A 72,089-nucleotide genomic window follows, 5' to 3' on the forward strand; every position below is an offset into this window, starting at 1 on the left:
AAGGTCTATGTTAATAGAGAGTAAATAAGTGAAGATGATGTCTGATAATTAAATATTTTACAAAAGAAATAATTTCTTAACCTCTCTAGTGGTTCCTTTTCTTCGATTCATAAAAATATTGACAATTGCATCATTCCACTTGTGATGATAAAAACAGATGCATGTAGGTTGTGAAATCAAAGCAAAAGCTCTTCTTAATTCCTTTTATTTGTGTTAATGAGGAGCTGTATGATTTAGTGTTGACATAAAATCATGTATTCTTAATATAATACACCAGTTGACATGGAAAAAACACTCATGGTTTGAGGAAACAGTATCAATTTCCTTTCACTAGTAAAGTGATCTTATGGGCAGGAGCCTAGAAAAGCTTTGTCCTAACAGTTTTTATTTAACAGATATGAAAAGAAGTATCTGAAGCAAAACTTGCAAATAAGAGATGCAGGTAATAATTGTCAGTACAACATCAGAAACCCAGATATGAGGCATTAAAATGCAATGAGGCATTAAAATGCAATTGTATTCCACAAACAGCTACTGAAAGAATTGTGGTAGCAAACACACTGTCAACCCCTATGCCAGTGAACATATTAATGTTATTTTATGCAATTTTTGTAATTTGTTAGTTAAGCAGAAACACGTCTGGTCAGTATTGGCATGAAAGGCCTCCAAGTAAACCTAAGCAATACTAGAAATAGTGTGGGTGACAGATCTAAACAGAATTCCACACAGAAGGTCTTTCTCAGACTTCTTTCATGCACTTTAATATTTTTCCAAAATCTTTGAACTTACAAATTCTCCTAACAAGGCAGATGGACTATATGTTTTAGGAGCTAAAGCCCCCAAAGTTCTGTAGCAGCTTCATGCCATAACATGAAACACAGAATTTTGGATAGAGATGATTGTTAGCATGGATAAATAAGCAGTTATGCTTTTTTAGAGGGGTTAGAGGATTTATCACTGTTCATATAAATCTACAGTAACTGTTTAGCGTGTCCGCTCCTACTCTTTGGTATAGTCTGTGGTATATTTTGTGGTCCACAATTCCAAAAAAGGGAGGAAGGAGGACCCAGGAAACTATAGGTCCATTAGTCTTACCTCAGTCCTGGGAAAGCTCTTTGAGAAAATTATCCAGGAGCACATCTGCAAAGGACCAGCAGGGGAGATTATGCTTAGGGGCAATCAACATGGGTTCATTAGAGGCAGGTCCTGTCAGACCAACCTGATTGCCTTCTATGACCAGGCCACAAAATCCTTGGATGCAGGTGTCGCAGTGGATGTAGTCTTTCTGGATTTTAGGAAGGCCTTCGACACTGTCTCTCACCCCATCCTCATTAAAAAATGAGGCGACTGTGGTGTCAATGCCTACATAGTCAGATGGGTTGCAAATTGGCTGAAGGTCCATACCTAGAGAGTGGTGGTGGACAGGTCTTATTCAACCTGGAGGGACATGGGCAGTGGGGTTCCCAGGGCTCGGTCTTCGGGCCCGCGCAGTTCAACATCTTCATCAGTGACTTGGACGAGGGGGTGAAAAGCACCTTTTTCAAATTCATGGATAATACTAAGATGCGGGGAGAAGTGAGCACGCTAGAAGAGAGGGACAGGCTACGACTGGATCTGGACAGGTTACAGAGGTGGGCAGATGACAATTGGATTGGTTTCAATATTGACAAGTGCAAGGTACTGTGCCTGGGGAGGAAGAACCAGCAGTGTACCTACAGGCTGGGGAGCTCCCTTCTTGTCAGCAGAGAGGCAGAAAAGGATCTTGGAGTCACTATTGACTCCAAGGTGAACATAGGCCGCCAATGTGGGGACGTGGTCAGGAAGGCTAACTGCACCTTGTCATGCATCCACAGATGCATCACGAGCAGGTCCAAGGAGGTGATCCTCCTCCTCTATGTGACATTGGTCAGGCCACAGTTGGAGTACTGCATTCAGTTCTGGGTGCCGCACTTCAGGAGGGATGTGGATAGCATCAAGAGTGTTCAGAGGAGGGCCACCCGCATGATCAGGGGTCAGCAGGGCAGGCCCTATGAGGAGAGGCTACGGGACCTGAACCTGTTCAGTCTCCACAAAAGAAGGCTGAGAGGGGATCTGGTGGATGTCTATAAACTTGCCAAGGGGGACCAGCAGGCAATGGGGGAATAAACCCTGTTCCCCTGAGCACTACCAGGGGTAACAAGGAACAATGGCCATAAGTTGACTGAGAGTAGATTTAGGCTGGACATTAGGAGGCACTACTTCACAGTCAGGGTGGCTAGGACCTGGAACCAACTTCCAAGGGAAGTGGTGCTCGCCTCTACCCTGGGGGTCTTCAAAAGGAGGCTAGATAATCACCTAGCCGGGATCGTTTGACCCCAGCATTCTTTTCCGCCATGGCAGGGGGTCGGACTTGATGATCTGCTTAGGTCCCTTCCGACCCTACCAACTATGAAACTATGAAACTATATGGAAGTTAAATAATGTTATCTCATCCCTAAATAAAACAGGATTATGTTACAACAGTTTACCTTCATTTATTGTAGGTGACACAGTAGATAGACAAAACAAGCCCAACAGATCAGTCAATGCATTCTTATGCATGGTAAGAGCTCTCTACCCCATTATCATTCATTCAATTATAATTAATTTGTCCACTTTTTCAACTGTAGACATCTCAGTAGAGTTTTACCTAAAACTTTTAATCAGCAATGAAATCTTCATGACATTTACATTTTTCCTAGAAAATGCTCTTGTCATCTTTTGTTGGCTTGTGATGAATTTTTTTCATTTGAATAAAATAAATCTTTTCCCAAATTTTATTTAGATTTTCACTTTGAAACCATAGACAAAACAACATTTTTTCAGACTTTCTCTCCCCAATATCCCCAAAATAATCCCAACCCCTCCCTTGCCACCAAGACACACACATACTTTCTTTCACTTGTTACCCTGCCCCCTGATTTAAAAAAAATGAACAGGAGTCTAAAATTAAGAAAAGTTGGGAAAGGTGTTCCTAAAACAAAAAGAAATATGAACATTTTCCCTTTGTAAATTGCTTTGTGGCTTTAAAAACTGACTTTTCATAAGAAAATATGGTTGTTGGTTTGTCTTTTTCTTTTTCCTCACATCTGTCTGCAGGGCAAAACACATATCCCTCGCTACACACCTGGCCCGCCTTCCCCCAGTTCCAAGACTGCTTGTTGTGACAGTGCCTGATCTGAGAATTCTTCAGGAGGGTGGGAGGTTTGACTGACTCGGTTGCATATCAGAGCCCTGCCAACTCGGCTAGCTCAAAAAGATATTTCATCACAGCAGTGTTGTTCGACCTCCGGGGGGGAAATGCATGGTTTGGATGCGCATGTTTGGAAGATTAATTCAGTCTAATTCCTTGAAATGGCCTAGAGGCCTTAATTCTGTTCTGTTACTATTTACAATAAGTCATAACAACAGCTTTAATTTGGGCTGGAGTGTACCTTTCTGCCACTGACTTCCCAGACGCTGGGGTAAAGTGGACCTAAATATTTACAGTAAGTATTGAGCATAGGGCAGAATCAGTATTTCTTGGAGTAATGTGAAGGGGGAAAGGAACATAGGAGCAGTTTCTACCACTTTAGCACATCCTTCCCTCACGTCTGCATTGCTAGCCAAAAGGTAGGACTGCATCTTTGCTCTATCACTGATAGTCTCTTGGGGTACCTGCTTGTTGGGAGTACAGTGACCAAGATACATCTGGCTTCCAAGTGCTCATCTAGCTTGTGGCTTTACACAAGAATGAGCCTCTTCTAGCTGTTTACGTTATACAATATTTCTCATCTGGAAAGGACCCAAAGTATTTTACTAACCACACAGCTTGTACCGAAAGTCCTACTTGTTGGATATAAATATTTGTTGGATATACCTATAGACCCAGATTATCCATTACAGCTGAGCTGATTCTCAGGGCAGGGAAACAGAAGGGACACCAGGAAGAAAACTATGATTCTTTCATTCTCTGCCACCAAGCCCCAGTATCTACTTGCTTAAGCAAGTACTAGATGACTGTGCAGCCCTGCTGCATGGTTATTTTTAGCTGCTACTGCACAGTAGATGTACCCAATTAGAGCCATGGAGCCAGAGCCGAGTCTGAGGTCAGCTGAGCTGAAGAACAGGTCAGCTTGGGCCAGGTCAGGAACCAGAAGTCAAGAGACAAACAATTTTCAGGAGCACACACAACCATCAGGAAGAACCCTAACGCTTCTCACCTGTTCACCAGAGAGCCCCAAGGGAAGACAAGGTCCAACAGTCACAAACTCCTCTAAGATCGTTTTAGGCTGGAAATAAGGAAAAACTTCTTTACTGTCTGAGCCCCCAAGGCCTGGAATAGACTCCCTCCAGAGGTAGTGCAAGCACCTACTCTTGACTCTTTTATGAAACGTTTGGATGCTTATCTTACTGCGATCCTTTGACCCTAGCTGACTTCAGGCCCCTGGGGCAGGGGGCTGGAATTAATGATCCTCGGAGGTCCCTTCCAGCCCTAATGTCTATGAAATCTATGAAATCTAGTTTCTATGATTCCACCTTGCCCTGCCTTCTGCCTGGCTTCAGACTAAATGAAGTCATTTAGTACTGGGCAGCAAGTACTAAATGACTTAGTCCTGGCTTAAGCAAGTACTAAAGGACTGCACAGTAACAACTGTTCAGTCTGCTGCATGTGTAGACATGCCGACTCACTCATTTTGAGAGGCATAAGATTTTGTAGGCAACAACCTACTTCATTCATAGCATGTGACAAAGTGAGCTCTTGCCTATGAAAGCTTATGCCTCTCCAAACCAGTTAGCATCTAAGGCAGTGGTGCTCCATGGACCCCTGGGGGTCCTCAGACTGTGTCTAAGAGCTCCATAAAAGATGTCAGTGAGCAATCAAAAGTATGGGAAAAACCCATGCTTACAATTCAAAATGGTCCACACCTCCATTTGAAATTTCCAAAGGGGTTAGCACCTCCATTCAAAAATGTTAGGGGTCTGCAAATGAAAAAAAAGTTGAAAACAATTGTTCTAGGGTACCACCCTCCCCTGCCTTCTGTCTATCTACACAGTGTATCTTCTCTGAGTTCCTGACTTTCTCAACATCTATATATCTGTGGTCACATCTGAAAGAAAGACTATACAAAGTACTACTGAACATTCTGGTCCATCATTGTGCAAAAAATAATTATTTTAAAGGAATATTTTTTATGAGAGAGACTTCAGGGAAAATGGTGCTATAGTAATGTAATAATTTCCCTGGCAGTACTAAGTAATAATAGAAAGGCAAAAACTGGGGGTAGAATAAACCTAAGTCACCTGACTTGTAATGAGTATTCCCTCTAATCTATTCTCTCTGATGTTGTTCAGTCTAGTGTAAAATGCCACAAGCATTGTAAAACTTTTACTATTAAACAGGCAGTAGCTTGGGCAGTCAGGAAGTTTCTCTTGATGAACAATGTATTTTTCTTGGAATTTTGTGCCATTACTCCAAGTTATATGCCTTCATACTCCGAGCTCAGATTCAGCTGCTATGCAGCTATCCAGTATGTAAGTATATCTCGCAAGTTACTGTTTTGTTCTCAAAAATATCAGTTTTGATTTTTTTCAAAAAGTAAATCTGTAGCTTTTCTAATTGTAAAGGAAGCCTCAAAACATGAATGAAATTTCAAAGATGCAATACTATCTGTGCAAATTTACAGAGAATCTCAAACAGTAGCTATAGAAAGGATGAGCCATTCATTTCAGTTGTGTGTTAATTATGACACCCAGCTTTGTTAGCCATTTCATGCTTTGTACAGGAAAAGAGAGATCATAAGCCTGTGCAGTTTACTGTAATTGACTTCTCTGTTTGATTTTTAATACAACAATATTACCACTTAATATTTTCCCTGGCAAGAAAAGCTTAACCCACAAGAACCTAATGGAACTCATGCACATTTGAATGCCCCAAAGGAGATTTAAACTTAGGGAACCCAACGTGAGGTCAGAGCATGTGCTGAAGAGCTACAAAATCTACTGAGAGCACCAGTTTATAACAGTGACTCTCCTAGGACAAAAGTGTGTGTAGGTGGAGCTTGGAAGGACTTCTTTCTCTTTCCAGTTTGTCCCTGTTTCCACTCCTGTAGATAACTCCAATTCCTTTTAACTGTTCATTAATTGAAGAGCAATGGCTGTATCAAAATTCAATGCAAAACAGAAACCAATTTGAGACAGAAACACATTTTGAGCTACAAACCAATTTTTCAATTTGCAGTTTCAAGACTGTCTCAGCAATCAGCTGGCAAAATAAAGACTATTTTCTATTTTCAACTGTGCCAGTATAAATCCATAACAGTCCCTTGATTTACTTTGACTTACCTGACTTTGATATAAATAAGATCAGTTTATTTTTTACAGAATACTTATCAAAGCATGTACAGGGCTTATGGAAATATTCCCAAAAGTAAAATGTATGTTTCACTCAGGGAAGTGAGTAATAATTAAATTATCAAGATAATTAAAAGTAATATCTTATATATATTCTTTATCAGTTACACAATATTTTCAGAGTAATATGCCCAGCATTCAAGAGTCATCACTCTAAACAAATTATTTCCTTAAAATATTAGCAAAGCTACAAAAGACCTTGACTTGTGTCCGCAGACACTGCCACAGAATTGAGCGCACAGTTGTTTTCCAGTCCAGTCTATGACATGCTGAGCACCAAGAAAGTCCCCCAAATAAGTTACAATATAATGCAGAATGTTCTAGGTTATACTTGCTGCCAGTGTCTGCCAAAGGCCTCTGCAGGAACCAGAGAGTTTCAGGATGTAGAGAAAGAAGTTCTGGTAACATCCCTCCAGCCAGGAGCCTTATGCTTACAGTCAGTTGGGTCCACAGCACTCAAAGATTCAGTTATGTTGTTTGAGCCTCCTGTGAATAGGTATACCCATCTACTTTGCCCTACAATTGTAGTACAAAGCAACTGTAGCACAGGGCCAAAAAATGAACGCCTATGTGATTTTAACGTAATTTCAGATTTTCTCTGTGAGTAAAGATGAAAGCTTTAGCACTGCTGGAAATCCAGAACGGAGCAATCTTTTAGGTCATTTCATCTACAAGATCTATTCTTCTCTTCCACAATTATCTCTCACTGAAAGCAAACAATAATAAGATTCGTAGAGAGAGAGAGACATGAACATATGTTTAAAAATGAGGTTTTTCTTCTGATTAGTTCTCATTTGCCAATGAACTATGCACTGCTTTGTTAAGCTTGAAGTGAGCAAAAGGAAACTTAATTAAAGGTTGTTTCCTTTCATCTTTCTCTTTGTCAGTATCTAAAATCCATCATATCTCTGTTTCCTGTTAGGTATTACAATAGGGAAAACTGATAGCTGTTTTTGTTTCAGAGCCACTGGCTGAGAATATGGCTTGCCAGGCCATATGCTAATTGAAGCTTGTCACAGATACGATAATTACACTTCAGTAATACACTAATTTACTGTTATTTTAATTATCTCGGCGGTGTGAAAACAGAGCCCAATCCTGCTGACGTGACTATAGTTTGCCACTGAACTATATCAGAGCAGGAGCTTGGGCAGATCTGGAATGAACAGTCTTCTTGACGAGAAAGAAAGATGTGTATGCTAAGGATCAAGTTGTGATTGGTCCACCATGAGTGTGCCTGTTCATCCATGCAGGAAGCTATTATAATACAGCTGAAAAACCCCAGGGAGTATAGGACGAGGAAGCCAGCCAAGAGTGTGCATCTGCACAGGCATGAGGTCATGACCACATATTCCTCCTGCTCTGGCATGTGGTAACAGGGAAACAGTGAAGGAAGTAAGAAGAGCTTTTACACAACTACCAATCGCACATCTCCAGTGCACTGAGACTAGCCAGTTCCAGATCCAATTTTGTAGCATCATTTCAAAATATAAAACCAGTTGTAGGATATATTCTTATACTTAAGGACTCTTCTGGTTATGTTTCAGTTGTCATGCTGAGTGCCATGCATAAAAACCCCATGCTGTAGCAAGTGTCCACGCAAGTCTCTCCACTACATTTTATTGAAATGACAAATGAAAATGCAGCACTGTCTTGAATGTGTAGAATTCATACTAAGTCCATTCATGTTTCAAAAATTAGTGTCCAGGGCTAACGAGGATGTCACATTAATTGTGGAGAAAATCAGGAGTACAAACCATTTGTAAATAAGTAGGTGTGTAGCAGTCAGCAAATGATCCAAAACTCCTCTATGTCACAACCCAAAGTTGTGATTTTTTGTTTGTGTGCGCTTCGGCACAGCTAAATTATTTTCCCACTAAATTGCAGCTTCCTTGCACGGTGGAGTTTTCTGCTGCAGAAGAGAACCCCGGTGCAATGGAGAATTTCCAGCCAATTTGAAGCTTTCTTTGCATGGTGCATTTCTTTTGCATCCAAGAAATGCACGGTGCAAAGGAGTTCCCACGATTTGTATGAAGATTCGTGCCACATTATTGGCCGATTCTAAATTATGCACACGTGGCGGCTAGCGATTGGCTTGCTAGCCGTATAAGAAGCTTGTGTGGTTTCCTCCCAAGTTGGAGGACTCCATGAACACCAGGAGGAGGAGACTTCATGCTGCGTGAAGATCTCTAAGCGCTGCGGATCCTTATGGACCCAACGCATTTCTTAAAAGGCAACAGAGGCCTGAACAGCCTCTAGCCTCTCCCCATCGCCGATAAATTCCTAGACGTATCCCTTCCTGCACATTGAAGATACAAACCCACGGAGCTTTAACAACTCCGGGGCCAGAGAACCGAACCGAACCCACGGAGCTTCGACAACTCCGTGGGAGAGAAATTACCGAACCCGTGGAGCTTTAACAACTCCGGGGCTAGAACGAATTTGTCGTAGTCCTCCAACGAGGATTTAAGCGGAGCTGCACCTGGAAACTGTCCAGCCTACACCGCGACCATCTTGGGTGTAAGTAAATAATCTTTAAATCAACCATTACGCCTCCATGACTAATTCTAGCTCGCCCCCGGTCTCCTCCAGCCCCGCGTGCCCGGGCTGCTGGCCACAGCCTGCACGCGCAAAGATGGGCCCGGCTCGCCCCCAGCCCACATACTCTACACAATCCTGTCAGAAGCCTGCTGTGAGCAGTTACCAAGTTACTGAAACAATGCCTTCCCAATGGAGAGAGGGGGAATAAAATGTGGTAGTTTAAGAAGTTACAGGAGGAAAATAAGTGAGGTCTGAATTCTAACATAATTATAATTTAACTAGCCAATTGCCTGTCAGGAATGATGGGGGGCGGGCAGGGACGGAGCACCACCACCCACCACTCCACGCCACTGCTGTCTCCCAGAAGTAGGGGCGGGGAAAAGGGGCGGAGAAGCTTGCCCCTCCATCCCACTTGGCCAGCACCCCGTGCCACTGCCGCCTGCAGGGAGCAGGGCCAGGGGGCAGAGGCGAGGCCAGCACCTCCCACCCCCTGCTCCGGCTGCTCCGGCCCTGCCATCATGGTGGTGCTCTGCCACACTGCCACCACCTCATGTCTGGAAAACTCATGAAACACTCTGATTGGTTGTTTCAGACACCCAATCAGAGTACAAATAAAGCATTACAAACAGACAAACAGACTAAGGCTTTCATAATATTAGATACCTTATAGTATTGTAAAGTTTAGGGCCTGCTTTTTCATTTATGCTAAGTGTCTCTTTCATTACAGTAGAAAGAATCATAGCCATAGGACCTTTTTCACTGATGAGGTTTCATTCACATGTCTTGTGCTAGAATAGCAAATAGCAGCCAGAATGTGTGCATAGACATAGATATGCACATTTTAAATTAAGGGGGGACATTGGCCCTGGTCACTCTTACTCCAGTATAAAAGAGTACCTTTTTCCATTTGCTTGTGTCTCATGGAAATAAATGTAGGCTATCATTATGCTTGAATAAGAGTGTCTGCACAAGGGGGATATAGTAGAAATCTATCTGGATACCTATATAAATATAACTGGTAATACGTTCTAGTGTAATGTGAAAATAGCAGCTAAGAAGCAATCAGTTAGACTTCAGGGATAGGAGGACAAGGGAAACAGTAACAGTTATTACATGTATGTCAGTAGCACCTAGCAATCAGGTTAAATGTTTTAATATATTCTGCACTTCTCTGTGAAAGATTCACAGAGATAATAAGATTAAAAAAAAAATGTTCCAGTGCTTGGGAGGTATTTGCTACATACAAAATTCTGTCAAATTCATAAAGTAAACAAGATGGAATAAAAAAGGGAAAAAAGCATTTTCTTTTCTTGGCTCACTCTGTTATAAGAATCTTTATTGTGTGCAAAAATGCTTAGAGATTTTTAAGTGATTTTTAAGCTTAAAGTAAAATACATTACACATAAGTCTTTTATATTTTATGGCGCACTTCCCTGGAATGCTTACATTCTTCTGCCCGCCAGCCAGACAACAGTGCAGTGTGCTGCCATGCATTCCATCTGAGCTTGGACAAGAACATAGGACAATGGCATTCAAGTCTGATACTGAGACAACATTCTCAGTCCCAGGGAGAAAGGGTGCCAGCTGGCTTGCTGTCAGAATTTCTCCTGTCAACTGATCTGTAATGCAGAGTTGGCACTAGCCGCATGGGAAAGTGAGTATACCTGTCCACTTGAATGGAGGTCAAGTGCCTCATTGACAGTCTGCACCCTCCAGAAAAGAAAAAGAGAGTAGGGGAAAAGCAAAATATTGGAGAGAATTCATAGAATTGGTCTGAAACAAAGGTGTTTGCTCGGTTCTAAACAGTATGTGCATCTCTCTAAAAAGCAGAGGTTGTTCCAGGTCAAATGTAAACCGTATGAGGCACACTAGATACTGAAATATTCATGTTCTGTTTCTATCTTTGTGTACTATTAATATGTCAAAAGCAAACTGGTTATGTCTTTCACAGAAATTTTGGTTGAATATATAGTGCCTGAATGAATTACTGGCTACAGTCTAACTGCATGCAGGTAGCAAACAGGGCTTCAGTATACATATGTCAGTGATTTTCAATCATTGCTATTTATACTACTAATATAAAATCAGGCTTTTGAGCCCAATACTTTATGCTATCCCTTTTACCTAAAATTTAACCATCCGTGTTCACCTTCAGTAGCACTAATTCATTAGAGAGTCTTCCTGAAATAAACTGCACTAAAAACACACCACATTGGTCTCAGTGGGCATGTCTACATGTGCTCCTGACTGCACAGTTGTTACTGCGCAGTCATTTAATACTAAATGACCGTGCAATAACCACCAGCACTACAAAGACCCAGTGCCGCATGGTTGTTTCCAACCCTACTGTGCAGTAGCAATGAGCATGATGGTTCATGCCTGGTGATGCTACATTGCTATGGCTCATCACTACAGGGACATTGCATCTCTTGTAGATACATCCAGTGACACTAAAGAAAGTCTTAGCAGAGTTTGACATGCATAAGTTCCAAAAAACTATCCGGTTTCAGTGCATCTCTAAGTCCACAAAACCAAAGACAAGACAGGACCAAGACATAGGAGCCAGGGACAGAAGTACCAGGAATATGATGCAAATGGGCCAGAAACTGCTTACAGATAGGAATTACAGTGAGTTATACAGCAAAAGTCAGGTGCTAGGGTAGTCCCTTAAACCTGGAACCAATTAGGTGGCTAAGTAAATGATGTTCTACAATCCAGTTGCAAAAGCTACTGTAGAGTCAAACCCAGCTGGGAGAGCTAGCTCATTAGTCTGGGAAGCATGGCCTTAGCCCTCACAATGCCTTCTTCATAGTCAATAAATGAGCAAAAGCATGTGTAATACACTGGTCAAATATGTTGTAGAGGAGTGAGGAGAAAAAGATTAGGTTATAGAGTCATGCTCTTTCTTGCTCCTTCTGCTTCTTCTCTTATGACTCTTGCATTTTTTATACTTATCTTTGACAAGAGGATGCTCTCACCCAGACTATTTTATAACCAGGCCATTATGGCACTGATAGGAAGTGGAACATGTAGGTTCAAATCGCCCCAGACTAAGGAATACCTGTAACCTAGATGTCCCACTTCCTTGTATGAGTACACTAGAGTATTCAGCAAAAGCCAAAGTCCCTAGGTCTAGGCATTCTGAATCATAAGGAGATAGACGCTCCTGAGTTGTGATCCTAAGCTCCTGAGAAGAGTGGGGAGATCAAGAGAATTCATGCATAGTTTTTCCTATTAGCTGCTTCTAGACACCTTTAGGTTTTCTGGATGACTATTTTCAAGCCTTCTGCCTCTCTCCCCACTGATTTTATGAAGTACTTAAACCCAGTCAAATCCATTTGCTCTTTGAAAGCAGGTACTTTTCCCCTTTTACTGTAAAGTTTTTCAAATTATCTATACTGATTCTGGGATCACTTTCCCAGCAAACATGCAGTGCTAAAATCTAGATATATCAGGCACATCCCTATAAGTGGGAATGTGTATTCCTCAGGGACAAATAGCAATGGCATATATTTGTCTGGCTAGCTAGACTCCAGTTTCGGGCATTGCACTCTACCACCATGTGCACTGCACAACTTTTTTCTAGTGAGGGCTTTTTTGACACTGGGTTCTCCCAATGTCAACCCCCCCCCCAAACCATGCTGCAAATAGCAGTGTGGCAAATGTCTACATGTGTGGTCTGTCTGGTTTACAGCACCACAGATGGGTCTGCAGCACAACAAATTGCACATGTGCATTCATCTGGATGTGCCCATAAGTTCCTTATAAGACCAAACTGGATCTAATCATTATATCAGGGGTGGCCAACTTGCAACATGTGAGCCACAATTGTCATGGGCAGCCTCTCTGTGTGGAATGCAGAAGACTGGGGAGGGAGCAGGGAGAAGAGTGGCAGATAGGGAAGGGAGCAAAATGCAGAGCAACAGCTCAGGCAAGGACTATAAGGTAGGAAGCAAAGAGTGGAGCAGCAGATCAAGCAGGAAGTAGAGCAGCAGATTGGGAAGGGGATTGAAATGGCACTTAGGGAGGGTGTGGAACTTAGCTTGTGGCACACCTGCCAAAAAAGTGGACGCCACTGTGCTATACAAAGGGCGCACCTACACAAAGGCCTTGACTGTGCAGTTCCCACTGGTCATTTTCAACTCTACTGTGCAGTAGCAATGAGCTTGTTGCTACTGTGCAGTAGCAGCGGTGTCACGGTTAGCGCCCGCCAATGCTACGTCACTGTAGCAACAAGCTACATTGCCATAGCTCATCGCTATGGCAATATAGTGTCTTGTGTAGATGCACCCAATGTGAATAAAAGCTACAGACATCAAACTCCTTAGGGCCAGATCAAATGAAAAAGTGAAGATTTTTTCAGCTTCCACTGAACTCAGAAGTAAGTAAAAGCATTAAATTTTCTTGGATTAGACCTCTTACTGATAAACCTTTGCATTTGGGCACATCTACACATGGAAATTTAAGGTGCATTAGCTATTTTTAAGGTTCATTAAGGGCACTCATCAACACATGTGCATCCTTAATGGGTCTTAAAAATGGTAATTTTAGCCTAATCGCACCTAAATTTAATAACTGCACAAAGCAAGCATCAAATTTAGGTGCAATTAGTTAAGGCACTTTAACACACATGTAGACACCATAAGGTGCCTTAATGCTATATGACTGAGCAGGCCAGAGCTGAGCCCATGGAGCCCTGTGCTACCACCAGGTGCCACCAAGAAGGAGACATGGTGGCGCAGACGCTGGAGCTGGAATGGTGGTTCCAGCAGCAGGAGTCCCTGTCGATGTGTGGTAAGTCAGCAGAGGAAGCATGAGGCACAAGTGCTCCTGTCAAAGCACAAGGGACAGGACCCCCATGACTCCCTGAAGGGGAAGGGGGCGGCACAGCATGGGCAGGGCCTTTGCTAGTGGCTTCCTCATGCCTCTCCCTCAGGGTGGGTTTGCTGGCTAGGCAATGCAGCCCTGCAGCAGCAGGATGTTTTGCTACCCACCTAGGATTCAGACACCCTTAGAAACCCACTCTGGGGCTCCCACTCAGACTAGCAGGTGGGTTGGGACTGCATTTGCCCCCAGCACCTGGCATGGCTTTCCCTGCTCCACTCACCTCCATCTGTCTGGCCTCCATGGTCCCTGAATCCTGGGTGGGCAGTGAGGCGACCCACCCCTGCAGGACTGCATGCCCAGCCAGCAAACCCACCCCAAAGGAGAGGCATGAGGGAGCCACTAGCAAAGGCTTTGCCTGTGTTGCACTGTCTCCTTCCTCTGCAGGGAGTCATGGGTCAGGACTGTCCCTTGTGCACTGACAGGAGCCATGTTTTCTTCTTGACAGCACCTGGCAGCAGTGCAGGGCCCCATAGGCTCAGCTCTGATCCACTGTTTTCCAACACTGGGGAGGCAGGAACACAGGGAGGGTGTTAGAGCTGGGGCCACACCAAACACATCTGGGGGGACTGGAGGCTCCCACCCCCTCAGCTGGTGCTGGGCTGCACCACCCGGCTATGCTGCCATGGGCTTCTAGGGGCTGTCCAGGGTGCTGACCATGGTAGACTGCCCAGCAAGCTGCGTTAAGGCGCTTTAAGGGGTCCATGTGTCGACATGTGCCTCAATTGCCTTAATGTGCCTTAGGCTAAGGCACTTTAAGTTTCCATGTGCATAAATGCTCATGTAGACACACCCAGTATGTCGTTGCTACTCTCCTTCATCTATTTATGTGTAGTCTGACCTGCCAGGTTGCTACTCCAAAGCCTTCCCTTGGTTGAAAGCTAGAGGGCAAACACTGGATGGATGCTGTAAGTAAGAAGCCTAGCAATTTAAAGAAATCAGATACATAAAACATGCACATTTTTTAAATATTTCAGAAACAACATTTTTTTCCAATAAAGATTGCTTCTGGCATAGATTGTGATGGATGTTCTGAAGTAGGGTAAGCAGCATTCAGTCTGTCCTGACCATCTGCTGGAACTCTGTTTTCTTTCTCTCCCTCAGCTCCATTGAAAAATATCAACAGAAAGTGGTTTTTTGCCGATCAAGTGCATGTGCTGAAACCCATAGGTACTTTGTGCTCTTTAAAAGTACAGCTGCAGCCTAATGAATGGCAACTATTTGAACTCTCCAAGATAAATTACTCAAAAATTTGATAAGGGCTCTTGAACTATGTTCATACCGTACATAGTACTAAACTGGCAATTTTATAAAGCTTGCTTTCTATCCAACTACAACGTAAAGACAATGCTAGAGATTTATGCATGGAAAAATGTGGTGGTTTGGAAACAGATTAAAATATTTTTAAAAGTAGTCTTTTTTCCTGTGTATATTTTTGTGTGATGCTCATAAAATTCTCAGCTATCTCCTGAGGAGACATAAATGTATCAGGTAACACTACTTTTAGCTGTGTTATGATAGCATAACTGAATTGTCAGTATCCCTGAAACTGAAGAAACATGTACCTCTGTACAGCTTCAATGTCTGGGAAGATTGAAGCATTATTATTGTTCCCATGTTTGGGTCATAAGCTAAGACGCAAGAATATTGAATGGCCCACTCACTCAAGCTCACATAGGAAGCTCATGCAGCCAAGATTTGAATACAGAGTTCCTATTACATAAGATGGTGACAACCCCAACTCTTCACTACATCTGTGAAGCTCAGGTAACCTAGAGGGACCACCTGAAAAGACTTGAATGCCTTTACCAGCACTACCTCCAGAAAATCCTTGGTATAAAGTGGGAAGATCATCACACAAATGCCAGTGTACTCCAACAGTAACAACACCAGCATGGAAGCTCTGATTATTCAACATGAGATGCAGTGGACAGGGCACTGTTTGTGCGTGCCTGATGTATGTTTACCAGAACAACTGCTATACTCCCAACTCAGCCAAAGACAAAGGACATGCTTCAAGGACACCCTCAATGTGAACATTCAGAAGTTTGGCATTGACATCAAATTGGGAAAAACTAACCCAGGACAGGGCTACATGGCAACACTTTGTGAGAGAAGGCACATCTTACTTTAGGGAAAACCATCTCTCCCTGGAGACATAAAAATGACAGAAATGGAAGGAAAAGAAACAAGACCAAAAGAAATCTGCAGTCCGACCCTCCCTTTCAACACCACCTGTGGCATCTGCCAGAGAGTCTGCAGCTCTAGGATCGGCCTTCTTAGCCATCAACAGACTCATCCACAACCCCTTACTTGAGCTGCAGGAGTGATCATCCTCAACCATGAGGGATCACCAACGACAGCAACAATGGTAAGCTGAGACACAATGATATTGAATGACCCACCCACTCATGGTCACATAGGAAGCTCACACAGCCAAGATTTGAATCCAGCTTTCCCAAGCACTTTACATGTACAACTACCCTTTTTCAGTATAGGGTTGCAGAACAAGAAGCCTAGAAACTCTTCAGCCTGGAAATGTTGCCTCTCTAACTTTCTTTTGTAATTTCATTTCTTCACTTCTTGTTTGAAACTCTTGTCTTCTGCTAATACAAGCAATGCATGCTCCAACTGCATTTTACCTTAAAACTGACTTCATTAGAATATCAGGGAGCATAGATCCTTCTTTATGAAAAGACAGTCTAAATGTACCAAAGTCACTGTTATTTTCCAAACAATTTATCATGAAAATATTATTTTCCTCTTAAAATAAATTTTGCATAATAATAACGTCACTGATACCTCTGACACTTTTTTGGCCCGAGCCTGCAGGGAGTCTGTCAGGAAGGCCAAGGCAGCTCTAGAACTCAGGCTAGCATCAGGAATTAAGGACAATAAAAGTCCTTCTTTAGGTACATTGGGAGCAAGAAGAGGATGCAGGGTAGCATAGGACCCCTGCAGGATGAGCAGGGGGACTTAGTGAAGGATAGAAGAGACAAGGAAGAGCTCTTAAATGAGTTTTTTGCCTCTGTCTTATTAAATAAGAATCTAGACGAACCCTCAATATACATCACGGACACCAACAAGGGGAACATCAGTTGACCAGTGGTCAGTGCTGATACGGTAAAAAGACACTTGGAGGGACTGGACATATTCAAATCACCGGGACTGGAGGGACTCCATCCACAGGTAATGAAGGAATTAGAGAGTGTCATAGCTGAACCTCTGGCAAGGATATATGAGCACTGACAGTGCTCAAGTCAGGTCCCGGAGGATTGGAAGAGGGCCAATGTTGCCCCAGTCTTTAAGAAGGGGAGGAAGGAGGATCTGGGGAACTACGTCAGCCTTACCTCTATGTCTGGGAAAATCCTAGGAAAATATTATCGAGGAACTCATCTGTGGGAACCCTCTGGCTAATGTGATGCAGGGGGGTAACCAACATGGGTTTATAGCAGGCAGATCCTGCCTGACTAACCAAGTTTCTTTTTATGACAAGGCCACCAAATGTTTAGATGCAGGAGTTGAGGTGGATGTTATCTATCTGAACTTCAAGAAGGCCTTTGACACAGTATCTCATACCATCCTTATAAATAAACTGAGGAGATTTGCCTTGGATGATTATATGGTAGACTGGGTAGCAAACTGGCTCAAGGGTTGCACTCAGAGTGTGGTGGTGGATGGGTTAGTGTCAAACTGGAAAGATGTGGGCAGTGGAGTTCCTCATGGCTCAGTTCTAGGGCCGATGCTGTTCAACATCTTCATCAGTGATCTGGATGAAGGGGTGGGAAGCACCCTGTACAAATCTGCAGATGACACAAAAATATGCGGTGAAGCTAACACTCTGGAGAGGAGGAACCAGATCCAGGCTGACCTAGACAGGTTGGGGAAGTGGGCAGAGAGCAACAGGATGCAATTCAATAAGCACAAGTGCAAGGTGCTGCATCTAGGGAGAAAGAACTGCCATCATACCTATAGGCTGGAGGACAAACTTCTTAGCTCCATTGACGCAGAAAGAGACCTTGAAGTCACTGTTGACTCCAGCATGAACATGAGTTGTCAATGTTATGAAGTAGTCGGCAGAGCCAATCACACTTTGTCGTGCATCTGTAGGTACTTCACAAACAGGTCCAGGGAGGTGATTCTCCCCCTCTATGAGGCACTGGTCAGGCTGCAGCTGGAGTACTGTGTCCAGTTCTGGACACCGCAGTTTAAGTGGGATGTGGACAATCTGGAGAGGGTCCAAAGAAGAGCCACTTGTCTGATTAGAGGCCTGCAGGGAAGGCGCTACAAGGAAGGGCTAAGGGGCTTTAACCTCTTCAGCAGCTCCAAGAGAAGGCTGAGAGGGGACCTTGTGGTGGTGTACAAATTCATAATGGGAGAGCAACATGAAGTAGGCGGCAATCTGTTTACCAGGGCACCCCCTGGAATGACAAGGAACAATGGCCATAAACTACTGGAGAGAAGGTTTAGACTGGACATTAGAAAAAAGTTCTTCACAGTTAGAGTTGCCAGGATCTGGAATGGGCTTGCAAGGGAGGTGGTGCTTGCCCCATCCTTGAGGGTCTTCAAGAGGAGACTGGACAGGCACCTGGCTGGGCTCACATGGCCCCAGGTTTGTTGACCCTTTTCTTGCCTACCAGGGGCAGGGGGTCAGACTAGATGGCCCACTGAGGTCCCTTCCAACCCTAGAATCTATGAATCTATGACACCTGTTTCTAGCCTCAAACCTAAAAATGTAGAAAATTAGTACATTCTATAAAAAAGTAAAATAATAATTTAAAAACCCTATTACAAGCAGAGCTGGACCTCAAACTACTGGATACTTCACTATTGTTGTGCATTGATGTCGAAAGTTCTTAGATACTGAGGTGAGGAACAGCAGTTTAGAATCAGATAGACAGACAGATAGATAGATTAGGCAGGGCAGCCTATGAAAGACCTACTTTCTGAACAAAAAATGGATTATTATTTATAGAAAGCAATGCTATTTGTTGTGGTGAAATTCAGGAAGATTATGTAAGCCTGACCTCTGTTGCTATAGTGGATATTGTCATGGTGATCAAAGAGAATGCAGGATTTCCTAATACCATTCAGTTTGAATTTATTTTTCCAGAACAGAACTTCTATTTCTACAGGTGTGATTTGCAACAGCAAAATGTAAACCCAATCCAAAGACTCCCATTGACTTCCATGGCCTTCCAACATCCCTAGCTATCTGTGTTTTTGTGCAATTAGAACCTAATCCAGTGCCCAGTGAAATGTTGAGAAGTTTTTCCATTGATTTAATTGGAAACTGGACTGGACAAGACCCTTTAACATGTGAGTAACTATTTTTTCCCCCTACAAATACATATAATACTTTACTATATAAGTGGCAGAATTTTAACACATAATGAACAGCATGCAGTATGTTTATAGGCATGCTATATTACCTAAAAGTGAGAATGCCAGGCTCTTTATTATAATACATTTTCTATTTATCAAATTTATAAAATGAAATATGAACAGTATGCATAGCTCAGGCTGCTAGTGTCATCAGTACTGACTTGAGTTGACTCTTATGCTACCATGAATTATCAGAGCCCTTCCTGAATGTTTTGATTCTGTATGTAGAATATAGTATGGATAAGATCAGCTTCTGATCAAATTGGGAGGACCATATGAGGGTTTCTTTTCAAAGGGTGGAGAGAGTGCTGTGTAATAGTCACTAGAAGGATTTAGAAAATGGGGGAAAGACATTGCAAAGACAGTCACAACATTTACATTTTAATTTTCTTTGAAATTTCTTGTTTCTCAAAATTTTCTGCCTAGCTTTTATGGTTATTCACACGCAGAGATTTCCTAAGATAACTTCAGTGGAACAATGCCAATCAACACTAACTGCTATGGATGTATTCCAGTGAGGACATGTATAAAATGAACCAATATAATTTGCGTTTACACTTTGCAATGGATTTTAATAATGCTAGCCATTGTTTTATGTAACCTCACTAGTAATTCTGCCGTAATTCAGAATTGCTAGTATTTGAATTTTGCACTGAAGTATAAATTATTTCATGAAAAGTCCTGGTTTGCATTTTGCTCCACTATGCCTTCAAAACTTTCATTTGAAAGATGCATAAAAATTCACAGTAAGCTACATGAAACTCAGACTTTATGCCTGCAAAGGTTGTGGAGATCTAGGGGTTCAGGGAACAGAGATATTTCTAAACTGATTTTAGGCACTGAATGAGGTCAAAACAGGTGGTAGATGGTGGTGAATATTATTCATAGAAGATCAATAGATTTGCAGATGTTTGAGTCAGAAGGGACCTTAGCAGATCATTGAGTTTGACCCCTTGCCCTGGGCAGGAAAGAGCGCTGGGGTCAGATGACCCCAGATGGGTGTATGTCTAGCCTCCTTCCTCTTAAAGACCCAAAAGGTAGGGGAGAGCACCACCTCCCTTGAAAGCCCATTCCAGATTTTGGGAAACCCTTACAGTAAAGAAGTTCCTCCTGATGTCTAACCTAAATCTACTCTACGTCAGTTTGTGGTCATTGCTCCTAGTTACTTCAAAAGGTAACTAGGTAAACAGATGCCCTGGTAAACAGAGCATCTCCTATTCCTTGGTGTTCCCACCCTGATGGATTTGTAGACAGCCACAAGATCACCTCTCAGCTTTCTCTTACAGAGGCTGAAGATATCCAGGGCCCTCACTCTCTCTTTGTAGGGCTTTGCCTTCAGGCCCCTAACCAAACAAATGGCCCTCCTCCAAACCATCTTGAGGTCGTCCACATCCCTCTTGAAGTGCGGCACCCCAAACTGGACACCGTACTCCAACTGTGGCCTGACCAATGCCACGTAGAGGGGAAGCATCACCTCCTTGGACCTGTTTGTCATGCACCTGCTAATGCATGATACAGTGCAGTTAGCCTTGTTGATCACTTGTCACATTGACAACTCATGTTCATCTTTGAGTCAACAGTGACTCCAAGATCCCTTTCTGCTACAGTGCTGCCGAGAAGGTCATCCCCCTAGCCTGTAAGCATGCTGGTGATTCTTTTTCCCTAGGTGCAGCACCTTGCATTTGGACTTATTGAACCGCAATTATTGGAACTCAGCAGACAGCAGCCTTACTTTACCTGAAATATGTCCTCATATGCTGTACAGCCTGTGCCTTTACTTTAAAATCTCTAGTTTATGTGGGGCTCATTTAAACTCCTGATGTTAAGAAAATGTAGCTTTCTGTGGTATGATCCAATGTCAGCCGAAAAGCTCTATTAACTAAATTGGCCATCAACCAGTTTGTCTGTGCCACATAATGGGGTTTTGTGCAAAATGAATTTTTCGGTGAGTTAGAAATGTCATGTTTTAATCAATGCCTGTTTGAATGTTAAATCTAATGAAAGCTGTAAGAGAATATAAATGCACACAGTAGGGTTGCCATGGAAACAATAGCAATCTCTGTTCAGAAATATGCTGCACTTACAAAACAGTACAGCACAGTTTCATTTCTCAAGATATAAGTTTTCAAAGGCAGATGCATCCGTTAGATTATAGGACATGAGAGCTTCAGTAAAGATAGCAAGGGCTCATACTGGTGTAGAGAGACAGGAAAAGTCCATAAGTGCCATCTCATAAGGCTTCCTGCATGTTGTCCCCCCTACGGAAGGATCTTGTGACCTCCAGGTTGTTGGGAGGGAGAAGCATCTATGGATACTGCTGGTGTGGGGAAAAGGTACCAGCAGTAACATGATAGCATCATGGATGGTTCCCCTAGGACTTGACCCCACAACAGGAGTTGTTTGGATCAGTAAGTTTAATTGTATTTATGAAAGGGCTATAAAATGAACTGCTACAACTCGAGATCAACTAACTGCCCACTTCTTGCTGTTCAGGGGACAGTGTTTTGTAGTGCAGCTACTTTCCTGCTCCTTCCTACACCTACATATACACCTAGCCCAAAACACCAATGAAGTACCTTTCCTGTGGACTATCCATGGAGGTGCAAGGAGGTGGTGGGCTGAGAAAGAGAAATAGTAGCTTAGAGACTGATGTCTTGAATAATAAAGTTTTTGCCTTCTTGTATAAAAGGAAAAAACAGTAAAAAGAGGTTTCCAGGGCTGCTAAGGGAAGGGAATTAAAATTAAAGGGATTGTTAAAATGACATTTTCTTATCACTAAATCTGCTTCTTAGTTATGTATTACAGATTCATGCAACTCCATAAAACTGGTGTCATAGGGTTGGAAGGAACTTCAAGGTTTCTCTGGCCCAAACCCTTGTATGAATGTAGAAATGCCCTTCTTATTTCTAGTTAGATGCTAACAGCCTGAGAGTGGGGACTGTATTATTGTTATATTTATTTAGTAGTGTGGGATTTCAATCCTTGAATGAGCCTCCCAGCACCACCATGATATAGTGATAATAATGATCACCTGGACAATGTACTTAGTGCCACTTACTGCTCATTTCCCCTTTCTGATACTTGTTTGCTTTCATTCAGCTCTTTTGCTCAATTCCCAGCAATTCAGGGGAACACTTAAATCCCAACCAACCCTTCCCCCCCTCCCCTTTTTATTGAAACTTCTAAAACTAGTGTGCAGCCCCCAAGGAAATGAGATCTTGCACTCTTGCTAACCTGGGATGTTCATGAATGTAAAGCAGCAGGGTAAAAGTCAGGCCCATTTCAGACAGACATGAATGCTCTCCCAAGCTCTTTCCCTCTTGGCTTTTGGCCACAATTTTAAAGCAATTTACCCTAATCTGCCATATGGTTTTCTTTCTTTGCATTTTATAAAACTGCAGGGCTAAGTTAATGTGCCTTTTCGATACCAGTGACACAAGCCTGATTTAATTTAGACTTCCGTATTAACATACCAACTAAATCAAGCCTGCCGTCTGCAATAGAAACTTCAGCGCTGCGTACAACCAGAGCTGTAATTAGTTTCTGAGTGGTACTAGCCTACAGCTCTTGACCTGGTTCTTCTTTATTATTATTATTTCTAGAGGTCAGCCCAAAAGAACATAAAGTCCACTTCAGCAACATCTGACCCCCCGAATCAAATCAGGCCTCCAGCAGAACATTCTTCAAGCCTGAAATCACTTCCAAACAGCAGACGCTCTTAGTAAATCCGATTCATCATGTGAAGGATCTATATGCCTGCTGTATAAAAAGCAGCTCTGACTGAGATTTCCAATAAGCCCTGGCAGTGAATCCCTTTATTCAAGGAGTCCATGCAGTGCATTTTTTGTATCACAGATGACTGCAGGACTCTGAGACAGTTTCCATAAATAAGCTCTTATATAGGGTTTGTCTACACATTTTGCTTTGGAATTTGTAGTTGGTAAGAGGAATGTGAAATGGGTCCTTCTAAACTTAATCCCCATGTGCTTCAGTTTAAATACACAAGTTGTCCCACAGACATCAATGGAATGACTCATTTGTCTGAAGTAAGCACTTGCTTATGAACTTTGCTGGATCAAGGCCATAATTTGCATTCACACACTACATAGTTAACAAGTGGTTCCTAAATGTGTTACACTCCACTTTAGTTTTGCTAGTGGTAAAGGCTGTCATCCATTCATCATGCTGAAATGTAACCTCTACCCCTAAATCATCCACCTATTCCAAGTCCCCATGAGCCATCCATGCTGCCCAGAGCTGTTCTGAGAATAAAGTTACGAAGGTAGCCTTTCCATGTGGCAATGCAGAAATATGTGCACAGAGAAGGGGAAAATCTCTCTTTTAGACTAAGTTGTTAATGGAGGGAACTTGGCTCTCAGCTCAAAGCACTAACTGGTGCAATTGCACTCTTTAGCCCATGTCAAGGTACAAGCTTCAGTGCTATTTTGTTTTGTTCTTATGAAACCTTTATATACAAACTTTTTAGCTCAAGTTTTACTCATTCCTTCCTTGACAAATCTTTCCCATTGTCAGCTGCTGTGCTTTTTATGTATTCCAGAAATGTTTACTAGATCTTAGAACAATTGTGGCAGATTTGACTGTATTTTCCTTTACATTCTGTTGCCGTAGTTTCCTCTTATTAAAAACAGGCTCCAGGGGGCTAATGCCCTCTTTTAAGTAAAAAATGTGGGCACAGGGAAACCAGTTAAAAAAAATTAAACTAATGCAGGAGAAGTGTATATCTCATCTTATTGTTCTAATGGGTACCTCCTAAATGATGTGAGGAGCTGTGATTGTGGTTTCCCGAAAGTGAGTAAGAATAGTGCATTGCATAATGGGAATTGGGGCTATGTTGGTGTGCAGCATTGAGGGGAACAAGCTGTTCAGTCAACGATGGATTGCCCCTTTTTCTCAGAAAACCCACAGGGGATTTGGGGAGGAAATCTTCATTAGGTCCCTTCCCTGAATATTTTCTCATGTTTTTCTCTTAAGCAGGCACAGTGGAAGGCCATAACACAGACCTCTCCAGTTTCTCTATCCCTGGCTTGAGCTATTCTCCCTCCAAGCTTCTTGGTGGTGGGCAGCATATGCTGTGAAAAATATCCAGGTTGCATTACTAGTTCTTAGGAGTTTCCACAGCGCCGCATAAGCAATTTATGGCTCCAGAATCAAACCACAGCATCTCTAGTCCTGAACTTGTTAGCTGAGGGATTCAGAAATATTGATGCAGATAGTAACAGGTACCTTTCAGACCTGGTTAGCTGCAGAATTAGCTGCCTTCATAAGCTAGTTGAGAATACCTGCTTCACGAAGGGAGGTAACTGAGGTAGAATGGACAGCAACGCCTTTGGACAGGACTCATTTCTCAGTAACTGTAGAAAAGGCTAGGTAGGACAGGAACAGAAAGGAACAGGTTAGAATCATAGAAGTAATGTAACAGGGATGGGGACTCAGACAGGGGAGTTAAATAAAAATATGCCCACAGCAACATATAAAAATGATAAATGTGTATATACAAGTAGTCAGTAGTGAACCAGAATGCCTGGTAATGTAGAGTGCATTAAAAATAGGTATCACTAAAAATTGAGGAATGGAGGTGGGTCGGGGGAGGGATGGAAGTTGATGGGATATTGTAATACTTTGCTCAAAGCTTTACAGCATAGGTGTCAAATATATGGATCATGAGCTAAATGTGGTTTGTGAAGCCCCATCATCCAGCCCCCAGTGCTGCTCTCAGATCTCAGACTTGATCTATATGCAGCATGTGGTGCATACCCCACTGACCTCAAACACAGGTCTGAGACCTGTGCTGCACACGGTTGCCCACTGTGACCAGTCTGGGACTGCACTGTGACACAGCGCTTGCTCTGGCCTGTCCAAGACTGCACCACACATGGTACCCCACTCAAGGACACATGCTGCATGTGGTACCCATCCTGGCTGATCCAAGGCAGGTGCCATGCATTCCTGACCAGCTCTGCAAGGGTACCATGTCCCAGAATGGCCAGAGCAGGCACTGCGTGCATGGTATCTGGCTTCCAGGATGGAGAGATGTAGGGTGCGGGATGTCCATGGGCCAGTCTGGTTCATGGACCAGCCCTGCGCCAGTCATTTGGCCCCAATCTCCAGGAAGTTCAACACTCTTACTTTACAGGAGGGATGGATTTGGATAGAGTGATGGGTGCATAGCATTGTACCTAAAAGTTTACATAAAATTTGATGCGTTAAAAAGTTCAAGTGGAGAGAAGCACCCGCCACCTCAAAAGAATGCAATTGTCTTAAGCAGTTTATAAAAACTTCTTCCTGATCCAAAAAAACCCAACAAGCCTATATTAAATTTTAGCAAGGTACATGACTAACTTTAATAGCTTCTGTGGTGCTATAAGCTTCAGTGGCAATAGTCACATGCCTGATTGTATATGAATCAGAAGTAATGTCTGATTGCATAATGCTGCATTAGATCAAAGCAAAACAATATCAGAGTCTAATAAAATTTGAGTGATTTCAGTCCCCACATTTAACCACAGGTTAAATGTCACATTAGACAACAGATTCCTTGAGGTCTTAAACTAATACTCTTGGAACAGCTAGCACTATTCTAATAGCACTAATAGCTAGCAGCTATTCTCATTGTAGCAGTAATCAACCTACACAAGTTGTTTCAGAAACCAAGACTAGGTAAGCCAATAAAAGTGAGCAAATATAATTAACTTCAACATCCTTGATGAAGCTGTTGCACAAAATGCCAGAAATGGGGCCATAACTGCAGAAATGAAGATTTCACATTGTTACTACTATTGTTTATTATCTTTTAATTCTATGACACTGAACAGCCCTATGCATGGAGCAGGACCCCATTGTGCAGTAAAAAAGACAGACCAGAGTGGGGACCCTGACCCAAAGAACTTATAAGGCAAAAATACAATAGCTGGATACAGCTTGGGATAACACAAGGATGTGATAAGACAATACTGGTCATCCTAATAGACAGTGGTCTCAGCTCAGGCTGTCAATTTTATTTTTCTATTGGGATGCAGAATTGATACTTTTTTTCAGGCTCTCTGCCCAAAGCAGGAAACCAAAATCTTTTGTTTTGTTTGGCGCACAATATTCTATTTGAACTGAATGAGATATTCGCTTTTGAGGGCACCAGTAAAGACAACACAGAGCTAAATTCACAGAACTGCTTGAGAAGTTTCTTATACCTGATAAGTCCAAAGTTTAGACATCATCTAGAATGTGAAACCCCCTTGTCTAACTCAGGGAATTTGAACCTTTTCCTTGCAATTGTTCTAATCACCAGGTGGTAGGAAATTCCTGTGTGGATCTCTCTCTGTGCCCTTGTGTAAGCTGTTCTGCTTTCATTGAAAATATTTAAATAGTCCTTGAGTTAGTGAGTGAAAAGATTCTCTAGCCTGGTACCTAGGATATTCACCTGGGAGCTAAGACCCCTAGATTCCAGTCCCTATTCCAGTCAATGTTTAATTATTTATGAAAAGTGGAAGAATATCAACAGGGATGATCAAAAGCTCCCTCCATAGTGTTTCCAGTCCTGACCTGGAAAGTTGATTAAAATTCCCTCAGGAATTAAACTTGATTATACCACATCTTGGGTAAGTATCCTAACAGTTTACTGGATAAGAGGAATGTCTTCTCCTTCAGCAGTTTTATTAATCCATTCCTCAAAAGCTTTCATTTTTTCCCTCCGAGTGAAAATATTTAGTGAGCTCAACTTGAATTTATTAATAGGTTGAGGGTGACCAAAATGACATATTTTGATAAACTAAACTATCCACCAAAAGAAAAGGAAAGACAACTGCCAATTCTTGTCTTAACTCATCATATGTCTAAGCATTCAGAAAAACTCTAAGATCAAAAGGCACAAAATGAGAGCCTTAGACTTTGTATCTCATAACAGTCAGAAAAAGGCATTCCAAAAAAGGAAAGCATAAAGGAAAAAGAAAGCAATGAATAAAGGAAGGCAAAGAAACATAAAACAGTATGGGCTAATTGTAAAATTCAGGAAGTTGTTCAGCCAAATAGGGATCTTTCAGAATATAAAAACCCACAAGAAAAGTATATAAACCCTGGCTTGTGCAATGTCTGATGGAAATTAGGGTTTCTATTTTCTCTGGAACTGGAAAGCATAATAGAAGTATGAGAATCCTGTTGCTCTCAAAAGTACCTTGCTCATCTGGAGCCTTAGAGTTATAGGGGAATCTGAAGATCAAATGGTGAAAAAAACCAAACAACCCCCCCCCCCCCCCCCCATCAAACATAAAAAAAAAAAATGTAAAAAAAAAGAAGGACAAGAAATCTTCAAGTATTTCAGCCGCAATCGTCTGAGCGTGCTACCTCCAGACAACCTGAATAACAGTGTTTAAGTACAACTTTCTTTTTGTAGAAACACCATTTAATCCTCAGTCCCTCCACATGCTTTCCCATCTGTTCCAACAAATGTGATAATTAGGAAACTATGTTGCCAGTTTGGAAAAATCAAGATTTTTTTTTTTTCTGTATCACTGAGAAATGCCAAAGGAGGTAAGATGTTGTGCCACAGTAACTGTACTCAAGGTAAAGATCATCTCAAGTGCTGCTTCCATTCTCAAGCCTGTCTCTTAGGGCAAATGACTCCACCTGTTCAAATTGCCCTGGAGGGGAGTATGACACAAATGCTTTGAGTCCAAAGGCACGCTTTTCACCATGTATTTAGCACTATAGATATGACCCAGATTTTTAAAAGAATTCAGTACCACGTGGTTCTCTCTCTCAGCTGAGGGCTTCTCATTTTTAAGAACTTCTGAAAATCTAGGCAATTAATTTAGATCAAAGATTCAGCATTTTTTCAGAGGGAGAGATATTTACCTGAAAGAGTGGCTACTGCACTATAGAGGACCTTCACAGACATCCAAGTCCCAGAAAGCATCATGTCTTTTCCGCACAGAAACTCTGTTAACAGAGTAGCTGAACTTTCAGGATCTACGTTGTCAGATTTGACTCTCCCTGTTGGCAGTGTCATTTTGAGTTACTTCCTTAAATTTACTGGCATTGAAAAGGTGGAAACCAGCATTGTGAAGTCAGAATAAGGCCAATAGGCACTAATTGCAATGTCTCTGGTGAATTTATATGATTTAGATGCGATCAAAAATATGTCCCCAGAGTGGTCAGGCCAGGAGTTTTAAGTAGTTTCATATAAAAGAAAATGGTATAGGAAGTAATAATATTATGATCAAAATAATGGAGTGAGCATAACTTTTCATACACAAGAGCCTTAAATATTAGTTGTATCTCTACAAAATGTTGATGCAGTACCTAAGGAGGTTACCAAAGACATCACTTTTCCTAGTCTTTGTGGATATGAGCTGGTAGTTCAGCACTCCAGGCTCTCCAGTAGAAGCAGTAGTCCCTTGTCAGCTCGGCTACAACGGGGTGAAGGTTACTGCTCTGCTGTTCTCTCTTCCCTGGCTCTACTAAGAAAAGTATCAGCCTAAGCAAAATGGGAAAGACATTTCCGTCATGGTCTAGAGTCATGCCTACAATAAACCTAATCATTGTAGTGCCCATTTTCCCACTTCTGCCACAGTTCTGAAAAGTTCTATCAGGAAAGAGATGGCAGGATGGAAGGATGGCAGAGGTAAAAACAGCCCCGTTGTCTGACGAAGTGTATCTGCTCCTCGGTACATGGGTTCACATTTTAAGAGGTATTAAACCATAGGCTTCTTTTTGAAGATCAAGTTGCAGAAATAAGCCAATCAGCTTTTTACCACCAGTCAGGTACAGGAATTTTCCCTTGACAAGCAGACCCTGCCACTGTTGTCCATGCTACTTAATTTTTACACTCTCCACAAGGCTATACCTGAAAATCTTGACGAGGCTGAAGCTGATGAAGCAATCAGTGACTCATCAACTAAGCAGGGGTTCCTATTGGGAGCACAGAGCACTGGGCCAAGTTCAAGTGATTGGTTGTCATATTAAATTTGGAACTAGCCCACCACAGTGATCATCTCTCTTCCTAATAGACTACAGCGTTGAAGTCAGGAGGACCCCTGAGTTGGACCCCCCCTTATTTTAAAAAATGAGGGGGATCTCCTTAGAGCAATGATTCTCATCCAGGATGATAAGGAACCCTGGTATGCGACCAGATCCTCTGAAGGGTGCCATGAGGTGTGAGGAGATAAGTGAAGTGTGAGAAGATAAGCATATAAGCTAAGCAAATAAATCAAGCTTAGGCTTGTGCTTGCCTGGTTGATCCTCCACACCTACTGCCCAGCTCCTGGCAAGCACTGTAACATATAAATTTGTTTTTGAAATTGAGTCCCATGCCATTCACTAAAGTTATGGAGAGGTCCCTCGAGTCCAGGGAGGGGTGCCTTGAGTCCAAAATGTTGAGAACCACTGCATTATAGTGTAATATGTAGACCTTGGAGATTTTGAAACTTGTCCCCCAACAAGGTCTACCTTCAAATCTACCGGACAGAGTTTATAGAGGGAGCCAAGTGTGTGCTTTCTAAAATACTGAAGAGGTTGCTAGGAGTTTTATAGATGGCTAGCAGGCTGAGTTGCTGTTTGAAATTAATATTAATATATTAATGTATTGTTTTTTAATTACATGGTAGAGCGCCTAGTCCTTCATAGCCATCTCTTTTTTAATTCAAATTTAAACAAACAAATAGTACATCTGTACTAAATTTTCTTCTCTTCTTAAGTGACAAGAACAAGCTACTATATTGTCCAGTATAGACTGTTTACTGTTTGTTTTACCATTATGCTGGTTTTTCTGAACATTTTGTTTCCTACAATAGGTTCCTCCTCAGAGCTGAAATGTGGTACAACATTAGACATTTTTAGTAACAATGATGGGTGCACACATTTCTAACTATGTCTTTCTAGGTTTCCAACAGCATTCCCATGAGCTACTCATTTCCATATGCGTACCGAGCATCTACCTGTTTGTGCTGTTGTTGGGCAACATGCTGCACAAGAGAAATCATCCACATCTTAGCTGATAGCAAAGGCAATTGGGTATGCATATGTAATACCCACACATACACTTGGGTTGTAAAGTGTGTGTGTGTGTGTGTGTTTGTGTGTGCGCACGCGTACCTTTTTATGTGGGCAAGATGGCCCCTCTATTTTGGTCACATGCTCAGCACATGGCAAGCTGGAGCCTGTATCAGGGGTAAACATGTAAAACCCTCTGGCCTCATTAGCCAGGGGAAGCAGAGGAGTCTTCAGGCCAATTGGGTGGGAGATGGATATAAGGTGAGCTGGGCTGGTTTGGGAGAGAAGCTGCTAGGGGCTGCTGAAGAGCGAAGTCTCCTCCCAGGGAGAAGGCGTTGCAGATAGTGAAAAGGGAAGCTCAAGTAAAGAGGAGAGAAAGGGAGAATTGTTCCAGTGTCTGGGAATGCCTCTCTCCTTCCCCCTTTTTCTTTTGAGATTTTAAGGGATTAATACTGGGGGGAAGAGTATTGGTTCCTTGGGTTTGGTGGCTAGGAGTTAGGCCTATCAGTTTAAACAGCGTTGAAACCTAGGAGTTTCTAACCCTGCCACTTTTGGATGAGGATTGAGGTTTGCAACTTCCTGCTCCCAGTGGAGCTTTGACACAAACTACCTGCAGCCCAGGCCTAGAAGGTAGACCTGGTCTTTCCTCTTGCTGCTTTTGATGGTCCTTTGCTCTAGTCAGGCTGTGTGGTTGGGCAGGCTGTAGCCATTAATCAGCCTGGCTCCTTTTTGGAGTTTTTCCTGAAGTTTTGTTTCAGCAGGCCAGATAATCCAGCCCAGAAGTTTTGGGGTGCGTGCATGCTGTCTGGAGCCGCAGTGCTCTCTGTGGGAGCAAAGGGTGTCATGCTACCATTCCCCCAAGAATGACGAGGGGCCCCTTACACTGCAGAAGGACCCATGATCTCCGGCAGCTTTCCCCAGTGCAGTGCAACCTAAAGGCTATGTCTTGTAGTTAGCGGTGTTTTAAATTGCATTTGGTATTTTCCTCTGTATTCTGTAATAAATCTTTCTTTTGTGTTTACACTGCTTCTGAGGGGCGGTTTTTTGTTTATGTGGGACACTGTAGTAATTAATTTAGTGTTTCCCAGGTGGCCTGAGTGGGGGCTCAAGCCAAGGTAAAATATATTTAGTACCCTAAAATTGAACCCGGCCCTTGTTGCTGCCGACTGGTGCCCAGCAGAAGAGTTGCACGCAGGTTGTAAAGAAGCTGCGAGGCTTTTCCTTGTTTATGTAAACATTCCCTCGTGTGTAACATCTGCCCTCTCTGTGGCTCACATTGCCATTTGACACACATCTAATAGAAGAATGGGAGACAGTTTTAGGATTTCCTGTTCTGGGATAATTTTGGGAGCATCATTTTCCCCGACTCACTTCTCTGCTCCAAAGACAACAATCAGACTCTTTGTGTTTTCAATAGCTAGCCAATTCTCTGTCTCGCCCTTTCCTTCTAGCTTCCCCTGAAGGCTATAGAAAGAGAGAACATGAATAGCCAAGCAATGAAATCATAAAATAGTGCAGTTTACTGTTATCTTTCCAAGAACAGAAGAGGCATTAAAGTTCTGAAACCTTTTTCTTGCAGCAAAGATTGCAGCTCCAGCAGGAAATGGCACAACATAAATCCAATTTGTGACAATTATTATAACATGAAAGGGAAATAGTATAAATCACTAATGTCAAACACCCAGTTCATTGGCTGGTTCTGGCCCATTTGAGCTTTTTATCTAGCCTCCATGATGAATTCAGATTCTGAGTCACACATACTTTCATTTTTAAGCACATTTTCCTAGTCTTCGTGCTCTAGGAAAAAAAGGCTTTTAAATGTGAACTGAGTATAACCCAATGTAAAACTGATGCAGGATTATCTTCCTGAAACTAGACCACATGAACAGGGATTCCATTCACTTAAGAGGAATTTTACTCTTAAACTTAATGAAAATACTTTCAAAGCTGTATTTCAACTGAAGGGCTTTTTCATTTTAAGGAATGTTTGTTTTAAGTTTTGGGTTTTTTAAAAACTTAAAAAGAACAAATGAAACAATTAATATGGAAGTTATAGTTCTGCACAACACATCAGCTATGCCTGGTGGAAGCCTACCAGTCATCTAGTGACAGTAGACAGCATCACTAACCAAATTATCTCATAGGAAGTGTTCAGTTGCAGCCTCTCCAAATGGAAAAGTTGAACAGATGAACATGGACACAAGCTGCAGAAAAAGCTTTTCTGGCCCCAGGCATTCATACAAATTTCTAATTATGTTCAAACATTTGGACTGGCCAGACAGATTCAAATAGCTACCTTATGGCAAAGAGAACTGCTTTGCCTGATTAATTTTATTTGCTCCTTGAAAAAGCAGTTAAGGATACACTTTGATTTAGTATCCCGGTATCTTCTGGGAAGCTACTGCATTTGGAGAGGGAGATAACTTTGTTTGCTGGGTAATACTAGCAGCATTTCACAGCCTTGCTTTTCAATGCAGTGTTTCCTTCAGCTTCCCACTGGTTAAAAACCTAGGAACTAAGGATAGATTCCTGTAACAAAAGAGGTATGACAATTAAGAAAGGATGGTTGACAGCATTGTGGTGTATGCAATAATGAATACAGTATAGTTTTTACCAGCAGCACCAGAAAAAAATTGTAGATTTAATTCTTATTATCTCAGAAAGTGTTGCAAAACCACAAACTCTTCCTGCTGTTGCATCAGAATTAGAAACCATAGAACATATTTTATTTATACTTAAATGTGCACTATAGAAAATGCTAAAATGGGTGTAGAAGTTTGGGGTAAATCCTCCGCAGATGCAGATCCACTAAAAATAAACTGGTTTGTGCAGGTGGTCAGCGAATGAGCTGTGCAGAATTCTCTGAACGATTATGGCAGGAATGTTACTGTCTTCCCCATTGTATTTTTATTGATATGAAAATAAAAAATTAAACATAGAAAAGTTTACTGCAATCTAGATGTGGACTAGACAGTCCCACTGCTTCACCTTAGCTATCATCATGCTGGACCAGTGTCCTTGATCCCTCTCTTCTCAGCCTGTGGCCACACATGGAACTTTGACCTATCCATTCCAAGACCTTGGCCCTGCCTTGAGCCAGCTGAGATCTTCAGGCTCCTCAGACTTTGGCAGCCTCCTGGACCTCTTGACCCCTCTAGGGCCCCGGCCCCATGCAGGCCAGTTGAGATCCCATGGGTCTATCTGGTTGCCAGACCTAAGTCACCTCAGGGTCTGCTTGCTCTGCTAACAGACTTGGTTCTGTGGGCTCCAGCCCTCTCATGCCTTCGCTTGGGCTCCAGTCCACCCCTAACTGGACCCCCAGGGCTATGGGCTATCTGGCCCTGCTGGTAACTTAATAAGCAAGTTTGAAATAGGTAATCCATGCATATGGTAGCATATATGTGATCCTGTCAAGCAGTTAATAGCAGCAAAAGTATTCAATTTGCCTAAGGTCCCTTTGATAAATAACTTTTGCCAGCTTGAGCCTTCACTGAAGAACTTGGGGAAACTAACTTCTCTCTCCCTCTGGGTTTCTTTATTGAGCAGGACTTTTCCCATACACAAGTTCTCCCAGACCATGCACAAACAAGGAAATCTTTGTTTATGGAAAGGGAACAGTCATAAATTTGGGAAAACAAAGTGACACAATATGTATGAAATAAAGAATGAAATAAGGTCTTCTTTCTAGTAACCTGACAAGTTCTTCTGACTCCTTTGCCATTTCTCAGTGAGAATGTCCCACAGGTACCCCTGAACCCACGCACCAGTTTTGTTCATGGTCTGATGAGTAAGTAGGAGCAAACACAAAGTCAGCAGCACTGTTACCAGTCTCCAGGCAGCAGCCTGCATGACACTGCTTGCAGATACTATCAACTGTCCCAACTAGGTAGTCAAGTCCTCCCAAGAATCCACTCAACCCTGCTGCGATCATCCTCCACACCTTTCAGTGTGAATTACTTGTCCCAAGGAAGTCCCCATGCGAAGCAGCCAAGAGAATTTAGGATTTTGCTATTTCACATGTATTACGGTGACAATCCAAGTGTCACTGGAAAAAAATCGTGGGTTGATAAGTTATGCAAGCTAAACTCTTTTTGGATGTGTACAAATGCTCACCACATCTGGTCTACGATCACATGGCTTACTTTACATCACATGACCATACACTGAGTGCAGCATGTTCAGGCATTTCCTGGTGCTGGGAGCCATGTGGAGATCCTGATATAAGTAACTCAACGTGGGGGAAGGGGCTACTAGGTTTCCAGGGAGGGGTAGGTGGGCGTGGGGGAGTTTGGCAGGATCAGGGGGGCTGGCAGGTCAGGGGGAAGGGGGGTTCTGCAGTGGTCCCTCTCGGAAGGGGGGGTCTCTGCAGTGCGGAGGGGGCAGTTGGTGGATCTGCAAGGAAGGGCTGTCTGTCTGGGAGAGGTGAGATCAGGTGGCTAAACATAGTTCAGTCAAGATTGGGGGAGAGGGGTAGGAAGAGCACAGCCCCAGAGCTTGGACAAGTAGTTGAGCTTTTCCAGCCCTGGGTTTGCACTCTGAATGTGGACAGATGTTCGCTAGATTAGGTTAACCTATTCAAGTGAACTTAGATCCGACCCTCTATTTTGGGGCTGTTTTAAATTCCCCAAACACCTGCACAGATTTGCATTGAGATTGACCTAACTCTAAATAGGTTAATCGAAATGTAAGGTCTGTACATACCCTTTGATAGCACTTGAGCTTTACCTGTTCAGTAACTTCTGGCCAGGTACATATATGCACTGACCATATATTTTGCACAAACTTGCTCATTTCAAGCAAGAAATTCACAGTACCAAAATGGTTTCTGGTACATTTACAGATCTAGAAAAGACATAATAATCAGAGTCAGTAGTATTTTTCTACCTCCCATTCCTCCAATACGTTCTTTAATCAGACCGAGCTCAGTTATATTGAGGTACAGCTGTAGCAGAAGGCAGTTGAGTTGCTTTGGATTTACATGTAAATATGGCTGGAATCTGTCCCCTTTCATACTAAGTGAACTGTTTCATGAACCAAGTCTTTTTGTATTCAAAGCTATGTGCAAGTTTCCCTCTTTTCAAGGTTAATGGTATATTTACCCTGGGGAGTCTTACGATGGAATTCTGTCACTGCTGTAGGTATTTTTTTTCCCCTTAGGAAATGTTGCTTTCATCTCCTTCAAACCTGCTGAAATATGTGATTGGAATTTAATGTCACAGGAACTTCTTTAAAGTTACATTCTTGGTTGCACAGTGAAATAAGGGCCCCACATCAATAGCAAGTACTCGCCATACTATCAAGCATGCTTTCTTGGGTTTATCCAGACGTTATTAAAGCAAATGGGCATCTTGACATTGACTTCCATAGGATCAGTATCTCATTTTTAGTCCATAGACTAGTTATAGCTATGGTATCTGACATTATCTTTACTATTCATAGAGAATCGTTCAGAGTGGGTGTAAATCAGTAGTATACCCAGTTGACCATTTAATTAATTCCTACCCTCATTCTAAAGATGCAAATCTCCAGGACTTGAACAACTGTTTTCTCCAGCAGAAAAAAATATCTTAGGGCATAAACACAAGAACAGCATGCATACATTCTCTTACCCCAAGGAAGATGAAACTAAAGTGTGCTATCTTATTCTTCAGTAAAAGAGAAGTAATGTGTCATGGGTCAGCATTCATTTGCCATGAGGTAAGGGACTGTATGAGAGCAGTTACTGTGAACAAGCTCTGACCTGTATTAAGTTCCTGCTCATTTTTACCTCATAGTAAATTGTGCCCGTGTTGCTAAATTTTCACACCTTCATATCTTTGCTTCTATTTAAGTTTGAGTTTACATTACCACTTAAGACCATATGCAGAATACAAAGGATACTAAAGTACTGAATGCAGAACGCTGCTGAAAGTCTGCTCATGTACATGGCCAAGTAGCTAAATTGTGATAAAGTGGTCAGGGCATGACTGGGGCACTCAAAAGGCCTTGATTCCTAGCTCTACCCTGACTAGCTGTGTGCCTTTGATTAAATTATGTTCTCTTTCATATATTGCCCCACTCTTTGCCTGTCTTTAGAGTTTGGACCGAAAGCTCTTTCGAACAGGTATCATCTCATTCTTTGTTCATCACTTGGCACTCCCCAGCCAGAAGCCTATTGGTATTGCTCATAATGGAAATAATAATAACAAACAAAAATGGCAGAAGAGCACAGAGAAAGGAAAGGTCTCTCAGGCAGGGCAACCCCAGACCATTTAAGATTTTAGAGATAAAATTAGTAGCTTAAATTACAGCCAAAGGCAATTACAGTGCAGTTCCAGCAAACATTCTGCTCACCAAATTTGCAGCTGCAGTCTGGCGCCAATTCCACTGGCCGGGAATTAATTCCAAAATGAAAGTCATCACTGTTCCTTTGTTTTAAAGGGAAGATAATCCTAGTTGCCTTGTTTAAAGTGGGAGCATCTGGGTGTTCATTAATGCGCAGTAGTTACTCTGCATTTTATTTAGTACTTGCTTAATGAAGTACTAACTAAATGTGCAGTAACTAGAGTTACTAAGTGGTAGCACCAGTGCATGGGTTTTTAGTGATGCTTACTGCGCAGTAGCTTAATACTACTGCACAGTAGGATATTAACGCAGTTTTTGCCTGGTATGCTACTGCACACACAGTGTACATTAAGTGCTTTGTGTAGATGCACCCAGTGTTGCTTAGAGAATAAATTCCTTTTTATCCACAGAACTAGTACAATACCAAGAGTTAGTCTATAGAGGATGGGCTGGCTTGTGCAGTGCTTATAGCTTCCATCTTTTTCCTTTAGCAGGGGAAATAACGACAATTTTAGAGTATCTTTTGACTGATGTAGAAAAACCATCAGGGATAAATAATGGTATTCACCGTTGGACAGTTAGAACTTCCAGCTTTACTATGTCAACAGGTATGCTAGGGTACTAGTGGCTCAGCACTCTTTTCTAGCTGAGACAAAGTTTATTGAAATAGGCCCTAGAAATTGAGACTTCTTCTGCTAACGTATACACTTCGTAGACCACACAAATAAAAGAAAAAGTTCCTCTCTGCTTCTCAGCAGACATTTGATAGTAGTGAACCTACCTTACAGAGATGTTATCAAAATATAGTGCATTATAATGACTGGTCCACTAGAGATAATGGTTGCAAACTATGGCAACTGGGCTGTGAGGAAGACAAGAGGCCACTTCTTAAAGTTGCTGAGAAACTGTTCTCTGGGAAGAGATCATTCTCTTCTGTGAAAAAACATGCACCTTTTACTCTAAATCTTCTAGGTTTAATTTCTAGCCATAGGAACTGCTAGACTGAAGAGGAATCTCTTCAATCTGTTAGGAAATTTCTGTTCCCCATATAGGTACAGATTGTCACTGTTTAGCCTTCTCTTGGATAAAACAGCCTGAGCTCTGGGAGTCTCTCTCTATAAGGATGCTTTCCAATACTTCAGCATATTCATGCTGCAGGTGTGTAGGTTGTAGCCGTGTTGGTCTAAGGACATAGGCAGACAAGGTTCCTTGGGTGAATCTGATATCTTTTATTAGACCAACCCAAATAGTTGGAAAATAGTTATTAAGCAAGCTTTCGGGTTCAAATACCCTTCGTCAGGCTAAGGAAGTTTCAGCAGTTGGTGTGTGCTCTTCCTTGATGGAATGAAAAGTAAAGAAGCCAGAGGCTGGGCTGGGTTGCATGTGAGACAGGTAGTCAGTGAAAATGTAGATTGAGGAGTCAATGGGTGAGAGACAGGCTGGGGTGGGGGGGTGGGAAGAGAGATACCTGAGATACCTAGGGAGTCAGTTGTCAGGCAGGTTATAATGTGTCATAAATCCAATGTCTATATTTAGTCCATGATTTTTAGTATCCAGGGGGTTGATGAAGTGGAGTTCATAGGCTCGTCTCTGGGAAGTGTTGTGTAAGTTTCCTTTGAGGATCAGGACTAAGAGATTGGAGAGAGAGTGGTTTTCTTGTGAGGAATGTGCCCCCACCGATAATTGGGTATTTCTGTCTTTCATAGATTTCCGGTGTGCATTCATTCTGGTGCGCAGTTGTTGTCTGGTCTCTCCTACATATCTTCCATCAGGGCATTTGGTGCATTGGATGAGGTATACTACATTCCTGGAGGTGCAGCTGTAAGATCCTGGGATGCTGATGGCTCTGTTGTGGGGTGCAGTAATAGTGGGGGTGGTGGAGATGTGTTGCCAGGTTTTGCATTTCTTGTCATGGCACGGTCTGGATCCTTTTGGTGTGTTCTGGGCTTGAGGAAGTTTGCTTCTGGTGATGAGGTTGGCGAGTTTCGGTGCTTGTTTGAAGACTAGGATGGATGGCTCTGGGAAGATCTTTTTAAGAATAGGGTCTCTTTCTAGTATGGGTTGCAATTGTTTGAGGATTTTCTGTACAGGTTCAAGGGAGGGGTGATACGTCATAACCAGCGGCGTGCAATTTGTGAGGGTTTTTCTTCTGTACTGCAGCAGTTCTGCACGTGGTATCCAGGTGGCTCTTTCAAACGTGCGATCTACCTCTCTGGAGGAGTGTCCTTGTTGGGTGAAAGCCTTTTTAAGATTGGTGAGGTGGTGATCCCAGGTGTTCTCTTCAGTACAGATGCGGTGGTATCTGAGGGCTTGGCTGTATATCACAGCTTTCTTGGAGTGTTTGGGATGATTGCTGGTTCTGTGCAGATGTGTATGTTGGTCTGTGGGTTTCTTGTATACTGTGGTCTGTATTTTATCATTTTGGATACTGATCCTTGTGTCTAAAAAGGAGATGTTGGTGCTGGAGTATTCTAAAGAAAGTTGGATGGAGGGATGGTGATTGTTCAATTTCTGATGGAACTCAATCAGAGATTGCAGGTTTTCAGTCCAAATGATGAAGATGTCATCGATATATTTTAAGTATAGCAAGGGTTTGATGGTACAGTTCTTGAGGAACTCTTCTTCCAGGTGGCTCATAAAAAGGTTGGCATACTGTGGGGCCATTTTAGTGCCCATAGCTGTTCCCATCATCTGGAGGAAGTGTTGATTATTAAAAGTGAAATTGTTGTGTGTGAGGATGAAGTGTATAAGGTCAGTAATATCTTTGTGTCTGTATTCTGAGTTGTAATCTTGTTCCTGTAGATATGTAAGGCAGGCTTGGATGCCATCCTGGTGTGGGATGTTGGTATATAGGCTGGTAACGTCCATGGTGGCTAGGAGTGTGTTGCTGGGAAGGTGGTCTATGTTTTTAAGTTTCCGTAGAAAGTCTGTAGTGTCTTGTACAAAACTTGCTCTGTGGGTGATGAGCGGTTTTAGGATTGATTCAATGAAACCTGATATTTCCTCAGTTAGAGTCCCATGGTTGGATATGATAGGTCTGCCAGGGTTCCCTTGTTTGTGGATTTTAGGGAGCATGTAAAAAGTCCCTGGGTAAGGTAGTGGGGGGATTAAGGTTTGTAGTTTTTCTTGTAGTCTTGATGGAAATGATTTTCCTCTCGCTGCAGTGTCTGCGGGAGGTTGCCAACTGCTGGTCAGCACTCACCATCCCTCCCTCACCTTTGACACAGGCATGCCCACCTGTGGGAGCTCCCCTCTCGGCCCACCTCCACTGCTGACATCGGCATGGCTGCCTGTGGGAGCTCCTCACTCCCCGCTGCCACACCCCCGCTGCCACCGCCTGAAGGCAATCTCCATGCCCTCCCAGCCTCTGGGGGCATATGTTGTTCATGCATCAGTACCAAGTATTCCTATTCCATAATCTCTTTATACATTTAAGGATTAGTTGGCTCCTTTAGTTTGAACTCTATTTCTTTGTGCAGCTGATTATCCTGCAGCTATTGGTCCTGGACTCTCATGGCCAGATTTGAACACTTATATCTGCTTACATGAAAGTGACTTCCTGTGACTTCCTTATCTAATTAATTGAGACTCCTCCCTGTAATTTAGCTTCCTATGCAGAAATAACTACTGTATTAATATGGATTCCAAGCTTACTTCCCTAAAAAGAGTAGGCTAAGGGGTATCTGAGCAGATCTGGATCATATCTATGAATCAGGACACTCAATGGTGAAGTAGAATTTTGCTCCAGGTCACAAAACCAGTAACTAATGCTGTAGCTCACCTCCCTCTGAAGGTATTTGAAGCTTGATGTCCAAAATCACAGGGCAGTATTTAAACACCAGGCCACAGACTACCTTCCTGTTGAAGCTTGGGCCCTTGACAATCAAGAAGGAAAGAGTCAGGAAATCAGAAGACAGACAAGCACCAGTGTCTATCTTGGTTGGTCAGTGTGGAGGACACTTGCCTGTTAGGGAGAGAGTGTACAGGTCCTTGTTTCCATGCTGTTTATGCATTTTGCATTGCAAAGTCACTGAGGAGGGGAAAAAAACCCAACCCTGCATAAACTGCAGCGGGAGCAGAAAGCAGGCTTCTTCACCTGTGTTGAAGAGTGATGTTTTCTTTGAAGTGTGGTATGTCATGGCACAGGTGATCCACCTCATGGACATCTCACAGAAGTCACCAGGTTTATTGTCCCCCAGGACTGGTCCCAGGTCTTTAGGGATCTGATCCTGGGAGAAAAGAACCCTGGCTGCCCTGCCCCAATTTCAGGCTTACATCTGCAAGTGGGGAAGTTGCACTGGTGCCTTGGCACAGTGTGCATTTCGATCACCACAGCTGGGGGATTCCTCTGTGCCCTGATATGTCCCAAGTACATGCCTACAAGTACATGTCCCCAAGTTGGAGTGGGGCACTTGGGGTCCTTTTTCCCTTGGATAAGGCCCCTGGGGCCAGGGGAGTTTTTGCCTCGGGTGGTGGAATAGTGCGGGGCTGCCCCTGGTAGCAAAAAGACAGCATACACTGTTACTATCTTTGTTATCACCAAAAAGTTTAAGTACTTGTGGTGCAACAAGGGGCTTTTGTACTGCCATAAAAATGTTTATGGCAGTACAAAGTCTGCGTCTCTTTGCAGCCCTGGTGTTTCAACTGTTTGAAACTCCTTCCTTGTGGGGCTGAAGTGATTGCCAATAATGCATTGTTTGGAAAGCTTTAAATGGAAGTTCTTATTATACTACTACTTTATATAGAAAAGGTTTCTTGGAAGACATGAACAGTAGGTCTGTGCAAAGCGGCTAGTATTCGCTTCGGATTCAGATTCACCCAATTCGGGGACAGTGATTCGATTCAGTGTTTTGAATCACTGTCCCGATTCAATTTGGCTGAATCTGATTCAGAGAGTTAGCTGCTGCTGAATCGCTGAATCAGTCAAGCCCAGCCCCCTCCCGCTCTCCCAGCCTGGCAATGGCTGCCTCGCCTGCCCCAGCTCCTGGCTGTTTGGGAGAAAAAAACCCTGGCTCACCAGGTGCTGCCAGGCTGGGGGGAGGGGGGGATCTCCACTGCCCTGAACTGTGTGGGGGGCTCTGCATGAGTCCCCCAACTCCCTCCACTCCCCCAGCCCACCCATGGATGCCCCACCTGGGCCAGCTCCGGCCCTTTAAGAAAACCCCCCCCCAAAACCCCCCAGACTCACCATTCCTGCTGGCGGGGGCAATCCCCACTGCCCCACACCACATGGGGGGCTCTGCAGGAGCCCCCAAAGCCCCGAGGTTGCTGCAGGAATGGTGAATATGGGGCTTTTCTCCATTTTGTTTTTCTTAAAGGGCTAGAGCTGGCCTGGGAGGGGCACCAGTGGGGGGGCTGAGGGAGTAGGGGGTGCCTGGAGGGCTCGTGGCAGAGCCCCCCCATGCAGCGTGGGCAGAGGGGAGAAGCAGGGATCACCCCCCCACCCAGTAACACCTGGTGAGCACCAGGGCTTTTTTTTAAAGTACCGAGCTAGAGCGAGTGGGGGCAGCCATTGGGGGGGGGCTGGGTGAGTGGGGGGGGTCAGGGGGCTGGCAGGGGTCCCCCCATGGTGTTCCCCCTCCCCAAGCCCCTCCTCCTCTGCCCCTAGTACTTACCAGCTCAAAATTGGCTGCAGCTCCCTGCTGCCACCGCTGGGGACTGCCCGAATCATCAAAGATCTCCGAATCTTTTCCAAAGATTCAGAGAGCTTTGAATTGATTCCGACCTTTTAACTGGTCCCCTGATTCAATTCAGATTCAGAGATTTGGCCACTGAATCAGGCCAAATCTCCTCCAAATCAAATCACCACCAAGAGCTTCACACAACCCTGATGAACAGAAAAGTTCATGTTCTGAAAAAGGAAAAGCAAACCTGGTGGATTCTGACTTTCCTAAAAAAATAAAAGCCACCTATAGACAATATTCAACATTCACCAGTCTTCTACCATCTTAAGCCTTCCTTGTTCTAGTGAAGGTCTCTAACCACTAGGCCATCTGGGGAGGACATGCAATTTTGTGCTGATGTCATTAATTTCTGTTAGTTAGCTGTAGTTGTCTATGTAGGGGTTACCTTGCACAGGTCATAAAATGCCTGTAACTTGTGCTCAGGAGCAGGATGTAGAATTCCAGACAAACCAATGCATCTTAGTACAGGTTAATACTTCCCAGTGAAATGAATAGAGCTATGTGTCTCCTGGGCAACAGAGGATCTGTCTTTGGAGACAGCATTTAAGTAAATAGGAGAGCTGTGCAATTCTGCAAGGGAGAACAAAATGTTCCTCTGCAGTTGTATCAAAAGTACTAGAGAATTATGCACTTACACAAATGACGTACAATAGTATTTTGCCTTGACACATTAGTGTGGAAGAAACTGAAACAAAATGTAAAGTAGAATTTAGCCTGAAGTACATTGCCACTTTTGTAGTTTTATCCATTACCTAGTCAGGTACTACTACTGGTTTAGCCACTGTAGCATGGAGGGCATGACAGAAGTGTTATTTGTTGTGCAGTCAGCCCCCTGAAAGCACTCTATAGCCATACCCTGACAGAAATGCATGGCTGCAAAGCACTTTAAAAGTGCTCAATCGCATGACAAATTAACACTCATTTACTGAGGGTTCAAATGAAAGTGCTCCAAAGTGGAGGGCCTTCATTAACTTCTGTTTGTTCCCTGTATGAATCAGGACTGGGCTGATGCAGCTCAATCCCACCCACAATGCTGTCTGCGGGGAGAAAAGAGGTGAAGGAGCTTCATTCTAGGGTTTGCCCAGCCTGCACAGGGATGGGGGGGGCAGGCACACAGGTGGATTGAGGCACCAATCCTCCCCCCACACCCCTTTCCAGCACAGTCTGGGCAAACTCAAGACCAGAGTTCCTTCCCCTCCTTTCTCCCCCTCTTAACCTGAAAACACCACCAGAGTTGGGGGGGGGAGGACAAAGCTAGGGGAGAGAGACTCCAGATGCGCAGCTCCTTCTGAATCAGTTCTAGAGGGCAGCTTGATCCTCCACCTCCACAAACCAACAGCAAATATTAGTTGGGGCAGGGGGGTTGCTGTAACTCATGGTGCTTTCTGTGAAGTGCCATGAGTTACAGTAGGGATCTGCATGTCTCTCAGTGCCCAGAGTCACACATGAGTTGCCTGCCTATTTACACAGCTTCTCAGATAGGTTTTTCAGTCCACTCTTAGTTACATGCAACTGCAGCTATACTGTTTATAGCACTTGATCTAGCTAGTTTGAACATGAACTGCAGTCAAAATTGTCCTGTATTGTACACATGCCCTAATTACTTCACAAGAGAAAAGAGGTATGTCCTTACTGGTCTGTGTATACTAGTGGCCCAGATTCCCAGCTGGTATGAATTCAAATAGCTCCACTGAAGTCAATACAGCAAATACTCAGCTGTTGTAAATTGTGTTTTTCTGTGAGAAACAATGGTATTAACCATATATGTATATTTGGAGAGATTAAAGACATCTAGTCAATCTAGTCTATCCCCAGCCATTGCAGGATAATACTGTGGTCATCTGCACAAGTACTTTCTAGTTCTAAAAGTTATCATATCTCATTTAAAAAAAAAAACAAACCAGACCAGAGAGGAAATGATTCCTCACCTCATTTACTTTTAAATGTGGTGACCCTGATTCTCTTTTTTTTCTCTTTATACTGGCATATATATGTTAAAGGTTAAACTCATTTGTTTGACTTTTAATATAGTGTAAAGCAATCATGAAGTAGGAGAAGAACTGAGACTGAAGCCTAAGTTAGAGGCAGATGGCTTGAAGAAGTTATATTAACACCACTGTTTCAGTGGTGTTGGCAGAAGGGTTAGCCAGGACAGGAGGTTTGGAAAGCCTTTTAAAAATATGAAGTACTTACTTAAAGTAAAATGTTCATGGTAGGAAGTATTCATTGCAATAAATGTCATTTAAGGTGGGTTTAGTTGTGAAATGAAGTTTAGGTGTTTCATAACTGCAAAATAAGTCTACTGTGAGTAAAGAACCCTACCATGAGCCTTATCCTTGCTATCCCTGTATAAGCAAACACTAAAAGCACAATAACATATTGGCTACTTTAAAAAGTGCTAGAATGTATTTTAGCTTACCTTGGTGGTATGTGCACTGAGTCTTTTTTAGGCTTTCCAAGAAATTTGCACTGAAAGAAGGCTGATCCCTCAGTTAAGCCACTGAAGTGAGACACAGAAACTTTGAGTTTCATTTCCTAATGTGGATTTATTTAAGCCCAAAGGCAAATCAGTAAATTAGGATTAGGTACAGCCATTCAAAAAAACCCAAGATGGAATTGATCTATGTTATGTGGTTTTCTGTAAATCGCATCATTAGATAGGTAGTGAGCAGAACACGTTCACCCTTTGGAGGGGGGACGGGGGCGCAAATCTTAGACTGGGTTCTGCCATTTTTAAATCAGTCTACATGTGCTGAAGTTCTGTTCTGTTACAGATACAGACTGGTTTCTGATCACTTATAAAATTGCACCTGGCCTAGGAGTCTAAATGGTACTTAAACAGAGTTAGGCATCGAAGTAACAAAACATATCCAGAAAAACCTCATGCAAATACCATAAAACCTTTTAGGCAGGGGCAGATCCTGGGGGAGGGGATCATTTTACACTGGTGCACTTGCACCCCCTTAAGATTCCTGCTCCATCCAAAGTTTAAAACCAACTCTCTGGCAGTGGCAGCAGCATTTCTAGTCAGGCAGTGCTTAGGGAGACAATTGACTTCATGGCTCATTGTAATCTGTCTGATCCCCTCTAAGCTCTTCATTTCACAGGTGTTAACAGGTCTTGATGCTCCACTAATCAATCTATTGTTTCTTCTATAATTCTTCCATCTGTTAGTTGCTGCTAGTAATGTAGATCCTGTTTCACAGCACCACATATTGGGCACTTTTACACATGCTCCAGGGCTGGGGGTGGCTGTTGCATGGTGTGGAAAATAATAGAACTTAGTGAATTAGGGTATGTGTAGACAAAAGGGGGGCCCTAAATTGAAGCAGTGGGATTTAAAAAACACTGGTTCAATTAGGGTTGATTAAACCCCCATTTTGTGCACACACCCCTCTGACTTACCTGCCTCTCCAGCAGCGGGAAGGGGAGGGTGAGCTGCCAGCAGGTGGAGAGGTCCCTGGGCTGTGTGTGGCGGGGTGCTGGTGCTTCTCTCCATGGCAGCTGCACTCCCCCTGGTGGTACCTGCCCACCGGTACCCAGCTCGGGTGGTCCTGAGGGGCACCGCAGCCATGGAGGGAAGCACCAGGCCCATGCAGCTCAGGAGGCAGGCAGGCTCCAGGGGTGGGAAAAAAAAAAGATCAGGCTCGCCACTTTTCTTGGGCGGAGCCTGCTTTCCTGGGCTGCTGCCAGGCTGCCTGCAGGGCTTCCTGCAGAGCCATGGAGCTGTGTGGAGCCCAGTGCTTCACTCCATGGCTGTAGGGGCACCATCTAAAACTCTTTCTTTAGGCAGAGCGAGCCTCTGCAGTTGTTTTGTGCTCTTTCTGAATGGGATAGAAGCCAGAAGATCACATCCAGGAAGAGCACAAAACAAGGGCAGACAGACACTCCCTCGGCCTGAAGAAGGGTATTTGTACCCAGAAGCTTGCAAAGAAGAATTTTTCCTACTATTTTAGTTGGTCTAATAAAAGATACCAGATTTACTCAAAGAACCTTGTCTGCCTATGTACTTAGACAAACACCCCTGAAGCATGTAAGTGCTACTTAGGCACCTTAGAGATCAAAGTAGGGCCTGGGCCTTAAAATTATTTTAATTATAGCTGCAAGAAACTTGAATGAAATTAAAGATTTCTCCCACTCTCCCACTTTATGCACTTTCTCAGAAGACATACTCCATCCCATACTTACTGTTACTACCTTTGGATTTAAGTGGGGCTGTATCTTTAAACCAGATGAGAATCTGGCTCCTACCCTCTACTCAGCCAATTACCTCTGCGGATTAGATTTAAGTACAAATCCTCCCCTCTCTCTATTTCTGAAAGTGAAATGGCCAGCTAGCACTAACTTATTAACATGATTAGAAACCACCCAAAGTGTTGCCTTAATATAGCTGGAGTTTTGTTTTTAATTAAGTTTCTCCCATGCACCACTTTCCCATCATCCAATACCCACTCCCTCCCATCACCTTGTTCCCAGTAGGGACGCTTTTATTTGGTATTATTTTTTGTATATGCATAAGAAATAAGGACAAAATTATTTCCTGTTATACTCCCACTCACACCAGGGATGACTGTGACCCTAAGCCTATAGGAGACAATCTGAGTTATTTATAGAATTATACAATCATAGAGAAGTAGGGCTGGAAAGGACCTCAGGAAGTCATCTAGTCCAACTCCTATGCTTGTGGCTGACTTATTCCCATAAAGCCACCCTAGACAATTTGTCTGATCTATCTTAAAAACTTCAGAAACAACTCTTACATACAACTATCAGGCACAGTACCTGATGTGTCAAAACACACTTCAACTTGCCACAATGAAACAGGGAGATTCATAGATTCATAGATGTAGGATCTGAGCAGATCATCAAGATGAGGACACTGTTAGTGTCCTGCTACTATGAGGACAAGAAGTTAATTGCTAGAATACACTCAACAGATTTTATTGCTTGTACAGTACAGATTTCATACTTTTCATAGATTTTAGGGTCAGAAGGGACCTATTAGATCATCGAGTCCAACTCCCTGTTTGGGCAGAAAAGAGTGCTGGGGTCAGATGACCCCAGCCAGGTGTTTGTCCAATCTCCTCTTAAATACCTCCAAAGAAGGGGACAGCACCAACCTCCCTTGGAAGCGTATAAAAAGAGAGCTCCTGGCCGGAAAAGAAGTCTGCGTGAGCCAGTATGGATGGGAGCAGAATTGCACTGAGGCCCATCCAAGTATAAAGGTAAGTAGGCAGGATTCCCTTGCTCTGTGCAGTTTCTGCACTTGTTTGACACTGGAGAGTTACCAGCCAGTTCAAGGGCAGGTGGAAGAACCCCACTGAGCTATTTACCTTATTTTTGTGGAAAAGTGACCAGTAATGTTTTACACTATTTTGCACAAAAGAAAGTAATAGGCTGTAGGGATATTTTCATCTTAGAAGAACTACATGATGTTGAAAGCTCTGGAAGGGGTGGGCCTGTTTAGAGATTTAACATTTGGGTTAGATCAAGTCTCCCTAAACTGGACAGAACCTATGGTTATTAAAACAGCTCAGATTTGTTTAACATGCAGTTACACCAGTTGACCTACTGGGTGATTTTTAAATGAATGTAATTAAAACAGCGTGAAAGGTTGTTACCAGATTTCTTTCAGTTTTGCATAAATCATCTAGGAACAGATTTAAGCTAAAATAAGCCACACTTAAACTAATTCTGCTCCCAAATGAAGCAGAGGACAGGAAGAAGTTTTGGACAATTGTTTTGTGAATCTACTCAAAATATTTGCCCAGGGGCTCTTTCCAAAAAGGGATGAAGGCAATTAGGGGTGTCAATCTCACTGACTTTCAGCAGAGCATGAACTCTTAAATCCCTGAGCTGTTGCCTTTTTTGAAAAGTTCTCACTCTGTGCCTGCAAATACCAAACAGAATACAACACGTGAAACTAAAAAAATCACTTGGAATAAGAATAGGATGCACTTTTCCTTTACTACCCAGCCTCCCATGTTTGTAATAAACCATTCCAATTCCACATTGCATCAGTTTCCCCCATGGGCCTCTTGGGGACACTTGATGATGCACAGGGAATGTCTTTAGTGTCATTGCTCGTATGATAGAAAAAAGAGATGTAAGACTCACTGTGTGAAACAACCTGAGAGAGAAACCAGACAGGTGCCTGGCTGAGCTTAACAAAATCAGTAAAGATTTCTATTGGCCTAGTAGAAATAGGTAAATGCTTTGAAAGAGAGGGGCGGAAAAGAGAAAGATTTAGGATAATTGAATAAATACGTAAAATAGAAAGAGGTAGATGTTAAAAATCAGTACAAATCAGTACTATATTTTAATACGATAATTAAATGGCAGGGCCTCATATCAAATGTTCTGCAAAAACTAGGAAATAATGATCTCTAGCTCAAGATTTTATTATCTAAAGGACAAGATATAACAGGTGTGTGAGGTTTAAAATGCAGGCCATGCTGGGATGTGTAAGTGAGTAACAAAAATAATTGATTGTGCCAATTCCTAGGCAGTCAGGAACACAGCCTGCTGCCTGCCTAGCCATTGTGAGATGGTTGGTAGATGCTGAAAAAGCAATAGGTGGAAAAATGCAGAAAGAGGTTTTAAAAGGACAAGGGGAGGCAAGGATGGATTTAGAAAGATAAATCAGATGTTGGCAGATGTTGAGCAGCAAAAGCATTGAAAAGCTTAGAATAAAAATATAACTTAAAGCATGTGGAGGCTATCAAAAATATATATTTGTTTCCCTAATGAAACTGTAGTGAGAGTGAACAGCAATTCAAGTGGGAATCAAGCCTGCTATTTTCTTCAATTTTTGTGGGGCATTTAGTGTAAATGCCAGTAGTGTAGCTCCCAGTATTATAATTCAGAGATGCAAACAGGGCTCTGGGTGCTGCCTCAGTTGGTTGGGGGGCAAAAGTAGCCACAGCTGCCCTAGTAGCTAATTATACTGCTGCCGTTGGCATGGCAGTGGCCAGCACTGCCCTGTGTGTCACAGATATTGCCGATACACAGCTGCCTTGCTACATCTGTGCCTGATCCTGACTGCAATTTGTGTGATTCTAGGACAACCTCTGTTCTTTTCAACCATTAAAAATAAAAAAAAAAGTCAGCCTTTATGATGGCAGAAAAAAATCTTGAAAAATTAGGAAAGGAATCTTGAAAAATTAGGAAATGCCCCTATTTTGACATTTTGAGGCCCAACATATGAATTTTGAACATTTGGAATTAATAGTACTGATACGTTCATTTTCTTCATTCAGAAATAATAAATCAGCTACCACACTGTTGCTTTACCTGGGAAGCAGAGCTTGAAGATGCAGTTTTTACAATTTCCTTTCCATGCAAATTTTTAAAAAATTGAAAAAAGCAAGCATGATTCTTACACTGTGCACAGAGGTGCTTCTTTTAGCTTTCTTATAAAATCTTAAAAATTGAAGGTCTTATCAGTTCTGATGAGATACACATGAGAAACATACATGACATGTTTTATAAACTATTTGCTACAGAAATGGCCCACTAATGTTAGTGTGAAGTTGTAGTTCAAAGCTTAGGTAAATCTTAGCAGGAGACTTAACAAAGAACTGAAAGCAGCCATTATCTTACCAGAGGTTTTTTGGTTTGTTTTGGGTTTTTTGTGGGGGGGTTGTTTTGGTTTTTTGAGAGTTCCTATCCGTCAGTAGGTAGAATATTGGTACCAATTTAAGGGTTCTTTGTGATACATAATCAACTGGACAGATTGAACTTAATCTGTGAGTAGTTTCCAACATGCTTACATAGTAAATCCAACTTTTCTTCTGGAAAATATCAACTAGTGGTTATATCTCAGAGCTATCAGGAAACCATATTTTAACAATGGCTCACTATCGCTCACCAAAAGCATATGGGAACATCTCCTAGCTAAAAAGGGAGCATACACCCAATGGAAGGGAGGGGCCAACACCAGGAAGGACTATACCTTGGTTGCTTGGAGCTGCAGAGTGGCAGTCAGGAAGGCCAAGGTGGAGATGGAACTGGGACTAGCTACCCAGATCAAGGAAAACAAGAAGTTATTTTTTAAATACATAGGGTTTAAAAAGAAGGTACCGGGTAACATGGGGCCTCTGCAGGACATGCTAGGAAATCTGGTTGTTGAACCAGATGACAAAGCTAATCTATTTAACAATTTCTTTGCCTCCATTTTTCTGAGCAGGGACAGGGTCACCCACCCACTGGGACAACCGTAGGACCCAGGGGAGGCACACCCAGGCCTAGGATCAGTGAAGACCTAGTCAGGCAACTTCTGGAGGGACTGGACGTATTTAAATCAGCAGGTCCTGGCGATCCCCATCCCAGAGTGCCGAGGGAATTAGCAGAGGTCATTGTGAGACCCCTGGCATGGGTTTACGAGTGCTCATGGTGTTCTGGCATGGTGCCAGAGGACTGGAAAAGGGGCAATGTGGTTCCCATTTTCAAAAAAGGGAGGAAGGAGGACCCAGGAAACTATAGGCCAGTCAGTCTTACCTTGGTCCTAGGGAAGCTTTTTGAGAGAGTTATCCTGCGCATGTCCGCGAGGGGCCAGCAGGGGAGATTATGCTTAGGGGCAACCAACATGAGTTCATTAGAGGCAGGTCCTGTCAAACCAACCTGGTGGCCTTCTATGACCAGGTTACAAAATCCTTAGATGCAGGTGTAGCAGTGGACATAGTCTTTTCGGACTTTAGGAAGGCCTTTGACACTGTCTCTCACCCCATTCTCATTAAAAAACTAGGTGACTGTGGTGTCAACACCTACACAATCAAATGGGTCACCAGTTGGCTAGAGGGCCGCACCCAGAGAGTGGTGGTGTATGGGTCATTTTTGACCTGGAGGGATGTGGGCAGTGGGGTTCCACAGGGCTCGGTCCTTGGGCCCGCGCTGTTCAACATCTTCATCAGCGACTTGGACAAGGGTGTAAAAAGCAAATTCGCAGATGACACTAAGATGTGGGGACAAGTGGGCACGCTAGAAGGGAGGAATAGGCTGCAATCGAACCTAGACAGGTTACAGGGGTGGGCAGATGAGAACAGGATGGGTTTCAACACTGACAAGTACAAGGTGCTGCACCTGGGAAGGAAGAACCAGCAGCATACCTACAGGCTGGGGAACTCCCTTCTCATCAGTGCAAGGGCAGAAAAGGATCTTGGAGTCATTATTGATGCCAAAATGAACATGGGCCAAGAGTGTCAGCACACGGTCAGGAAGGCCAACCGTACCTTGTCATGCATCCACAGATGCATCTCAAGCAGGTCCAAGGAGGTGATCCTCCCCCTCTATATGGCACTGGTCAGGCCGCAGTTGGAGTACTGTGTCCAGTTCTGGGTGCCGCACTTCAGGAGGGATGTGGCCAATATGGAAAGGGTCCAAAGGAGGGCCACCCACATGATCAGGGGGCAGCAGGGCAGGCCCTACAAGGAGAGGCTACGGGACCTGAACCTGTTCAGCCTCCACAAGAGAAGGCTGAGGGGGGGATCTAGTTGGGAGTCCCTGTTCTCCCAAGTGCTACCAGGAGTGACAAGAAATAACGGTCACAAGCTGGCAGAGGGTAGATTTAGGCTAGATATCAGGAGGTGCTACTTCACAGTCAGGGCGGCTAGGATCTGGAATCAACTTCCAAGAGAAGTGGTGCTGGCTCCTACCCTGGGGGTGTTTAAGAGGAGGCTGGATGAACACCTCGCTGGGGTTGTTTGACCCCAGTACTCTTTCCTACCATGGCAGGGGGTCGGACTTGATGATCTGCTCAGGTCCCTTCTGATCCTACCAACTATGAAACTATGAAACAATGGTGCACCTACAAAAAAATGATTACAATTGTAAGAAAAAGTTCTAAAAGCTAAGAAATTAAAATCTAGGAAGTCCCTAATTCACATTGGGCACATCTACATGAGATGCTTTACTGAAGAGCTGACTAATTAGCTTTTCAGTAAAGTATCACCATCTACACAAGCCATGCTATTAGGCTCAAGTAAAATAATTAACTCTGCTGTATGATAATACTTCCTAACACCCCCACTGTAGCACCCACGTGCCCCAGCCAGACCCTCCACAGCAAGTTGAGCTGGGATGGAGCAGCCCTGGGCTGGCAGGTTGAATCCCTGGCCCCCCTGTGAGCCAGGACTGCATCGCCTTGGCTCAATGTGCTGTAGTCCCAGGAGCATGTGTAAACACTGCAGCTGGGAACAATAAACTCTGGTGCTGCACCAGAGTTTATTCAGGCACATTAATTTCACATGTAGATGTCTCTGTTATGCAAACAAAAGAAGAAACTACATTTCTGAGAGAAAATTTAAATCCACTGTTTTTTGCCTTAAGTCAGTGAATTACCACATGGAAACACAGCTGTTAGCAGAACTTCTACAAATAAGAGAAAATTAATTTTATTTAATTTTCTGAGATATTTATAGACTCAACATATTGAGAAGAATTGTATTTTGCAGGTAACTTCACTGATTTCCCTTGAACTGCCCACGGAACAAGGAATTATCACACATGGGCTAGATTCTTTTGAACTTCGCCGTTATGAAAGAGGCTGATACTTTCATCAGCCAATCACAACCCAGAAGAAAAATTCAGTTCTTAAATTTTTTTAAATACTCTGCAGGCTCTCTCAGGACTCTGGGAACCTGCATGTGTATGTGCTGTGCAAATCCCAGCTGAGCACTTGTACTCAGAAAGGAGCATTGTAACATGCAATTACCTGGTGTAATTCTGTGTTCTTTTCTGAATACGAGTGTAATAGGTATTCACATAAATTGTACTTCATCAACTTGGGTGCCTCTGGTTTTTTAACCTTAAAGTTCCCATGCCTACCTTTCATATTCTAAATAACAAAGTGTGTGTGTGTGTGTAAGTGTATTAGTGATCATGAACTAAATAGATGATAGCTCTAATTTGATAAAATTGTGTCATGAGCTATGCTGTTTATTAGTTTTACCAGCTATCCCCATTAGCTTGCCTCAGTCTTAAGCTTTGAAATCTCCTGTTATTTCAACATTGAGACTCTGCTGAGTAGTAATTGTGGAATGGTAGCTGCATACTGTCTAGCAACTTTAACTGAAAACTAGGCTACAACTAGAGAACTCAACTGTCACCTGATCAGAATTTGGAAAATTAAAGTCTTTAGAGGAATGAAAACAACAACAACACACAGCTTTTCAAGGCTTGAGGAAATGCTTTTTAGGCAAGGGTTTACTGCTGCACTGGGCGGTTGTTAGGGCTCATCAGGATTTAAGACCCCCGGCATTAAAAAAAGAAGTATTAGAAGTGGCCTGGTCAGTTCAGGAGTGGATGAAGGAGGTACTACATGGCTGTTTGCTTCCATGCGTTCCACAGACCATTATCCTCATTTTTTGTGGCACACAAAAACACTCCCTGCCCCTCAGCCAAGCGGTCAACCGATAATGATTGTTTTTGAACATTTAGCTGACTCTTCTCTGGAAAGTGAGGACTGCCCGAAGGCTTTGTGCATTTTAAGCAAGTAGACATAGTTGGGCTCTTTACAGACCACCATGTTTTTTTACACATGCTGGCAGAAGCTGTGTGAATCTATAGAATAACAATTTTCTTTTATTCTTGATAAGAATGTCCAACTGAATACATAAGACAAGGTTGATAAATATGATCAGTTAGAAATGCAACTGAAGAAAATCTGGGGATGAAAAGTATAAACATGATGCCATTTGTTTGTGATGCTGTTGGGTTGTCATGTTGGTGGCATTACAATAGCAATGTGTAAATTGGCATTATTAGAAAAGCATGAGTCCTTCCAAAAGCAACATCGATTGGTACCTCTCAAATATTGATGAAAAAGATTCATTATATACTTCCGATGCTTTGGTCTAAGTTTGACCTAATATTTCAACTATGTATCCTGCAAGATCTGGGTGGTGGAGGAATAATACTAGCAATAATAACAGCGACTCTGTATTTATGCAGGTTTGTGAAGCCATGAATAATCTTTAACCTAGATTACTAAGAAACTTCCTAATTTCCCCTATGACTCATTTGAAATGAATGGCAACAACCTACCTTCTAGCTCTTAAAAAAGTGGGACTTGCTGGCAGAATACTTTCTCTGAGGATTTCTCAGTTCCATAACTCACTGTTGAATTCACACAAACTTAGTTTCATTAGCCAGGTAACATAAATTCAACAGGACATTAACAGACAAGGAGACCTCATTCAAAAATAGCAGGATGCCATAAGGTGGGAGATATGCTCCAGTCCTATAACCAAATCCTGGGAAGTAGGGAGATAGTCTCACCAATATGAAAAGAATTTCTGGCCAGGGTGGATATGTCCTATTGGAGTTCACTGTTCATTTTCCAGCAGCTAAGGGTGAGATCCCTTTCCCCATGGTTGTCTAAGTATTATTTTTGGCAATTTTGTATACCAATAGGAATTCTGTTTACTAGATGCACAACTCTGTGTATGTAGATGACTCCATATATTTTGTACTTGAGTGAAAGTTTTAGAAAGAAAATGATGGATGAGGACACTGACGTGTTTCAACCTCAACAGCCAAGTGGTTAGGATGCTCATCCAGAAACCAGGGTTTTAAGTCCCTGTGGCTCTGGAGAGATTTGGACCTGCGGCGCTCCAATTTCCCACTCCAGCATTCTAACCACAGGTTAGGCATTAGCCAGGACTTCCTTTGAAACTGAGCCACTGCACCTTGCATTTAATTGTCATTGAAAAAAATGGGTGGAGAGCAGTGCAAAAGGCAAGATTCTGCCTCATTGGGAGCAGGGATCCATACTGGAATAAGTAGGGAGACTTGGGTTCCAGTCCCTGTAGCAAGGCAATATCTGTTTTTAATCAATGCCTTTCTAATGGAAAATGTATAAGCAGACCAAAGAGCAGGGACTAGAACCTAAGATTTGCTCCTTCTCATCATAGGGCCAGAGTCAGGCTCCATCTTAACTGCTCTCCCTAAAGTCCTGTTACTTGTGCATTTTTGCACTCCTTTATCCAGCCTGTCCTATAGCTTGATTGTACTTCAGTGTTGGAAGGGAGGATGCATTCTGCTAGGAAGCCAGAGATGATGAGAGCTCCAGCTGATGAGAGCCCAGAAGCCCAGTCTAGTACTACTTGGGTAAGTTCTCAGCCATTTGACTTGGATGCAATTGTAGGCACTACACTCACTTGGTGCATCTACACATGCCATTAAGGTGCCACGATGAACTCCCTTGCACTTTGGGCCGGCACCTTAATAGCATGTATCGATACTCAAACTGTTGTGGTCCAGGGCTCACATACAGACACTATGCCCAGGACCTTATCAGTTTGAGCAGGGATGGAGCAGCTCTGGGCTCTGGCATCTACAGCTGTGTTTAGGTGCAGTTACTTTTGCTGCTATAAGATAGTACTGTCCCTAACTGCCAGTATGTGCAACTTCCAGTGGGGCTGTTCCCAGTGTGGCTGCAGCTGGCCAGGGCTGCTTTGCTCCCCTTACGTCCCAGTGACAAAAAAACAAGTCCCTATAGCATAACAAACCCTTTTATGGGGAAAAAGTTGTGCAAGCTTTCATTCATTTTATCTGCAAAGGTCTTGTCAAATACTTAATTTTGTGATCCATTTAAGTGCTAAGCAACAAACACATCTGAAGGGGCAAACTGAGTATACTAGTCTGCTTCCAAGAAATTTGTTTAGAGTGCCCTTGTAGCATGCTGTAGCAGGCTGTGGGGACAGAGGCTCGAGCTCAGCTGAGTGGTAACAGGTTGCTCAGGAGGACTGGGCCAGCTGAGGGAGATAATTAGCAGCCTAGGAAGTCAAAAGTCTCAGCTGAGTCACAGACAGCCTGAGTGGAAAGACTGCACTGAGGAAGAAGCAGCAGCAAGCCAGAGGCACCTTCTCAGGAGCTGAAGAGGACTCAGGCCTATAAGTTAACCCCATATGGACTGTATTCAGGTCAGAGTTGAGGACTGAGTGATATAGGAGGGTGCCTAAGCAACATGTATGCCTTGGGAATACGGCTGTATTTCAAAGGAAGTACTGACAGATGGAACTGAGTAAATCCCTTAACCCACTACAGCCCTGCGTAGAGTCTTAGTTTTATCAGCTGGTTTCTTCTATCATCAACTGCTCTTTTATCTTTATTGGAAAAATTGACTTCTGTTACTGTGCAAACAGTTGAGCATGTTCTGGGTAGGTCTAGACAAACATACAGTAGAAAGGAAATGTAATACCAGCTCAAGTGAAAATGTATTAAGCAGATCTCTTAATTGAAGATTTTTTTCTGAATGATTATATTGTACAATGGTGTTATGCCAATAAAGCTAAGAACTCATTAAGGAAATGTGAGATGTTTGCTTTGAGTACTTAAAAGGCAGAAGAGTTCCCTTCTTTTTAAACCTGATAATGTTCAAAGTTAAAGGAAGGAAAGTAAAATAACCCATTATCATTTTACATTAGGAGACAAATTCCACACTTGGTTGCACTTGGCTTTCACTGACCTTAGGGAAAGCCATTTCCACAAGTGTGAAAGGAGAATAGAGCCCTAAATACATAACTACATGTAGAAGGAGCACTCTTCCCCAGATAAAAGAGCAGTACAGCTACATACTTGAAGGAAGTCCAAGGGACTGATTAGTTTGAACATTTGATGAGCATCTCTTTTTCAAGGCAAATTTAGAATCTTCCTAAAACTGCTGGAAATAGAAACTAATGCAACAGGTCTGACTCACATTCTGAATTTGAACATTATTTTGATGCTACTGTTTGAATTTCCAATTTACTTGAATTACTTGGTTGGAAGATTCTGAATGCACACATTCTATGGCAGTGGGGGCATATTGGTGTGCAGGAGAGTGAGATTTGCAGTCCCAGGTTGGTCTCCTCCTTCTTCTACTGCCCCCATTCCGTCTCAGTATCAAGTGGTTGGGCCTCCAAGTGGTGCACACCTCGGTGGACCAGGTGGTGCCACGCCGAGCAGTCAGCAGCTTGCTCCTCCCAGGTATTGGTGTTGATTCCTCTGTGCTTGAGGGTGACCTTCAGTGTGTCTTTGTACCATTTTATTTGGCTGCCCTTTGAGCATTGGCCAATGGAAAGCTGGGAGAAGAGACTCTGGTGAGTGAAGTGGTTCTTGAACATCTAGATGCAGTGGCCCGTCCATCAGAGTTGATTTCTCAAGAGCACAGCTTCAACACTGGTGGAGGCAGCTTCATGGAGGACACTTGCACTGGTCTGGCAGTCCTCCCATTTAATCCCCAGGATTTGATGCAAGCACCACTGATCAGCAAAGTGACAAATTTCAGTGGGCAGCCAAGGTGTTGGAGGATTGTCCACAGAGCTTCACGTTTTAAGAAATCAAATGCCTTGGTCAGGTCAATGAAGACAAGGAACAGTTCTTGATTTTACTCCCAGCATTTTTTTTGAATCTGCCTAGCAGTGAAAACCATATGTGCAATGCCCTGGGATGGTCAGAAGCTGCACTGGGTTTCTGGAAGGATCTCCTTGGTGATGGGATGAAGGCAGTTGATGAAGGCAGTTCAGGAGGATGTGGGCCAGGGTCTTAGCTGCAATAGGCAGGAGGGAAATCCCCCTGTAGTTCCCACAGTCAGATTTGTCCCCCTTCTTGTAAATAGTCATAATGGTCATATTCTTGAGAAAATCCGGGATGTCGTCTTAATCCAAAGGTGGAGGATAAGCTGGTGGAGTTGTGATGTAAACCAGAAGCTGCCAGCATGGTAGACCTCTGTGGGTATACCATCTGGCCTTCAGGTTTTGTTGGTTTTCATCTGTTGGATGCCACCAATGACCTTTAGTTGTTTCAGCTGCACACCATACCCACTAAGGCCCTCATATCCCTGTTGGTGGCCCTGTTTGGGGGAAAAAGGAAATCATTCTTGTCCAAACTTATTAAGCTATTTTAGGCCTGTCTTCCCTGAACTTATAACTAATATTACTATTTCTCTGATATTACCTGTGATAGAGAAGCAAAGCAACAGATTTCAGTGTTACGTACACATTTAAACAGAAGTAGTCCTTGAGTTGTCCTAACTTCACAGTTCTTAATAGATAGAAATCACTGACTTCCATAGGACCTTGTTGACCATGTTCTTCTTCTCCTGGCCCCACATCTATACTTCTTAGTTACCCAGAGAGGCAGTTTCAAAAGTGGGGCTGAAGCTAGATCTGTGGTGTGAATGCTGTGAAGGGAAATCAGAGAGATGAATGTTCAAATGGGCAAAGGAGGGTATAAAAACTGGGTCTTGGTATGAGTCCCCTAACTACTCATCTGATGTGGCTGAAGCATTAAAAAGCCTCTTCCTCCTCCATCTGACACCTACCAGTGATGCACCAGGAAGATAAATGATCCAAGGCTGCCTCTGTGTTTGGCTTGTTGAGTGTTTGTTTGGTGGCCTGTGTGGTTTGGCATGTGCTCTGAGCGGCTGGGAGTGCTGCTACTAGGTGATTGATGGGTGATTGCTTCCTTGTGTCTGGATGGTTGGGCTCAAAGAGTAGTAACCAATGGCTCAGTGACCAGTTGGCAACCTGTCTCAAGTGGAGTTCCCCATGGGTCAATCCTGGGACCAGTTTTGTTCAATATCTTTATCAATGACCTGGAAGATGGTATGGAATGCATCCTCATCAAGTTTGCAGATGACACCAAACTGGGTGGAGTAGTAGATACACTCAAGGGTAGGGCTAGGATTGAGAGAGACCTAGAGAAATTGGAGGACTGGACCACAAGAAATCTCATAAGGTTCAGTAAGGACAAGTTCAATAGGGAAGAGCATCTTTGCAGACAGGCTCACTAACCTAGTGAGGAGGACTTTAAACTAGTGTTACCAGATTTGCCCATTACTTTGGGGTGTGCTCATTTATTAGGGATAGTTTCTAGGGTCTTGGTAATTCTGTCAATGTGCTGCTTGTGTTACTATACAGAGCTGTATCTCTCCCTTCTGCAAGCCCTCACCCCCCAATGGAGCTGTCTTGCAGGACTCAGTCTCAATGGGGCTGGGTTCCTTCAGTCACCAAATCAGTCATACACACAAACGCACACAGATTAACGTGACATGCCTGACCCGGCCAGGTTGATCAGCATGGACAGGCTGACACCCTCATATGCCAAGAATCAGTTCATCAGAGCAACAATAAAATGCAGTCAGGCACAAGCACACAGGTAAACAGAATCCCTCTGAATCTGGCTGGGTGTCCAGCTGACACCCTCATGGGCCAGCATTCAGTTCATAAGGGCACGTCTGAGTCAAACTGGGTCAATCAGCCTGTACAAGGGGGTACAAACCCCTTATGTGTTTCAAACTCAGCACATCCCAATCTTTGGCCTCTTGATGAGCAGACCCCACAGTATTCTTGGGCTTCACGGGGATCTTTAGCTTAGGTAAAAGAAGCATTGCTGCAGAGCACGGGAGGAAAGAGAAGCAGAGAAGGAAAAATATACCCAGTTACTACCAGTTTGACTATAAAAGTTATTTATTGCTAAGCATATGAAATATATAATGGTACTGGTAGTAATAGATATGCAAAAGAAAAACAAACACAAACAATTACAGTACTACCCTGGTTTCACTAAGTATTTGGGGAAACTTAGCTCAAGCTTAACTAATACAGTTCAGGTTCAGAAATGTATGCATAGAGAGAAAATAGAGAGAGAGAGCGATGGGATCTCACCAGTCCAAGGTACTCGGGCTGCAAAGATGACAGGCACAGTCCTTGAAGGGAGATGATCTGTTCTTCCAGCATCCCAAGAACAACAGGGGATGGTGTCAGCACAGGAGTTTTCTTCTTGAAGCACCATGCTGCTTTCTACAGATTTTTATACCCTCAGTTCAGCTGCTTCGAAGCATTCTCAATAGTGTAAATCATTGTCTTTTCTATTGACAAGGTGTTATCTGGTTTGGAACATCTTGAGAAACTGATTGATAATCAGGAAACACATAAGGTTAGGGAGTAACCAAATACTTGGGAGCCAGCTTGAAATTCCTATGGATAGCAGATATATTGATGGGATATCTCATGGTTTCTTCAGAAACAATAGATAGCTTGCAGCATCAGGATTTTTGATTTTTACTTGTTGTGAACAAGCCTCAGCTTAGCATGACGTTTCCAGATCTTACTATAGTCTTTTAACAGACTTAAAGTAATTATTGGGGTGTACATAACCTTTTATGGAGAGGACTTCGACCAGTCATCTCAGGAAAGGAATGGCAACACCTGTGATTAAGGCTCCAACGGGCTGGACGCTGTGATGAACCCCTTTACCATGGTTCAAATGTTGCCCATAGCCCCTCTGACTCAGTCTCTTGCCTCAGCATTCCCTAACCCAGAAACCAAGTTTTAGTCAATCAAGTTTAAATAGGCCCCCCATAGTGGGACCAGGGAATGTATGGCCCGAGATGCCTATTAAACTTAGAGGTGTGTGTGTGTGTCTGGGGGGGGGGGGGCAAAGTCCTTTGTAAAGCCAGATTAGAACTGGTCTGATAAATGCTGAGCTGGGTGTGTGTGAACATGGGTTGATTAGCATTTGGAGCATAGATTCCCCATCATGCAGTGTTCCCCTGCTTCTCTGGTCCCAGAATTCACTGCAGTCTCTGCTTCAGGCTTTCTGTTCTCCATCTCCCATGTAAATGAATGGTCATCTGGTTCCATCTCGGATGCAGATGAGACCTAGGGCAGTTGTTTCACTCTTGTCACCCTTATCTTGAGGGTTTTAGGTGTGTCTCTCACTGCATCTTAATCAGTTTTGTTTATGTAGAGGAGGGGAGGGGGGAATTCTTTGTGAGTCAGACAGACTGCATCCTGTGCCAGGGTTGCCCAAGAACACAGAGCTGAGACGTAACACTAGGTTCGGCAGCGGATGGAGATAAAAACCATGAGGTGAGTGGGGAGGTAAGTGACCTAGAGGAAGCACAAGCAGGAGTGGGCAACAATGAAGGTGTTCTCGTTCTTCCTGATAAATCAGGGCAATCAGGTAGTTACCTTAAGTGCCTTACATGAATGTACAGAGTTGGGGAAACAAGCAGGAAGAACTGGAAGTCCTTGCATAGTCCTGGAACTATGACATGATTGGAATAACAGAGACTTGGTGGGAGTTCACATGACTGGAGCACTGTTGTGGTTGGGTATAAACTGTTCAGGAAGGACAGGCAGGGGAGAAGAGGAATAGGAGTTGTACTTTACATAAAAGAGCCATACGATTGCTCAGAGCTCCAGTATGAAACTGGAGATGGCCCTCTTGAAAGTCTCTTGGTTAGGGTCAGAGAGGAGAGCAACAAGGGTGATGTCATGGTGGGGATCTGCTATACACAACCAGACCAGAAGGAAGTGCTGGATGAGGCTTTCTTCAAACTGCTAGTGGAAGTTTCCTGATCACAGGCCCTGGTTCTCATGGTGTCAATCACCCTGACATCTGCTGGGAGGACAATACAGCAGTGCACAGGCAATCCAGGAAGTTTTTGGAGAGTACAGGGGACAACTTCCTGGTGCAAGTGCTGGAGTAGCCAACTAGGGGCCATGCTCTTCTTGACCTGCTGCTCACAAACAGGGAAGAATTGGTGGGGAATTAAGTAGTGGATAGCAACTTGGGCAGCAGCAACCATGAGATGATTGAGTTTAGGATCCTGAGGAAAGGAAGGATGGAAAACAGCAGAGTAAGGACCCTGGATTTCAGAAAAGCAGACTTTGACTCAATCAGGGAACTTATGGATAGGATCCACTGGGAAGCTAGTCTGAAGGGTAATGGAGTCCAAGAGTGCTGGCTGTACTTTAAAGAAACCTTACTGAAAGTGCAAGAACAAACTATCCCCATGTGGAGAAAGCCTAGTGAGTATGGTAGAAGATCAGCATGGCTTAGCAAGGAACTCTTTAGTGAGCTAGAACACAAAAAGGAAGCTTATGAGAAGTGTAAACTTCAACAAACAATGAGGGAGGGTATAAGAGAATTGCTGGGGCATGCAGGGATGAAGTCAGGAAGGTCAAAGCACAATTTGAGTTGCAGCTAGCTTACAAGGGATGTGAAGGGTAACAAGGAAAGAAAGGTAAGCAGTTGGAGGAGAAGGCAATTAGCAACAGTCAGCATGAATTCACAAAGGGCAAGTCATGCCTGACCAACCTGATTGCCTTCTATGATGAGATGATGAGCTCCATGGATGATGGGAGACTAGTGGGTGTAGTATACCTTGATTTCAGCAAGGCTTTTGATATGGGCTCCTACAACATTCTCTCAGACAAGCTAAGGAAGTACGGCTTGGATGAATTTACTGTAAGGGGGGTAGAAGACTGGCTGGATCATCAGGCTCAGATGGTAGTAGTCAATGGCTTGATGTGTACATGGCAGCCAGTATCAACTAGAGTGAGCCAGGGGGCAGTCCGGGGGCTATTTTTGTTCAGTTGACCTGGAAGATGAAATAGAGTGCACCCTCAGCAAGTATAGAGATGATACCAAGCTAGGGGAGTAGTAGATAGGCTGGAGGGTAGGGGTAGGATTTGGAGAGATGTAGGCAAATTGGAGGATAGGACCAAAAGAAATCTTATGAAGTTCAATAAGGACAAGTGCAAAGTTCTGCACTTAGGATGAACAGTCCCATGTACTGGTACAGGCTTGAGGCCAACTGACTAGACAGCAGCCCTGCAGAGAAAGTTTGGGGGGTTATAGTGGACAATAAGCCAGTGGTGATGTGCAGGGGGTACACAGGGGTACACAACGTCCCCCTCCCGATCAGCAAGATTGGCCATGGGCGCCCCCCCCCCAGTCACTGACTGGCTGCTGGGGGGGCACGTGCCCCCCCCAACACAGGAGGCACCAGTCACCCCTGCAATAAGCTGAATATGAGCCAACAGTGTTCCCTTGTTGCCAGGAAGGCTAACAGCATACTGGGCTGCATTGGTAGGTGTATTGCAGATGAAGGGAAGTGATTATTCACCTCTATTCAGCACTGGTGAGGCCACACCTGATGTACTATGTCCAGTTTTGGGCCCCTCCAATACAGAAAGGATGTAGACAAATTGGAGAGAGTCCAGCGGAGGGCAACAGAAATGGTTGGCAGGCTGAGGCAAATGATTTATGAGGAAAGGCTAAGGGAATAAGACTTATTTATTCTGGAGAAGAGAAGACTGAGGGAGGATTTAATAGCAACCTTCCACTACCTGGCAGATGGTTCCAAAGAGGATGGACCTGGACTGTTCTCAGTGGTGGCAGATGACAGAACAAGGAGAAATGGTCTCAAGTTGCAGCAAGGGAAGTTTATTTTAGATATTAGGAAAAACTTTCTCACTAGGAGGGTAGTAAAGCACTAGAACAGGCTACCCAGAGAGGTTGTGGAATCTCCATCTTTGGATGTCTTTAAGACCTGGCTAGACAAAGCTTTGGCTGGGATGATCTAGTTGGGGATGGTCCTGCTTTGAAAAGGGGGCTGGACTAGATGACCTCCAGAGTCCTGTCCGACCCTAATTTTCCATTTCTGTGATTTTTTTCTACATACATTTTGGAACCTTAGATGTTGGTACACACCCCTCTTGAATTAAACTGAAGACACGGAATTTTGTAATTTTCCATGTATTGACATTTTTGGGAAACAATAGTTTGGGACCAATGAAAACATTTTGTTTTGATGAAATGGAATTAGAATGGTTTTATTCTGTTTGTTTATTATTTATCATGTAAAATAAACATCAAACCCAGGGAAGCACTTCAAAATGAAAACCAAAAATGTTACCTTTTGAAAATTTTGGAAATGACATTCATTATCAGAACATTTGGACCGTGTAGAAACACTTTATTTTTGTGAATGAAATGTTGCGAAGATTGACACATTCCCAAGATTGCTCTGACTTCAATAACATGACTCTTTGGCCTAAATAAATGTCTCATCAGAAAAATTCCAATCAGAAACATGGTTCTGGAATGGTAGTCTCTACAATCACGTGCACTCAAATTCCTTTATGTAGAAAAAGGCACAGCTCACATAAAATACATATCTCTTAGACAGACAAGGTTCTTTGGGTATAGCCAATATCTGTTTTAGACCAACTAAAATAGTTGGAAAAATTCTTCTTTGCAAGCTTTTGGGTACAAACACCCTTCTTCAGGCAGAGAAAGCATCTGCTGTTGTTATGTGCTCTTTCTGGATGGGATAAAATAGAAGCCAGAGGCCATTTTTTGCCATTATCCTCAGAGGCCATTATTATGCATTAAATTAGTGAATTTAAAGAGATCAATGTAGAGTGTTCAGATAAAGTTAATTTTATCTTAGTGGTCAAAGGGGTTTTTGCTGTTTTTTGTAAAAAAATATATCCATGCAATGAATATGCCACGACCTCTTTGTCCAATGAAGCCAAGTTGAATTTCATATATAAATTGTTTTTAACAAGTATTTAAGCCCAACAAATATTTGCAGAAATGCAGTATCCACTGGCAGTTCTGCAAAATATTATGAATAGGAAATACATTTTTAAAAAGTAGAATATTTTTTGCTGGCAGTTTGCAAAACAAGGAGCAAAATCCATTTAAACAAATCATTTGTCTAGAATTATTGGCCTGATTTTATTCATATCCCATAATCAATACAGTGTTCTGTAGACCAGTCATCCTCCTTTCTCATATATGCTTTTCTGGCCATGACTTTGCTATTTTGCTCTTCAGGAATGTTTTGTTATAGTTTTTCCTATATTAATTCCAGCCATTCTGTATCCATTCTAATTACAACCAGGAACTGCATATGAAACAAGGTCTCACATCATCTGAGACATATTGGAATGCACCAAGAGGGGTGTTGGTTTTTAACTCTCCTTTACATTGAATCACATCATTACCTCCATTTTGAACCCTCCCTTTCCCCAGTAGCAAGCTACAGACACAGCTGGTAAAACCACAGATGTGACCTGCTGCCTTAAATTTGGGTGCTGCTGGCTGTAAGTACACAATGTAGAGCATATACAAACAAGGTTGGGTGCTGATATGAACTGCAAGAGTTGCATCTCTGATGATACTTCTTTTCTTTGTCCAGATATTGTGTAGAAATCTGAGGCTAGTTATAATATAATAAAAGACTTAGTACTTCCATCTGTGTGTCTGTCTGTCCATAACACTGGGGGGGGCAACTACACATGTGCCCCAGAGAGGGTGGGCAGCAGTTGGCTGCATGGGCTTTGCCCCCTCAAGCAGGGGGGTGGAGGGAGTCCTTAGGCTCTAATACTGTATTGACTTGCCCCGGCTCCTATCGAAGCTGACAGATACCAGGGGCAGTAGGACCCCAGGGGATCCTCAGCAGGACTGAGCAGCCCAGTCCCACCCACTCCCAGGAATTGCACTCCCTGCCTGCCTGCACTGTTGGCACCATGTGGCCAGGCTGCATTGCCAGAGCAAAGAGCATGGACCCACTGGTAGAGTGTGTGTCCGGTGTGGGTGTGCGTCTTGGGAGTGTGTGGGTGTGTGTGGTGTGCATATGTGTGGGTGTGTTTGTTGTGTGTGCAGCCAGGGGCAGAGTGAGTGGTTGGGTGTGGTTGTGTAGCCAGGGGCAGAGTGGGTGGGTGGGTATGGGTATGCAGCCAGGGGTAGAGTGGTGGGGTTGGATGTATGTGTGTGCAGGCAGGGGCAGAGTGTGTGTGGTGGGGTGTATGTTCATAGAATGAGTCCCCCCCCACCATACACATTCACCCACACTCCCCTTGCACTGCCATACACACAGACCCCCACATCCATACCCCATCATACAGCCCAGACACCCTCCCCCCACACACCATCTCCCACAAACCCCATACCCACCCACACCCCACATATCCACACACACCACCCACATGCTCCCTCACCCCACGTATCCATACACCTACAGCCTCCCCCCCACAAACCTATACTCACCCCCCACAATATACAAGAGTAACATTTAATTTAAAATGAATTTTTTGCCAAAACTCAGTAAGTGGCCCTCCCCCCAAAATAATTGCCTGCTCCTGGTTTGCATGGCCGGCCCCAAAGGGTGAGTGGGGGTGGGGGCATGTAAACTGTCCCTGAAATACTCTGTCATTCATGACAGGCAATTTCCTAGTTTTAAATACTATTCAAGAACACATTGGGCTGACAGGCGAGTGTATATATAACCTCAATCACTGAGGTACAGACTCTTGTTATTTAGATACTTAATCAAAGGTCTGTGTGTAAGAAAAATAAATGTACTAAATGGTAAAAATCCACCTTTTATTTTTGAAATGTGTGCTTTGCATTAATATTGAATTTTTTTTTTAAATCAGCCTGACTCTGAACATTTTGTTCCAGTTAAGAACAGATTGAGCTGTTCTTTGAATCATTGTTATTCAAGCAATTCAATATGAGTTTCATGGTGACACTGTACTATAACTAAGTTCATTTGGGATAAAATGCTCTAAAGTGCAGAGGGTTCATGCCAGGCTCAGCACACAACTTAACATCCTCATGTACTTTATGTGGGAGACCAAATGTAGGGTCTTGTATTATGAGACTAAACCATCCTACATACACATGTTGTCTAGCAATGATATAACTAACTTGTTTTTGGACACACAATCCATACATGTTTGAGTTTTCTCTGGTTTTAATCTTGCTTTGTATTTAGACTGGTTTGTGCTATTTTGGTGGCTAGAGGAACACTAAACGAAGTAGATTTTTCCCTTTTATGTGGGTGGCTTAAACCTGGCATTCAGCTCCCTGTGCTCATTACAGAGAGAGTAGCAGGGGGAAAAAAAGCTGTATCTCTGTTTGAGTGATCCTCGGCTGCTATACATTGGTGGCTGGTACATCTTAGAGCAGTATAAAGGCTGCTCTAAAGTTTGCTGGTGAATGTTTTGTGCATAACTAATCAAGATTCTATGGAGCAAAAATCTGACTTTTTAATAAACTTTTTACACACCCACACACTTTTCTATCTATTTCTTGCCTAGGAATACTTAGTACTCAGTGTCATAGCTAATGCCCTCCCAGTGCCGCAGCAGCTCCTGCCTGAGTCCACAGCTGAGCACTGGGGCTCCTGGCAAACTGCAGCTTCAGCCAGATTCTGGAGAGAGGGAGGGGGAGGGATGGAAAGGGGGTGTGGTGGAGATCGAGAGAGAGAGAGAGAGAGATGCTGCCACCTTCCGCCCCCCGCACAGCAGAAGCTCCTGCCTGGGTCCATGGCTGATGCTGCCAAGCAGATTTTGAGTTAGGGCTCCTGCAGGAGCTTCCAGCACACCAAGCAGGTGGTGGCATCAGCTGTGGATGTTGCTGGCAGTTCATAGTTTCATAGATGGTAGGGTCGGAAGGGAACTACACAGGTCATCAAGTCCGACCCCCTGCCATGGACAGGAAAGGATGCTGGAGTCAAATGACCCCGGCTAGGTGAATGTCTAGCCTCCTTTTGAAGATCCCCAGAGTAGGAGCGAGCACCACTTCCCCAGGAAGTTGGTTCCAGGTCCTAGCCGCCCTGACTGTGAAGTAGTGCCTCCTGATGTCTAGGCTGAATCTACTCTCAGTCAACTTATGGCCATTATTCCTTCTAAATCCTGGTAGTACTCGAGGGAACATGGATTCTCCCATTGCCTGCTGGTTCCCCATGGCAAGTTTGTAGGTGGCCACCAGATCACCTCTCAGCTTTCTTTTGTGTAGGCTGAACAGGTTCAGGTCCCATAGGGCCTACTCCTCAAAGGGCCTACCCTGTTGCCCCCTGATCATGCCAGTGGCTCTCCTCTGGACCCTCTCGATGCTATCCACATCCCTCCTGAAGTGCGGCGCCCAGAACTGGACACAGTACTCCAACTGCAGCCTGACCAATGTTGCATAGAGTGGGAGGATCACCTCCTTGGACCTGCTCGTGATGCATCTATGGATGCATGACAAGGTGCAGTTGGCCTTCCTGACCGTGTCCCCACATTGGCGGCCCATGTTCATCTTGGAGTCAATAGTGACTCCCAGATCCTTTTCTGCCTCTGTGCTGAGAAGAAGGGAGTTCCCCAGCCTGTAGGTATGCTGCTGGTTTTTCCACCCCAGGTGCAGTACTTGTCCATACTGAAACCCATCCTATTCTCATCCTCCCACCTCTGCAACCTGTCCAGATCTAGTTGTAGCCTGTCCCTCCCTTCTAGCATGCTCACTTCTCCCCACATCTTAAAGTCATCTGCAAACTTGAACAAGGTGTTTTTCATCCCCTTGTCCAAGTCGCCGATGAAGATATTGAACAGCGGGGGCCCAAGAACCGAGCCCTGGGAAACCCCACTGCCCACATCCCTCCAGGTCAAAAATGACCTGTCCACCACCACTTTCTGGGTGCAGCCCTCCAGCCATTTTGCAACCCATCTGACTATGTAGGCATTGACACCACAGTCACCATTTTTTTTAATGAGGATGGGGTGAGAGACAGTGTCAAAGGCCTTCCTAAAGTCCAGAAAGACTACATGCATCACAACACCTGCATCCAAGGCTTTTGTGACCTGGTCATAGAAAGCAACCAGGTTGATCTGACAGGACCTGTCCTCACTGGCCCTGGGCCTGGCTGCGCCTCTTCTGGGTCCGTCTGGATTCCCAGTGGGGGGGATGTCCCAGTCCCTGCTCAGAAAAATGGAAGAAAAAAAACTGTTAAAGAGATTAGCTTTGTCACCTGGTGCTACCACCAGATTACCAAGCATGTCCTGCAGAGGACCCACATTATTTGGCACCTTCTTTTTACCCCCTATGTATTTAAAAAAGGACTTGTTATCTTTGATCCAGGTTGCTAGTCCCAGTTGCATCTGTGCCTTTGCCTTCCTAACAGCCCCCCTACAATCCCGAGCAATGGAGGTATAATCCTCCTTGGTGATAGTCCCTCCCTTCCATTGGGTGTACACCTCCTTTTTGGCTTTGAGATGTTCCTGGATGCTTTTGGTGAGTCATGGGGGCTTTTGAGCACTCTTGCCCCCTTTGATCTGCATGGGGATTGTCACCCTTTGGGCTTGGAGGATCATCTCCTTAAGGAATGACCACTCCTCTTGGACTCCCAACTCCCCTCCCCTCCAGGACCTCAGTGCCTCCCTGACTAGTCTCCTTACCTCATTGAAATCTGCCCTCCTGAAGTCCAGGGCTGCTGCCTTGCTGCAGGCCTTTGACACGCTAAGCTGGATGGTGAATTCCAATAGGCGATGATCACTATCACCCAGGTGGTCGAGCGCCCGCAGTCTCCTCACCAGGTCATTGTCTGTGGCCAGGACCAGGTCCACCAAGGCATTTTCCCTGGTGGGACTGTGCACCTCGTGGGTTAGATGGAGGTCCTGTAATTTGGCTAGGAACCTATGTGAGTGGTCAGACCTGGCTGACTGTTCTTCCCAGCAGATGTCTGGATAGTTTAGGTCACCCATGATGACCACATCCCTGGACTTGACTGCCTCCGTGAGCTGACCAGAGAATTCCCGGTCCAGGTCTTGCCCCTGGTTAGCTGGCCTGTAGTAGACCCCCACTGTTAGGTCCCTTTCTCCCCAACCCCCTTGTATTCTGACCCAGAGCACTTCAGTCTGCCCTACCTCAGACCCAGTGCTGTTTGCTGAGGATGTGTATTGCTGTTTGACGTAGAGTGCCACACACCCACCTTTCCTCCATGTTCTATCCCGCCTATACAGCCTATAACCCTTGATGTTTACCACCCAGTCGTGCGTTGGATCCCACCAAGTTTCAGTGAGCTCCACTATGTCTGGGTCTGTGTTAGCTAGCAAGCGGGCAAGTTCCTCCTGCTTTTTCCCCATACTACAAGCATTATTGTAGAGGCCTTTAAGGCCTCCTGAGGGTGTATGCACCTCCCCACCAATCCCAGAACTATCCAGGCCCCTGTCTCTTACCTGGGTATTTCTTGTGGTCATCGCCTGTCTTGGCTGGGCTGTTCTTGAGGGTGTCTCATGGTTCAGTGTTCCATGGCTCCCTTGGTCCTCTTCCTCCCCCTCCCCCGATGAGCCTAGTTTAAAGCCCACCAGAGGAGATCAGCCAACCTGAAAGAGAACACATGCTTACCATTGGGGGAGAAGGGAAACCCATCCCACCCAAGCATGTCTCTTGTTCTGAAGTGTGGGTTGTGGTCCGTAAAGCCAAAGCTCACTGTGAGACACCATTTCTGAAGCCACTTCTGAGCTTCCAAACCTGCCAGCGTCCTCAGCTGGTGACTACCTGCTGCAGTGGAAGCCCTGCCTAGGTCCACAGCTGATGCCTGATGCTGCTGGGCAGAAGCAGGTCCACCCACCTTACTGGCAACATGTGGTTGGACGGAGCCACTGGCCACCACAGACTAGATCCAATGAGTTGGCAGCCATCCACTCATGGGCTGGATTGAATCTGTTGATAGGCTGGATCCAGCCTACAGGCCATATTTTTGCCCACCCCAGATTACATGGATATTTATCTTTCCTGAACTCTCTCCCTAACCTCCCTGAATGTCTGTATGTATCCTATATGCTTAAATGACTGGGCATGCCCCGTACCACCTAAGTTTTGGCACAGCCAAGCATCTAGACACTTGGCTCTTCTCTGCATCCTATTGGTATCAGCAAACTACAAATTTTGCAGGCAGGAGAGGTAATTGAATTTACACATCCTCAGTGGGCACATCTGCACAAGATGCTTTACAAGAGATTAGAGCTAATTACCATGCATTGGATGCGTCTAAATGAGATACTAACTACGCAGTAGCCTAATAACACTGTGCAGTAGCATGCTGGGCAAAACTCATGCTAATACACTACTGCACAGTAGCACAAGTTACTGCGCATTGATTTAGTACTTGGTTATCCAAGTACTAAACTTAATACACAGTAACGATTTTATATTAATGAATGTGTAGATGCACCCAGTAAGCATCACTGTCTACACATGGAGATGCTTAGTGGGCATGTCTACATGAGAGGCTATATTGTTGTAGCTCGTTGCTATAGCGATGTAGCATTGGTGGGAATGAAGTCATTGCTATTGTGCAGTCACATGGGAAAAAACCCACGTGCATTGGGACTGTGCAGTAATGCTGGCTACTGTGTGCTGGTTATTGTGTGCAGTCTGCTGCATGTGTATACTCACCCAATCTGCTCTAATCCTATCTAAATTTGCTACCTGTAAATACAAGTAGCAAATTTACTCAGGAGTAATTACAGCACAGTATGACACATCTAGGGCATGTGTAGATGAAACAGGGGCCCTAAATTGAAGAGGTGGGTTTTTAAACCCACCGCTTCAATTTAAGGCAAAGTAAATGCCTGTGTCGTGCACACACCCTACACTTTACCTACCTTTCCAGTGGCAGGGAGCAGAGGGCGAGCTGCTGGCGGGAGGAACAGCCCCAGGCTGCGAGGTGGGCTGGTGCACTGGGTCCCCGTGCAGCTCAGGCAGGCTCACTATTTTTCTTGGGTGGAGCCTGTCTTCCTGGGCTGCTGTCAGGCTGCCTGCAGGGCTTCCTGCAGATTTGCAGAGCTGCACAGAGCCCAGTGCTTTGCTACACAGCTGTAGGGACAGCAAACTAAAACTTGAATGAGTTTTAGTTTGCTGCACCCCAAGTCATTTAAGGTGCATTATGATGCTGATTTCCTACAGCAGCTGGAATTAATGCACAATACACTGCCAAGGCATGCAAACACTGACATCATTAAAGTGATGCAAAAGCATTTAGCCCACTTTAAAGTACTGTGCACACAGGCCCCTCATGTTGTCTACACATAGCCATAGATGGCCAACCAGGAACAAATGTGCTCCTGGTCAGCCAGGCAGAAGGGGGTGGGACATGAACAACTGGTACCTCCCAAGACTGGGTGGTGGAGCACAATTTGTGTTGGGGGGGTTGTGAGTGTTGAGCGCCTTAAGAAGCCAGCTGCAGCAGGCAGCAAGCAGTGACCACCCACAGAAGCGGTGACTGCACAGCGGTGACAGCCAGTCTCAGGG

Source organism: Alligator mississippiensis, chromosome 1 (assembly GCF_030867095.1).
Source record: "Alligator mississippiensis isolate rAllMis1 chromosome 1, rAllMis1, whole genome shotgun sequence".
In the NCBI taxonomy this organism is placed as follows: Eukaryota; Metazoa; Chordata; order Crocodylia; family Alligatoridae; genus Alligator; species Alligator mississippiensis.